Here is a 65,493-nt window from a genome sequence, read left to right as displayed (position 1 = left end):
TGCTGTAGAAAAGAGTAAATACTGTTGTTTGTTTTGAACCATCATTAAATTATCAGATGAATTTTCTTTTTTTCAAGCAGCTTTGGCCTTATTAACTATTTGATGCAGTTGCTTTTTTCACAAAGGATGGACTCTGTTATTGCCGTTCCAACAGCATAACAGTACTGAACCAGCAGCAGAAATGTTGTGTTTTCATTGGCTTCTATGTACCTTTTGGTTCCAGAAAATGTAACAGTGCTGGAATGTCAAATTCCAGCCATTATAAAAGCAAATGGCACAGTGTAATGATAGTAATCAACACTGCAGGGGCACACAGTAGCTCTGCTGGTGGAGCAGGCACCCCATGTACAGAGGCTACATCCTCTTCGTCTCTCTCTCCATTTCACACTTAAGGTGTCCTATCTAATTAAGGCAAAAAGCCAAAAACAAAAAAAAAAAAAACAACTGCTTGTTGTCCTGTGGTGAAGGCTCAATTCCATACCAGTGTGCAGACTGAATCATGACATTTCACTCAAACAAACACAAAAAACTAAAAACTTACTTTCCTCATGATGGAATTGATTACTTTAAACATTTTAGGACATAATTTCCAAACTGCTAAATTCACAAGTAAAATGAAAATAGCAAAGGTCATACCGCATTTCAAAACTGGAAACAAACACCATTCCACAAATTATAGGCGTGTTTCTCTGCTTCCCCAATTTTCCAAAATTCTAGAAAAACTCTTTTATGACAGACTGAACAAATTCATCAGTAAATTAATTTACTAAATGACTGTCAATATGAATTCAGATCAAACAGATTAACATCTTTAGCAGTAATTGAACTAACTGAAGAAATCACAAGTGCCTTAGACCAAAAGAAATATGCAGCTGGCGTATTTATTGATCTCAAGAAAGCATTTGATACAATCAGTCATGACAAATTCATAATTAAAGTGGAACGTTACAGAACGAGGGGGGCTGAGAAGCTATCTAAACAACAGGCAACAGTTTGTGAAGATCAGTCAGTACAAGTGGAGTCCCCCAGGGGTCAGTGTTGGGGCCAATTCTTTTCATACTCTACATAAATGATATATAGTTGCTAGGTGTTCGCAGAACTATAAGAAGTACATGCAATTGAATTGGTGGTGTGAAGATGTGGAATAGTATGAGCATGGAGCTCAGGCAATGTCCAAACATGATCCAGTTCAAAAAGAGGTACAAGGAGATGATTTTCACAAGGTACAGGGGTTAGGGCGGGCTTAAAAAATCACTTTTTGGAGATGTATGCGTGTGTTTGTGTGTATAAAATATAAATATGTTATAATGTATATATGTGGTAATAACTTGTACATGCATAACATGCTTTTCACTTTATTCTGCCTATTTGGTGGAACTGATTAAACTTTTTGCTTGTTTATTTTGTTTTCACATCTGAAATAAATTCATTCATTTCATTCATTCATTCGTTGAATGATCAACTTCCGGGAGTAGTGGTGGCTCTACAAGATCATACATGACTCAGCCCAGTTGGCAAAAGAAAATGTTAGTACTGTATATTTCTGCAAACCATAGATATGTTAAATTTCATAAATTTCATATGGATCATCTTAATGTTTCCAAGTGTGACTTACTTCTGATAATATGTATGTGCTGACATTGTCATGTAAAGCTGGAGGGACACTTAGGCATCATGGCTGCCAAACTGCAGACTGCTTTCTTGAGACCCTCTAACAACAAAAGTTTGTTTTTCAGCAAAAAATCAACAGCATTTCCAGCCATGATTAATCAAACCCTAACCCTAACCCTGGCCCAAAATTACTGAAATTTTTAGACAAAACTTGATCTTTTCCTGACAATAACCGAGTGTTTGGGCCTAAATATATCTGTGGGAGCCATTTAGCATATTTATTTTGTATTATTATGCAGTTCAATTTTATGAGTCAAGACTACATCATTTTGATCACTAGATGGTAGTAATAACCTATAGTTGACAACAGGTCCTACAGTTTACGATGTCACATTGGGTGTGAGTCAGCGTCATAGTGGGTGTTACTGATAGGTTTTTCAAAGTCACAGTAGAGGGAAAGAACATATTGGAACGTAGGTGCGGGCACATATGGTTTTACTGTAATCAAAGCAAAAAGACAGCAAATGTAAACCAGATCACTTCACAAAACCATCGATCACCATTCTGCAATAATCGGGAACATCACCCAAAGATATTTCATTGTTCAGACATTCATTCATTCATTCATTTCCTGGATATGAGTAAAGAATACCTTTTTGCCTATACAAGTGACTGTAGCCTATTGAACTTTTGGAATTCTTTTTAACAATCATAACAATGTCCACACGTTAACCATGGCATTGTAGAACTGTTACATTTCTACATATCTGCTAGATAATAATGTACAAATGATATACAGCCTTGGAAAACGGCTAAGCCTAAACTTAAAGCCACTGAGGGCTGCCTAGACGGGCCATTAATTAATGTGCTTGCCTGTCTTCCATCAGCTCTTGGTCTGGTGAAAACACGACTCCCAGTTTTTCTTGTCTTTGATGGTGTTTATTTGTCACCATGGTGGTCTTCAATCAGCACGCAGGAACTCACCATCTGTGTCCATAAACATTAATCAAAGCACAACTTTCCACAATTACCATCAGCATGACACGACATGACTTTGCATCCAAAAACTGTATGTGCTCCTCTGTCTAGCAACACTACCAATATTAACACACACCCAATTCCACGACGGTTACCCCTTCGGGTCAGGTTGTCCACATGTTGCTGAGCAGCCTCCTGGGAAAACATAACAGCTGGTGCTGGTTTAGCTGGTGGGAATAACCAATCCTTAGTTTGCTGTGGCTTGCTTTGATTGGCAGGCTGGTATTCTGTTGTCATTGGGTTGAGCCCTTTGGATACAGCTGCTTTCCTTTTTTCCTTGTCCAGGTAAGGATTCATTGCATTGGATGATGGTTTGGACACACTTTGGACACCAGATGCCTGTAACACTGCTAATTTAGCTGTAGATGCAGCTTGCTCCTTGGCTGTTGCTCTTGCTCTTTTTTTGTGCTTCTCCTTTAAAGGTGTGACCTGAGCAAGCAGCGCAGCTCTGTTAGCCTCTGGTTTTATTCAAGCAGAAGAAGTGGTGTTGGATTTTCCACTCAATGAGCTCCATTTACTTGAGTGTTTGCTTGGCACATTAGAAACACTGTTGTCTGGGTTAATACCATCATCATCACCATCATCACCACCACCATCATCATTACCTTTTGATCATCATGCTCAGATATCAACTATCTTTTTGTTTCAGAAATGCATTCATCATTAAACATGCTTTTGCTTAGAACAATGTGTCATGCCTTTCTTTTTCGTCATAAGGTAACAAACTCATCAAATAACCATGAATACATTTAGCTTCATTACACACTTTGAAGAGCTCACCAAGAGCACCTTTTCATTCTGATTTTTAAGCACATTTTTTTATTAGACCATAAATCAGATCTCTCAATTGACGGGTCTTATTTAACTTAGTTTTTCTTGAGCTCTGCAACACCTCAAGCTTTTTTTGCAAGCGCTTTAACTGTCAGTTTAACAACAGTTTTTCCTCTGTCCTTTTGTGTGATCGCACCGTTTGCGTCGCCAGATTGCGCAATATCCTCTTCGAACTTGTCAAAAGCGTTACGCGTAACCATAACTCAGTTTCCTGTCTTTTCCCCAAACACAGATAATGTTTTTCCACAACGCGCACAGTCTCACAGAGTTAATACAGTCAGTTGTACTCTGACTTCGACCACGAATGCATTGGATTTACACCCGTATCAATGACAAGCAGTGTGCACACAAAACATGAATGGCCATTCATGAAGGTTGTAGCGCTGCACATACCTCTCGTTGGGCGCCGTGGTGATGCCGGGGAAAGACTACTTAGTGTTGTCGCTGCCACACGGATGGATGATCTTGATCCGTCGGAAGAAGCGTGTATAAAAACATTCAGCATGTGTCGGCGTCCTCCACCAGAAGCTGGATGTGACAACCAGGGAACTCATTTCCCTCCTTTTCCAGCGTCGCTCGCGCGTGTAAACAACACTCCCAATTTTTCTTGTCTTTGATGCTGTTTATTTGTCATCATCGTGGTCTTTAATCCACACGCAAGATCTCACAATCTGTGTCCATAAACATTCATCGAAGCACGACTTTACACAATTACAATCAGCGTGACATGACACGGCGCTGCGGTCAAAAAACAGTGTGCGCTCTTCCGTCTAGTAGCAGCACACCTTGGTACATGGTTCCTACCTACACACCTAATTCCAAGACAGCGACCCCCTCAGGACAGGTAACGTCCTACACGCATTTACATTATGAATGGCTCCTGGTTTGCTGAAACGCACAATCCGTGGTTTGCAGAAGTACTTTGCAGAAAGGTGCAATCAGATACTAGCAATTGAGTTGTAGCATTATCATATATTGAATCTGTAAAACTGCATTTTTTATAGAAAAATATGCCATTTTTACTGTTTGAATTGTACTTATGAAATTAAAACTTATGAAGTTTTTACACTCATAAGGGACAACACTGTCCATCTTCTTGTTCGCCCATGTCAACAAGAAATATCACAGTAAGTTGTGGTGGTACCTAGCACATATGTTATGCCTTCTTTGTAAAATGTGCTTGCAATGAGTAAAGAATAACTTCTGTGGCTCTTCTGTGATGTCATGAGAACTATCAAGGTTCTAACGGGATTCTAATGGAATCTCTGTGGTTCCACTTAGAATGTTTATTGTTACAATTGTAACAAGTTCTTGGTTTGTCACTATTTTTAACTTTCCACATTCCCCCAATCTTGTGCCATGGTAAATCAAACATTAACACAAATTAAACAATGCTATGCATTGACTATTTCCTGTATCAAATGCATATTGAAAAAAATCTGTATTTAAGGAGTAGCACAGCTGAAGTTGCATAAAAATCTCAAGCATATTGTCTGTAATGTCATATTTGTGAAGAAACTACTGTAGGAGCACCTAGTTTACTTGATCAGTTAAAGTCATGGCCAGCAGATGGCAGTGTGTGACTACTTCTGCTAACAGCTTTGAAACATGGTAACACATCTTCAACTCAATGCAGCTTTACAAAAGACAGAATTAGAATTGTTTCACATTTTCTTCCTAATTTTGGTTATTATGGGGGTTAAGCATCAAAAAGAAACTTTGTTTACCCTCTCCAAAAACTTTAACCAATGGACAGTCATGAGAGGGATGAAAAACCACTGTGACAAGAGTTATGTAAGCGCTCAAAAAGATAAAAAAGGGTGCAGTAGAAGGTAGTGATTTGAAGTCTGTATTTCCGATAACACACACAGGCTTTCTGTAGATCATCATATCAGATAGGGAAACAGCAGCTCTGGAAGATGTTATCTGCATTTTCTATACCTGAAGAACACTGATGTTCTGTAGTGACTTTTAATAATACAAATTTCATCTCTGCTGATAAACCTTGTTCTGTACTGCATTCACCAAATTTTCAAATAACCTTTTAGACAAACAATGTCAAAGTGTTGCCTAGACAAGCCTTGGGAGTTAAACATTTTATGGGTTTCCATTAGGACATTGTCCCCCATGATCTTCTTATAATGTGAATTTTTGCAGGGAAATTCTTCTTTCACTGCCCCCCCCCTTTCCCAGGGAGTTAGAGTTCAAAGGTCACCTGCACAATAACCCCCTGGATCTTATAGACATTCAGTGTCTTCCTTAAAGACACCCCAGTGGACACAATTAACCATGGACACAACCTTGAACTCCAGCAAAAGGACATTCCCCCTCATCAAAGACAGCACCCTGCTGCAATCCTACTAAAGAGACACAGTATATCATTTACATGACTGCTACTTGAATTACCATTTGTGCAATTATAGCTTAAGCCAAATCAATGCTCCTCTAGTGCAATGTAAAACTGCTCTGGCTCATTAATATGTTTTGACCTGCAGTGGCCTCATCAGTCCATCTGAGGCCAGCCAATAATTTGCCCACAAACAGATCCAGCCACACACACACACACACACACACACACACACACACACACTTGGACGTCACAATGATCGTTGTATAAGGCTGGTGACGCACGGAGGGGGGTAAAGTCCTTTCTACACTATTATGGGACGTTTAGAAGGGGTTACAATGACTCAAGCCTCTTCCAACATGGACAAGTAAATGTTTACCAGACTTTCATTCTTTGCATTTTTGAGTTTACTCAGTAACTTTTAAAAATGCTTTGATCTGTTTCTGGATGCTGTTCACTGGCAATGTCCAGATTATGTAAAAATGATCTGCATAGAGTAAACGAAAATCAAAACAAGAATTACCGCCTTGCCGTTGTTTGACCATGTCTGTCCTGACTCATATGTAGCCATGACAGTAGACAGTGCTTAAGATATGTTTGTTGCTGCAAAGAAGCTACAAATTCTAAAACATGGATGCTTCACACACATATTAAACCTGCTGCACAGAAGATTGATATAATCAGCACAGTTTTGAGGTAGACACCCAAAATTAGTGTCACCAAGTCAGCATCCGACGAAATGTCTCCCCTTCTGTCCCAGAGTGATGACATTGTGTAGTGACCAGAGAAGGGTTTTGCAGAACATTATAATGTCATAATGAAGTTCACCTTTGACTTTTTGTATATTAAATTGCAGCACTCCATTATTTTAATCCTATTAGACATTTGTGCGAAATTTTGTCATAAGTGTATGAATTCTTGAGTTAAAACATGTTTTGTGAGGTCAAAGTGACCGTGATTATTGTCCTTGAACACTGAAATCTAATTTGTTTATCATGAATGAGACAGACACAAGGTCACAGTTACCTTGACCTTTGACCTTTTCATCGTTGAGTCCAAGTGGACGTTTTTGCCAAATTTGAAGAAACTCCCTCAAGGAGTTCTTGAGAAATTGCGTTCATGAGAATCAGATGGACGAGTGAACAAATGAACAACACAAAGACATAATGCATTAAGTAATTTCATGTACATGTAGTCCATTTAACAATAGTTACAAACAAGGTTTAAAGGTGTAATAAAGTTAAACTTTTCTTGCAAACCAACCATGGTCACATAAATCTTAAACAATTTTACAATTTACAGTACATTTAACATGAATTGTTACATATACATATTTAAGCATACCTTTAGTCATTTTTTGTTCAATATACATTAAAACTAGTACACATAACTCCAAATATACAAACAAACTTAAATACCGTCAAACTGCATTACAGCAATATTAAAATGGAATGTTCAGTTTCGATGGCGTCGGCCCAGCTGCAGGCCGCCGTTACATTATTGTGAGGCGAATGGAAGACTTTATGAGGGGGACACAGTTGGCAAGCAGAACTACAGACACCTTTGAACGCGTCACTCTGTTTCTCACCTAGCAGCTGTGCTCTCTCTTTCTCTCTCTCTATCACCGTTATTATTTTATGTGCAAATGAAGTTATGAAACATCATTTGAGCTCTCTACGTCTGACGTGTTAAAGCCGGAACCGGTGCGTTAATTTGGTGCTACTTCATTCTTAACTACAGACTTCAAAAAACAGCATCTCCCACCTGCGGTCAGGCGTGGAGCAAAATGAAACATTGGTGACTTTAAGGTCAACGCAGACAAACCCAAAAGATGTGAGTTCCGATGGAGAGAAAAAAACAAAAGGCACCTTTTAGAGGAAAAAATAAAACATCCCCCTCTGTAACATTCAGCTTCAAAAGGCTCCCTTTTCAACCACACAGAAAAGAAATGAGAAGAAACTAAAGCACCAAAAATGAATATCATCTCCGAGCGAATCATTCAAAGTCAATAGGTGGCTTCCCCATGGATGGTTGGACAGATCTTAAAAGAGGGAAGATGTTTGGCTACATAGATGATGGGAATCCTTGTAAGGGCTGGTACAGTACGGTCCAGGCGTTCTCTTTTGAGAAAAGGAGGAAGTTGGCATATGTGCTTGTCAGTTGTGGCTTCAGGGTTGAGGCTGGCTTTTAAGCTGCCTGAGCTGTGTGCAAAGGACCTTCGCTATCTGGGACTACTGAAGGCTGCAGAGCATTTTGTGTCTGATGGTTGAAGAATTTGTGCGTTGGTAAATCAGGGTTAAACAGAGGATTACTACCCCAACGAGTCTTCCAATCATGGCAGGCATCATCTTGCAGCATGTCTTCTTTAAGAGTTGGAGAGATTGTGGCAAGTTCTAAAATTCTTTGCAGATGCAGAGTTGTTGCAGGGGTTTGTTGGGGAATGTCCACCATCCCAATGGGAAATGTAAAGTGGGTCAAGATGCAAGTCCATGGACACGTCACAGTTTTCATGTCCTGTAAGTCTGTATTGGTGTCCACTGAGTGCCTTTGTTTAAATCCTATAGGTAGGAGTCCATAGATGGGGCGTAGGAGAAGCCCACGAAGGCCTCGGCAGCCTCTTTGATGCTGGCTGTGACAAGTGCACTGTCAGGGGAACAGCCAATAGAGCTAGGCACCGGCTCGTCTGTGAACTCTGGATCAAAGTGCCGCAGGTCGTTGGGTCCCGTCTGATGGGGGAGGAAGGTGAGAAGACAAGTAGGGATTAGTCAGGCTGTAAAATACCTTACCATAATTGGAAATGTTTTAATTCACAGTGAGGATGTCCCATGCTCTTGATTTAGTTATGTAAATGTAAAAAAAAACTGAGGATTAAGACACAAGCAAGTCTGTGGACTTTGGATAGTATGTTGCAGAAAATCATCAAATTTGTCTTAATCAGCACTGATTGGAGTATTAAAAAGGAACATACCACGTTAGGGTTGAAGGGAGGGGTGATTTTCTTGGCATTGAGGTCATCCCAGTTAATGGGGGAAAAGAATATATGGTTCTTAATTTCAATCTGTGAAAAAAACACAAATAATGAATAATTAAATTTCATGCTTAATGCATGTCATATGTAAATATGCATACAGATAAACTCATATGATCAACATAACCAAACACTTACAAAGTCCTCTGTGCAGCCCAGCCTCTTGGTTCGGTCCTTCTGCAGCAAACCCTCCAGCAGGTGTCTGGCTGCGTTGGAAATGTTGGGTTTCAGCTGCAGTGGCTTGTTCAGGATGTTGTCGTACATCTCTGCTGTATTGCGGCTGTAAAACGGCGGCTGGGGGGAGGGACCAAAAAAAGAGTTGATTAGCATCTTGGCAACAAGATGGAGGGAGGAATCCACATGATAAACACTGATTGTATCATTTTAAATCATGCATAGAGTCATGCACAAACACGTGAAACAAAAATGTGGTGAGATTGTATCATTGTATACAGTATAACTCAGTGTTACAGTATATATTTCTGACATTTAGAGATGCAGTTCGTAACTTTCGGAAAATAACTCTGTCATGTTTGCTGAAACTGTTACTACATCCACACAGTAGTATAGACGGATGATATTTTCCTCCCTTCTTGTAGTGATTGCGATGGCATTTGCTAAAAGGCTTACGGAAAACAACCAATCAGAGCCAAGGAGTCTCTAATGCAGCTGTCAATCATAGTACGAGTCAGACAAAATAGTGCTCCGAATGACAGCTGCAAGAATTCATTGACATGATTGACAGCTGCATTAGAGACTCCTCGGCTCTGATTGGTTGTTGTCCTCCAGTCATGGTGGATTTTATGAAATGCCATTAGAAGCATTAAGGGAGGCAGAGAAATGTGGCTTTTTTTTCCCAGATGAGCTGTCTCCTGTACTACTGTGTGAACATAGTTATCATTTTAGCAAATAGGACAAAAAGTTATTTTGGAAAAAGTCAACAACTGTGGCTTCAAGATAATATTGAGGGTGGGGTGTAAGTATTCTAGAAAATTTGGTAAAGTGAAAGGGAATGTTACTTACCAGGCCATAGAGCATCTCATAGAGAACAGCTCCTAAACACCACCAGTCTACCGTCCTGTCGTATGGCTGCTTGTGTAGAACCTCAGGTGCTAAATACTTAAGATAGAAAACAGGCAAAGAAAAGTGGTAAGCTTACTGGATATTACATAATGCTGTCAAGTTCTGAATCACTGGATGTTTTTCTTCTTACCTCTGGCGTACCGCAGAAGGTCGATGTGGTCCCGTTGGGTTCAATGTTCTCCTTGCACAGGCCGAAATCTGTAAGAATGATGTGTCCCTGTGAGTCCAGCAGGATGTTTTCTGGCTTCAAGTCTCTGTAGACGATATTAAGGGAATGGAGGTATCCCAACGCGCTGGCGATTTCTGCTGCGTAGAACCGAGCTCTGGGCTCAAGGAAGCAGCGCTCCCTCTGTAGGTGGTAGAACAGCTGGAAAGCAAGAAAAATTTTTCTTTGAGTATATTTGTGAAAAGACAACCCTAAAATGTCTTGACTTTGTTAGGGATTTTCTCTCAAATCATATGAACAGCGATAGGAAATTAGAAGAGCAACGATCAAGAGGCAGATACAAAGAGGAAACCGGATGGGAGGAAATAAAGAGTCAGGAAGGTGACAGCTTAAAAAGTTTGACAAGGGAAGACGGATGAAATGAGGGGCAAAGGTGGAGAGAGAGAGAGGCTGGATAGAGGGGGGAAAAGAGGGGAAGAAAAGAGAAAGGGGAGAAGTAAACGCGTCCTGTTTCCCGACTAAGCCCATATTTAATCAGCACTGTCTTTGCTCGTCCAACAATCGCAGGAAATTAGCTCGATTAGACACACACTGAGCCTGAATAGCACTGCTAATTTTGGCCCTGAGTCTCTCCCGCTGTCCCAACCCACCCCGTGATTTCCTGAGAGGTGTTTCCTTTAGAAAAAGAAAGACGGAGAGTGGCAGCTTCTATTCTGCTTCTCATGACAGGATATCCCCTCTGTCTGTCTGTGTTTCTGCCTCATATTTAACTCTGATTCTGGCACTAAAACTTGCCTCCTTCATCCAACTATATCCACCCATAAATGTCCTCCTTCCCTATTCATTCATATTTAGCTTTAAATAGCCCCCTCTCTTCAATCATCTCTGTTTGATTTCCCCATCGCTTTCTGGCAGCCAGTAACTCACCTCTCCTCCATTGATGTAGTCCAAGATGAAGTAGAGTTTGTCCGCTGTTTGGAAAGAGTAGTGCAGGCCAACCAAGAAAGGGTGCTTGACATTCTTTAGCAGCACATTCCTCTCTGACATGATGTGTTTCTCCTGAGGAATACAAAGAGCAAGTCAAAGGTTAGAGAGGTGGACACAGAGACATTTTTGGTTGCATTTGCACCTTTTTGCACATTTACCTCCTTCTTCTTGAGGATGGCCTTTTTCTGTAAGACTTTGACTGCGTAAAACTGGTCGTCCGTGCGGTGGCGCGCGAGCAGCACCTTGCCAAAGCTGCCTTTGCCAATCACCTTGAGAAAATGGAAGTCGCTGGGTTTGGCTGAAGGGTTAGAGGATGGACCAAGGTTGATCTGTTGGGATGGACTAGGCTGCAAGAGGGGGAGAACAAAGAACTTAGAGCCAAATTATGAACGCTATGATAAACAGAGTATAAGGTGAATGTAATCAAAGAGGAAAAAAAACACATAATTCACTGTTTAACCCTTTGAAATGTGGGATAACATCACTTTTCTCATGCTGCATTCAAATACCTTTCACAAATATTTAAACTTTTGAACCGTGAAACTGAAAAACATGGTGAAAATGCAATAAGCAATTTGACAAGAAATGCAAAAATTGCAAGGAAATAGTACATTTAGAAATTATTTTTGAAAAGCCCGGTTGTTTGGTTGCAAATTTTGTTATTTATTTTTGGTAAATTTATTTAAAATAATTTCTGGGTTAAAATTCTTCTTAAGTTGCTCATTGCTTTCTTCCCATTTTTTTGTATTTTTTTTTAAATTTTATTTTTTAAGTCAAGCCAAGTTGCCCAGGTTCCAAAGGGTTACTTCTAATATACTTACAGGAGGGGAAGGGTTTGCGTTCATGAGCTCAGCATCCTGAGGAGGACTCAAGTTCAGAATAGACTGAACTTCAGGACTGAAAAAAAAAACAGAGTTGAGACTTAGTTCATCCACAAAGCATCTGAAGTATCCTCAGCTGTTGTATTGGTGCAAATCAGCTGGTCTGGGAGTCAAATGAAGTCACAAAGATTCTCCAGAGGACACCATAACTGGCATTTCTGGTTGTGTTTCCCAATGTTTTCTTCCTCCAGTGAATGCAGAACAATAACATGAGTCAGATGGTACTCACTGCTTGCAGGCGTAGGAGTTTGTGGCAAGCCTCTGAATGAAGTCGTTGAGCCCCATCCTCCTCTGTTTCATAAAAGCTGCAACACAAGAAATAAAAACGGAGGAAAAAAGTTTAGATTTTTAAGTAAAAAGCAAAAAAAAAAAAAGCCTCCATATCATGCTTTAAATATCCTGATTTCGTACCAGTGACTAAAGCCACAAGTCCTCTAGATTTGGAGTAAGTCATGACCGACTTTTCTGCTTTTGTTTTGATCGTCATGTTGTGATGAGTGGAACAGCAGCTCATCAAAGTATACCTAACCTGCCTTTGCCTCTTATTTTATAAGAGACCGAAGAGGAGGGAGGAGCCGCCCCCTTCCTTACACACACCCACATCCCCTGGTGGGCGTGACAGTGTGCAAACATTTCTTTTAGCTAAATGGACCGTGCGAAGATGATCGATCCCACTCTCGGCCAATCAGAGGCCGTTGCGCTCCTAGCGCGTCATAGCCGCACCTCAAGTTCTGCTTGCGTCAAAAAAAACATAGGAAAAAGAGAGAAAAAATGCCTTTACCGCAACTCACTGGAAGACTGCACTATTTGCACATGTTTGTGCAACTCCATAGCAACTTTGTTCAACATCCAATGTGTCACACAGTGTGAACTTGAGTCACCAAGGCAGCGACATTTACAACAAATCCTATAGGCTAATGACATCCAGATGTGTCCATTAATAACATATGGTGCTACATGTTCCAGAATAAACTGCAGATCGTACAAACATGTGAACACGAAGGTAAAGCTCGAGAGAGTTCACGAGATTCGGGTTAATTCTCCAAGCTCCTGATTATTCTTGCAACCCCGTATCCATGCCTCCTCCGCCTATCCCCCGGCGAGATTGCAACTTGGTCCTGTACAAATAATCTGATAGCCTCTTAACCAGGCCTATCAGCTTCACCATTTGGCTGCTTCTCAATTAAAACGGCCGGGGAGTGACGCAGGTTTCCCCTCGGTATACAAAAGAGGGAGAGCTTGAGCCGAGGGAGGCCCGGTGCCAAGAAAAAAAGCCGCTGGTAGTGGAAAAGTACAGACTGAGAAACTCCTGAATAACTCAAACGAAAGAAAATAAGAAACACATCAGAAGCACAATCTGTTTTAACCTACCTGTAAGCCTCTCAGGAGCAGCTAAAACACTCAAATGTGATAACGGAATGAAATTATGAGGAGAAATGGCACTCGTTTTGCGTTTTGTGCGCTGGCACACTGGAGAGCAGACGGGCTCGGTTAGGTACGGTTACGTAAGGCACCTGGTTCAAGTTTGATCAACACGCCCGAGCGGAATGGAAGTAAGATGATATCACATATAGGCCATTTAAAAAAGATATGGTGCGTAAAAGAACGGAAACATAGAAAAAAACACTATCCTGAAGTAATTAAAGCTGCACAATTTCTTTATGTTTACAGACAGGAGAGAGGTTAGGAGCGATCCAAGTCATGAGCTGCAACTTTGCTGCACAATACAAACAGTAGCAATTCGCAAAGTGATGCCAAAAAACGCGCAAAACTCAGTACAGTTCCACTCAGTTTCTTAATTGCCTGAGAAAAAACAACAACAAAAAACACACACCAGCTCCAGTTTCCAGCGAACACAAACAAACCTTTGAGATCTGATGGAGTTCTCATTTCACTGCCTGCAGAGCCCGGGGGGTTCAACAAGTTGCAAAAGAAGAGTTGCCAAGAGTTTCTCTGGCACTTTTAACAGACCACCCCCCTACCAGCGAGGCTTTTTTCCATAGATAACAGCATCATAAATCCAGGTCACAGAGGATTATGGGGTGAATGGAGCGCCCCCCAAGTATGTCTGCCAATGCCTTCTTTCCTCAAACACAGACACTCCAGTCACAGAGAAGTAGGTTAGGGAGCTTTACCCTTACAAAAGAGACTATAAATATCCCAATAGCCTGGTGACCACAGAAAGTCCCACAATATCGACCTACAGGAGTAAGACATGAATATTACAGAGATTTGGTTCCAATGGACAAACCCATCGCTGTCGCTTTAAAATGAATAAGCAGCCTACTTACACGTCAAAGAGGTCGTTTTGTCTTTCATAGGGACGCTTTGTTTTCCGGATCACAACAAGAGGAGAGGCTTTAGGTTCCTCGGCAGGCAGGTAATCAAACTACAGCGCATTCCTCGTCTTGGAGACTTTCATCCACAAGATTTTTTTTCTTTTCCTTAAGGGCGGAGACGTCCCGCCTCTATTTCCTTCCACTCTACAGTTCGCTGTTTCATACATGGCTGAATGAGTTTCCCTCAGGGAGGGGGAAGTGCTGCATTCAAATGCTCCTCATAAGATCCTACTTTCGAGATCAGCCATTGGAAATATTGACTTAACTTGTATTTAAAGGTTCCAGTGTGTAGGATTCAGGGGGATATATTGAAAGAGAGAGAATGAAATGTAATAAGTATGTGTTCCTTATAGTTCTGCCAAATGATTTTAATTTTATTTTAAAACACGATTGATTGCATAATTTCAATAATTAATCGGAGTTAAACACATTTTTTTAATCGATTCATTCAATTATTTTGCATTTCAAAACAGTTTGGAAGTCCATATTGAATGAATGAATGAATGAATGAATTTAAATAATTTATATATTTATAATTTTGTAAATATATTTATAATTTAATTAATTTTACTCAAGTAACATGCATCATGCAAAACAGATTATTTCACAAAAAAAAATTCTACTCAAGTAATATACTCAAGGAATAGGCTGAAGACCAAGGCTTTTTTTTTTGCCTATTCTAAATCAACCAATGGATAACACAGAATAACAGCAACTCAGAAGAAACAAAGTAAATGAATTAAAAGAAAAGAAAATGGAAATGAGAGTTGCTGTGTTTTCGTTACCTTATAATGTTTCTATCATCTGCAGATTGCCATGTTGCACCGCCATGTTTCTACAGTAGCCCAGAATGGACTAACCAAACACTGGCTCTAGGGCCGTTTGTGAACCACTGTTAGCAGCCCCTCTGTGACAAGCCTAACGGCATCAGGAAAACACGATTAAATCACTGCTTGTTTTGGAGAGGAAGAGGGGTCCCCCCAAAATTTACACACTGCTACTGCTCCTTTAATCACAACTGACCGAATACCACATTTGTAACACTTAACAATAAGGGACACTAAATGTTTTTCCTAGCAGCCTATTGGATAGAAAGAGATAAACACACACTGATAGATATTTAAGCCAAATAAAAGCAAGTATGAAGAGAGTCAGTCTACAATAATATTTACTTACATAATAGAAACTAACCGTCATTAATATCATATCATTACCACAGTTACTTGGTGACAGGTTTTGCGTGCTTAGGTCTTTACTTGAAACCACACCTGTCTTTATTTGTGATATTTCAACATCACATAAAGCTAAAAAAAAAACACGTCATATCACTAAAGACCAAATGCAAACACTGACATTTGATTACCCTAATTTCTCCTTGTAGGCAGTTTTTTTTTCCAGTACAGTCTGCTTGCTGAGGTCATTCACCTGCTGAGCTTGGCATTAAAAAGTAACCTGGAAATTTACTGAGTTCACATTCAGTCCAAGTTTGGGAGCTGCCAACAAGTTGAGGCCATAATAATAATTGACCGTGTTTCTCGATGCATTGCTCTCCCAGCTATTTTGTGCATGTGTGCACACGCAGGGTTTTTTATCAGGATGTTTTGCTCTTGTTCATTGTCTCTGGTAGTGTGTGAGTCAGATGAGAACAGAGAGAACAAATGAAAAGGAGAGAGAGATGTGAAGAAACAAGTGGCAAAGCACAGAAGATATGGGCGGGAGATGCTGTTAGGAAATACAGATGACATGAAATTTGTTTAACCAAACACAGTCACCAGAATAAATGTTAGCAATGTATGTTCCTGTAAACCACAGATATTAAACATTTGTATGTTATAAATGTAGCGGATATGCTTAAACTTCATGTATCAATAACACTGTGGTTAATGTCTGGTTACATTTGCATAAAACTGCTTAGTTTGGTTTGGAAAAGATAATATTTTAACACCTGCTTTAGGTGGTACAGTTGTCGCTAGAAATGCCACACATGTATTGCTAAAAAAACACCCCGCTTTTGGTGGCACAATCTTGACTGAAAAAGCCACAAATGTCTGTTAAAATCACCCCTTTTTAGTGCTACAATTGCAGCTGGAAATGTTGCCAGCTGTAATTGTACCAATGTCTCACTGAAAAAACACCCGTTTTTGGAGGCACAACTGAGGCTAAAAATGCAGTTGATTTCTCGCTAAAGCACCTGCTTTTGGTAGCATAATTGCACCTGGAAATGCTGCTGATGTCTCACTAAAATACCATCTTTTTGTAGCACAATTGCAGCTGGAGATACCACCAATATATCGCTTAAAACCCCTGCTTTTGGAAGCACAATTGTGCTAAAAATGTCACAGATGTCTTGCTAAATAGCATCCACTTTTGGAGGCAAAATCATGACTGAAAATGCCACGTGTGATGCTAAAAAAAGTATCCGCTTTGGTGGCATAATCATGGCTGAAAATGCCGCTCATGACTCATTAAAAAACACCTGCTTTTAGTGGCACAACAGGTAGAAATTCTGCTGATGAAATCTAATGGACAGCAAGGTAGTTTGAAAAGGAAGGCTTTTGTACAGCAACACAAATGACTAATGACTAAGAGTTAGGAAGATGGATGCATATAAGTGTATTACAGACAGAAAGTGCGTATTCTTTTGCTCTTGACCTTTCGGCCTCTCTCAGAGAAAATTGAGCATGTGTGACTTGGCAGTTTTAAATATAGCCCAAACTTTTCACTGCTGTCTCTGTTTCTCCCTTAACTCAGGTCAAATCTATTATTAATCTGTCCCCCCTAGCCACCTGATTCACACACATATACACACACACACACACACACATATGCAGAGCTGGAGGGCAAAACAAACCTGCAGGGAGTCTGACAGCACAAACACACACTTTCTAAAACAGAGAGAGAGGGCATATAAGGTACCTCTTAAATTCCTTTAAGGTGTCCCAACCCCCCCCTCACTGCACCAACAAGAATTGTTTAGAAAAACATATTTCTCCTTAAGACAGCCGTCCTTCAATGTGCATTTAATCTACAATATGTCACTACTACAGCAGCATCCCGCATGGGACACACCCTGACATCTCTCATCAGAACTTGAAGGCATCACGCCGCAAACAAGTGAAACCCTCCACATCACATATTGCTTCCTCAAATTACAAGAAAAGTGTCGACCTTGAAAACAGATGCACACAAGGAGACTGGTTTGCTGTTTTAGCCAAGAAATAAGAACTAAAACATGAATTAGGAGAAGATTAGAAGTGATGAAGATGACATTACCTCCAATGGGAAGAGAGTACTGCATCTGTGGTCAAACCCCTGAGTTGAATGAAATGAGAGCGAGGTGTTGAGAGAAAATCAGCAGAGAGAGAGCAACACTAACAAAAGGTTCACTCAGTGTTTTTCCGATCTGGCCCTCTCTCCTTTCTGGATTTGCTTAGGCCCTGAACAAGAGGAGGCTCCACCATACTTGAGTGTTTTTTGCCTTTCTATGTGTGTGAGAGAGACTAGCACATTACATAACCCACAAGTGGCACTGTCAACGGTGCCAAAGCCACACTGACTCTCTCTCACACACACACACACACAGGGCCATTTCGTGAAAGGACAGGAAGAGGTTCACTGCAGCGCCAAAGGGATTGAGTTACAGGATATTAGAATAGTAGTGTAAATATACACACACACACACACACACACACACACACACACACACTCCCTTGGCCCACTCACCTACAGTATACCCACACAAAGAGCAGCATATGTCCATATTCTGTCTCACGGCCGATGACATCCAGCCATTATCCTTTAATCTTTTACCGTTTACTCTCTGTGCCAGAGATGATGAGGCTGTTTGTGGCTACAGTTGATCTGGCGCTGCATGTGAATGAGCCTCAGTGGTGAGGAACCAAATGACACCGTTACATAAAGGCCTCGGCTATTCACAGAGGACAGCTAAGCTTTTATTTGGTGTGTGGGGGTGTTTGGCTAAGTCGGCTACCAAAAATTGGCTCACTTGGACCTTCAGTTAAATGGTCATGTGAAAATTGAGACTCTCCAGTGTCTGAATTTTGGTTTTCTTGGGGCTTCTGTTTGATAGCGGTCTCCACTGGTCTATTTGGTAACATTTTATTTTGTAGACCCCAAAGTTTCATAATTATGTACTTTCGTTATTATGACTTGATAAGTAACTGCCAATTGTTTGTGGAGTTCCTAGAAAAGATCGTGTTATCTAATACTCGTTGCAGGGCAAATGGAGACAGCAACATGCAAAATACAATTGAACATACAGACAGTAAATAATCAAGGAATGACTGTTTAATTGGGTTGTGATTAAGTTATTTTGCCAGCTGACTTGTCTTTAAGACACTGTACTAGGCTGGATTTAAGCTAGAGCAATGATACGAGTATCATATGAAACTAAAATACCTGAAATACATTCCAAAGTTAGGCTAAATTTTGGCTATGGGAAAACAAAATGGCCAAGATAACTGAATAAAAATGTTTTTTTTTGGGTATGAGTCTCCCCTTTACAGACATGTCCACTTTATGCTCGTCCCATGCAGTATTTCTTCTGTCATTTGATTCCTTATCAAGACAATCTTGCTTTACCTTGTCAATATGGACTTCAAAATTGTTTTGAAATGGAAAAATAATGAGATTGAAAACATGCAATTTAAAAAAAAATGTGATTAATTGCAATTAAGTATAGAAATTCTATGATTAGTCGTGATTTTAAAAATTAATTGTTTGACAGCCCTAGTTAGCATACATACTCTCAGAAAAAAACATCAGACTTATGCACAAACGGATGAAGAATCAAGAAGACACAATGAAAAGCAAAAACAAATGTAACATAAAATAGATTAATTTCTTCCACTTTTCACTCTGGCTGGTTAACATAAAAGGTATCACTTTCCCTGTGCTGGAGAGTCGCCACAGACACCAGACGCTACAGCTGCAGTATACTGAAATTCAAAGAGCTGGTTTAATCAGCATTGTTAGAACCTTTCTGGCAGGAGTTTGAATGTTACGATGCATCATTTATATGTAAAAGTCCAGTGCTCCAGCTTTCATACATACAGAATGTCTTTTCTTTCCAGAAAATATTATATAAGTCAAGTGAGTGACCATGAAATCATGCATACATTTAAAAAAAATACAGTGTGTTCTCGTATCTTTGAAGGAACTCTTGGGTTATAAAAGTGAGAATGTGGAAAGTAATTTCAGGGGAATTTTATGCCTTTATTAGATAGCAGCAGTAAAGAGATGACAGGAAAGTAGAGGAAAAGAAAGATGGGATGAGAGGTTCCCTGCGGGGCGTGAAGTAGGAACATTGGGTTCTTAACCTCTAGGCCATCTGCACATCGCAAAAAGTGAGACAATTTTTGCAAAGCGAGGATATTTTTGGTCTGATCCACAGTTTGTGAGAGGGCCGTAGGAGGGAGAGGATTTGGCTTTTGGATTAAGGCTGAAATTAGGTTGAGGTTGTGATGGTCAAAGGTAGATTTAGGGGGTGGGGATTATGTCATTGGCAGCCCTGGCTCTGAATACGGTGCACACACCCAAATCTGTCTTACTGTAAACCTTCAGGGCACAATGGCAACAAACATGTTCAGACAACCATCTCAAAACCGCCCCTGGCCTGGGAGCGCGGTTATGGATAGTAAATGATATGCATATTATGTTTGTGTATGTGAATATGCAGAGGTGTCCATGTTTGCCTGTATGAAGGGCAGGTTGACACAGGTGAATGATGCGTCATGAATGTTAGGAGAAAAGAGTAAATAACAGCTTTAGAGATGGAGCTGAGATGATATTATTTTTGTGTCACTGAGAACAAAAGAGTCATGTTTGAGGACACACAGTAGATAAACCTGTTGTCATCTCAGGAGGAAGGGTCAGTGTGTAAACACTGATTAACTGCTCTGAAGCATGTTGATGAACATACTAATGTGTTTTAATAAGAGTCAGCAGATGCTCTCTGTTACATAAGACCACAGTGAAAGGACACACGTTTGTTCCTCTGTAAATCTGGACAGTCTGCTCCCTATAATTATTATTATTGGATCATCCCTGGCTCTCCATCTTAGCTCTTGACTGCTACCTCTGTCGCACACATCGCTGCATCACTCTAAATGACTCACATGGGACAAACTTCAACTTTTAAGTGCTCCGAAAGCCACTAATTGCTGAGCTTGGAACGACAGGGTGTAGCAGCATCACGACCCAGGCCACAGGAACAGCTTGTCACCAGCTCAGCTAATTGCTTGGATGTCTTTCCATGCACCGAAAACTCCCATAATTAACAGGCAGACTACTCCCAGTGAAAAACATTTTCATCAGAATATGGTTCTTGTCACATTTCTTCCTTGGAGGTGATCCAGCAGGCAGCAGGTACCTGCAGAGCTGCCACAAATTTCTGGTACTGCAGAAGCACAGAGTGGCAAGTGCTGGTAGTGGAAAATGACTAAGTGCATTTACTTCGGTACAAATTTAATGATATACTTTTAGTTAAAGAAATACTTAACCCCCAAAATGATTATTTGACATCAATTCCTCACCCGGTGTCACGCTGAATTCATGAGTAAAGCTTTGCTTTTGTCGCATGCCACCAGTGAACAAAGAATACAAAAATAGAGAAAATTCTTGATGACTTGAAGTCACAGGGATCCATGCTTCTCAACAACAAAACTATGTCTAAGCATCCATTTGCAAACCCTCACACAACTTGTGCACAATAATCCAAGTCTCATTTATTCTTGATACTTCCAAAAAAGTGAAACTTATTTGTACTCTCCTCTGAGTCAGACTCCATTGACAAAAACAGTAATTTTATCTTGCTTAGCACAGGACTTGCTGGTCTACCTCTGCCTCGATCAATTAGTTTGTTTGTGTGACTCTAGTGAATCTGAGCTAACCATTTAAAACACCACAGTCAAACAATTACACAAATCAACCAACTGATCCAGGCAGTGGTAGATCAAGGGAGTCTGACTTTGAAGAGATGATCATACAGCTGAATAAATGCGATTTGGATTATACTCTAAGAGTTTTTAAACTGATGTTTTGGTATAGTTCTGATCCCCTTTGCTTCAATTCATCAAGACTGCCTTTTATGGATTCTTTGTTTACCATGGAGGCATGTGAGAAAGTTTTGTTCACACATTCTAATAAGTAATTGATGTGGAAATGGGTTTTTTTATGGGTGAAGTTTTCCTTTAAGTGACATTTCAATAAATGACTTTTACTTGTAAAGGAGTATTTATATTGCAATACTGCTACTTTTACTTAAGTAAAGAGTCTGAATACTTCTTCCATCGCTGGTGACAAGGATGTGCATACTATCCAAGAGTAGAAATCAATGTCTACTCATGGAAAAGCAGACTAATGTTGCAATGCATTAGAATATGTCAGACACTACTTTACTTACTTAAATTATGATTTACAGTTTTTTAAAAATGCAAAGAATTCTGTTTTTTGTGGAACAAAATGAATTGTGTTGCTAAAAATGACACAATAGTGAGCTCAACACAAACATGAGCTCAATTACGAGAAAAACTCATGCAAGGTTCTCAGCACAGCTAAAGGTAACCATAAAAAATAGATAGGCTTAAAGCCAAAACGTGACAGGCACGCATTTAATGCACTCCGGAATGGACTATGATTTGTGGCACACACAAAAGAGCATGATGGAAAATTAAAGTGCATTCACTCACAGTCATACTGGCAATAAACCGACACTGGACTCTCACCCAGTGACAGAGAAAAACACATATTCCTGCAGCATTAAACAGCAAAGGTTCTGTAAAAGGTCACTGTGTCACGTGTATGATGATCAGCGCTCAGTATTGTGTCTGTAACTATTGTTTTGCTCCCCAAGCCAGTTTCCACAAAACAACAAATAGTAATCTTGGTTTATGAACAACAGTTATTATCCTGGGAGCTTAGAGGTAGGATTCAAGAGCCAAGTGGTAAGGTAAGATAAAGTTACACAGTGTGTGTATGTGTGTGTGTGTGTGTGTGTGTGTGTGTGTGTGTGCAGGCTGAATCAGCCATCAGGTTTGGATGGAAGAAAAACAACAAACAAGAGAAAAATAGAGAGAGAATGAATGGTAGAAGATTACTTTGGATTGATGGTGAAAATAAAGAAAACTGCAGATAATAAAGAGGAATGACCCGGGACTGAGGGCGAAGCAGATAACAGAGGAATGAGAGTCGTGGGCATGAAAGACGGATGGGAAAAAAGGAGAGAGGGGAGGAAGTGGAGGAATACAAAACAAGGGGTTTAGTTGCTGGTGACTTACTGTTGTCGCCAGGGCAACAGTAGCTGTCTGGGTCTGACTCATTGTGGTAGTACAGGTCCATCGCCTGGAGAAGAAATATGGCATTACTGAAACAAACTGAAAACATACATGACAAAAAAACGACAACAACATAAACCATTTAAATGAAAAGTACATAAAATACACTCACATATGCAATTCTGCGGTCAGTGGATTCAGTTCATAACCCTAAATTAATTCTCTAAATTCTAAGTAATGCATATTCATTAATAACCAATTTGATATATTAGGCAAGCAAGGGCAAGATTATCTTTATCATTTTTATCCTCCGACAGACAATTTGTTGACCAGACAGCAGTGATACAGTTATATCTTGCACAGGCCAACCCTAACCCTACTCCTTTGGTAATATCCTCTTCCAATCACAAACACACATTCGGCCACTAAAATTCTACCTTATTTCCTGTAAAGAATTATTTGATGTAATTTTTTCATGTGTTTCACAAAAAAGAAAAGACAAGAAAGAAAACTTTGAGGAATAAAAGATAAAATTCTTGAAACCTCTCATATTTGGGTTTCAAATGGGAACCATTGACCTAGATTGTAACTTGGCCAGCCTATTTTTTAGATGCATTTATCCAATAGGGACTTGAAAGAAAATTATACGCCCAAGGATTGTACAGTTACAACACAGTAGAACACCTGTCATCATTCAACTGAATTCATAGAGAAAGACCAAAACTGGATTTGCAGGGTTGATCAAAACAAAAGCATTGTGTTGGCTAACAGACCAACAGATTTAAAAACTCCACAACCTTTGCTGCTATTCGCCTGCTGAATAACATTATGTAATTCTTTGGTTGTTGGTGGGGTTTTTTTGTGCGAATGATTTGTGTGCTGACTGTGTGACATCAAAGGTTACAATATTGTAACCCTAGTTCTATTAGCACAGGCAGAGTCCTCTTCTCAAACTCTCACCCAAACACAGGCACACAGTAGACCACTAAAAGTTGCAAGACCATAAGGTTGGTCATAGTTGACCAATCAGGGTGTGCCTCCCCAAATACATGACGGGCCCTCAGTATATATAGGGGCGGTATGGCATCTGTTATCCGACACCCTCTTCGGTGATTGGCGTAGGAGAGCCAGGGCCCCTAAGTAAAGGGCTCTACCTTTGCTTATAGAACCAGGGTTACACATGCTCCGCCCTCTACTAGACTCTATGGTCAGGAACAGTGTGGCTATGTGACACTGTGTCCCAACAGGGCATTCACTCATCGGGCTCCATCCACTGCACCAATAGAGTCCAGTAGAGGGTGAAGCCTTTGTGATATAAAATGAATGTTACAATAGTGATAGTGATAGTGATAATTCTGTTAGCGACGGTTAAACCTTCAACCTGACACTTCTATGCCACATGCTGAAGAGGTTGTAGGATAGTGGATGCAGACCTACGGCTCCTTTATACACTGTGGGCTTTGCATGTATGATTATTATTACTTAGTATTAGCCATATGTTGTGTCTCATTTGGATACTTCTGTTAATACAATTTAATGTAGTACAGTATGTGTATACTGTGTGCTTACTTGAGTAGTGCAGGTCAGCAGGTGAGTGTTGTCACAACACAACTATCGTGCGCTTACCAGAAAAGGATATCACAACATTTAATTGCCTTTTCTTCTTTTTAATAGCAAATTACAACAGGACCAAGCATTGCCACCAACATTTGACTGCAAAACATTTGCTGGCTTGTCAACTTGTTCACTTGAGTAACCGCAACAACTGACGCTTCCTTGGCTGCCATTTCACAAGTTTGATGGTCACACCCCTTCTGCTACATAGCCAATATGGCAACCATTGAGGATGAGAAGCATACAGTGTTCCACACTCAACTTTTTAACTGTTTTCAGTACACTATTTTGGTCAGTGTAAACGCACTTATGCACTGAAAATAGCAGATGTAATTGTGGAAAAATGTAAATTGAGACACAAAAATAGGGTCTAATAGAGGGCTCTGCCTGTGCTAATTGACCAAGGGTTACAATTTTGTAACCTTTGATATCACAGAGTTAAAAAAAAACCCCACTAACAAACAAGGTATTATATAATCTCACTGAGCACACCAATAGCAGTTGAGATCATGGTGTTTTTTAATCTACTGGTCTATTAGGCAACACACTGCTATTGTCTGTACAAACCTGCAAATCCAGTTTTCCTCTTTGAATTCAGTTAAATCATAATAGGTGTACTACAGCTTGTGCTAACTGCACAACCCTTAGGCGAATAACCTTCTTTCTAGTTAGATAAATAAATCCAAAAAATAGGCTACAATCAAGCTACAATCTAAGTCAACGGTTCCCAACCTTCAGGTTGAAACTCAAATCTGAGGGGATACCAGATTTTTTTTTCTTTTCCTATAAATATCTATCATAATATTTTTATCTTTTAAAACACCTGAAAAAATATATAGATTGGATGGCTATTTATATTAAAGAAGGGGAAAAACAATCTGGTTGAAGACGTTACAGCTGATAAACAAATGTAACCTGTGACGAGGGGTCACAAGCAAGCAATGACTTGTTTTAAGTGGTAATAAACAAAACAGTTTGGAAACCACTGATCTAACCTGCTTTTCTAAGCTCATGTTAAGAGTATAGTGACTGAGATGTGACTGCATTTCAGCCTTTCTAAAACCACTGGTTCTAACCCAGACATGTCTGTGGCCCAGTTTCAGCAGGTTCCCCACATGACGTGTTTAAATGAGGCTGGGTTTCCAGGGTGAGACGGCATTAAATCACTCAGTCCTGTGCTGAAAGCGGTGAGAAACCTCTGCCCCAACAACATGACGACACAGGATTGTTCAGCTCTAGTGAGAGTGAGTGCCAGGGCAAAACTGATCTAACTGACAAGAACTCTGGTGAAATTATAACGTGCAATATTTCTCTATTACATTTTTAATTTCACAGGAGTCACATTTGTGATTTCATGTGAAAAAATTAAATGAACTGAATTGAACTGCTTGTTGATCATGTACAGCTAGGTTAAGTTCACTGAGCAACATATCTGTAAACAGACACATAAGAAAATCTTAAATAGGAGGTACTATGCTCTTTTTCAGATTCATAATTGTATTTTTTTTTTTTTTTTTTACTGAAACCTGCTTTCATGCTTTAATAACCAAAAAAACAATTTCCTCACTGTTGGTGCTTGAACGTCTCGTTTCTTTAAGACTGGTAAGCATTTAAGTTTCCTCCAAATCTGCGGTGTGACTATTACGGAGTATAGCGTCACAATCTACTGTTAAAAACCAATAAAATATTGTAAACCAACCTGACATTGTAACATTATATACATGGCAGAAAATAAGGAAAAGCATATCTCTTTAATAAAAGGCAACACATAGACAGTTGTGAGGGTATTTTTACGCCAGTAAAAATACCCTCACATTAATATTAAGATGCTCCAATGTGTCCTGCATTTAAAATCCTCCTTAAATATCAACAGTTAATTCCATGACCAGTTACTCATCATAGAGTAGACATATTTATTCAGCAGAAATATGGACTCTGACGGATATTTTATGAAATGTTTCCTTATTAGATTAATATTGATGCAACAATGTGGAAGAAGAATTTTACTATTGCAGGTGGTTGGGGCAATTTAGGTGATCCCAACACAGAGGTCAGGCCCCCTTCAAAGGGTCAAAAGGTAAATCAAGACAGCTGTTACATGACTAATAGTGAAAAAAAGAGATAGATCTGCTACACATATTTGAAATCATTTTTAGGGACTTTTTTCCAACGTGTACTTTTTTTGTAAAATTATGGATAATTTGGACCTCAGACTAACAACTTGTACCTCATCATGACACTGTTTTTGTAAGATGCCTCAATAATCACTGCAAATCACTGGTTTGATCTTTCACAATGCATTGAATTCTGTAAGATGTGGATGTTGTTTTCACCACTGTATGTGGAGTGCTGCTTGCCTTTGTGAATGCTGACCTTTGACGTGCATTTGATTATATAAGTCAATACATTGCTCTAAACGTGGCAGGTTGAAGGCTCAGACAAGTAAACACTCCTGAGTGAGCACATAATGTCAACAGCAACTACTTAAGTCTGTCCTACTTTTCCTTTTCACAAACATTAACAGGACAATTGGCAGCTGTCACAGCAGCATTTCCATCTCAGGACATTCCCATGAAGCCGCACTGTCGTGTCACATATTAGTTTTTCACGATACCGCAGTCAGTCATCGACTTTTCAAAAGGTCTCTGTTAAATACAGTCTTAGCCTAGTTTGCTATTCCACGGTGCAGCTCTGAAAACTTATCGCAGCTCTCAGTGTTTTCCCATGGGTGTTATATTAGATGAGACAAGCTGAGGCATGTGTGTGTGTGTGTGTGTGTGTGTGTGTGTGTGTGTGTGTTGTTTTAATATCATCACTTTGTTTAGTCATCCAGAGCCAAAGCTTTTAACAATCTGCATATCATGCTGGTCATTTCATCTCAATGTAAGTCTTAATTTAGTCTTAAGTAACTGACAGCAACTTTGTCTATCCATCTTTTCCTGTTCTTTGCTCTCACGCACACACACACTGCTCGATGTCATATCCTCCTTATACTGTCAACATCTCTCTGCAGTCAACAATCACTTTAACATTCATGCACCTTTCTCCTTGAATTTGCCTCTCTTGCTCTGTCTCTCTCTTTCTCCTGGGTTGTTTATTGATTCAGCACAGAGATCTGATGGAGTTGTATCCATAGTGATGGTGAATCGAGGCTTTCCATTCATTAATATTTCATTGCGGATTTATGTTTCCAAAAGAAGACAGAAAGTTTGGGTTGTTCAAGCTGAGGCAAAGACGGAGAGGGAGGAATATCTTTTTTATCTGTGCGAGGGTCAAGGAGAGGTAGAAGCTTGTCTGATGTGACTGTGAGTCATAAAGTAAAGCACATTTAACAGCAAATCATTTTAGCTTTATACCATCAAAGACATGTTTATTTTACATTGTTTGTGTGCACCAAAATTGAAAGGAAAAAGGATGCAAATAAAAAGAAGAAACTAAACACCCTATTTTATTCATTACAGAGTAAGAATTCTTGCATTACTGGACTCCTTATGAATAACAAACATAGAATTATTGTTCTTTCTAATATCACTTATTGCAATATTATATTTTGCATTATCGGTCTAATCCATGAGTCATTTAACTGTCGATAACTTCTTATGTTGTAACATTTTTGCAGACTGTTTTATGATCTTTTTTTGTTGGAGAGCCAAAATACAAAACAACAATTTGGTTGCACAAGAAGATACAGACAGTTTTTATCTTTTCTCTATTGCTATTATTCAATCTAAACTGTTTTGGTGTGAGTTGCCGAGTGTTGGAGCTTTCGGTCATGGAGATGTCTGCCTTTTCTTCAGTATTATTGAACTACATGACACTCAGCTTGTGGTGCTCAATGCTACAAATAAAAGCTTGCAAAAAAACTCAAAACCTGCAAAAAAGTGCAATTATAGGTATAAATGTGGATGCTACAAAAATGCCCATGGGAATAAATGAAAAAATGTCTCTGAAGTAACCCTTGTGGCTATTACAAGTACTGAAACAAAGGTGGGTCATGTTCTGTTGAATACCAATTAGCAGTATTGGTCAGCAATAAAAGTGGTGTTGCAGTCAGCACTTTGTACTGCAGTTAACAGAGCCAAATGATCTGTGGCCAAATTGTACAGTGGCAGCCTCAGAAAGAAGCATCCTCTAAAATCATGACAATTTTTGCTGCACACAAACTGTATCACAGCAGAGGAGCATAAACTGAAATTAACAGGTAGGAATGGACAGGCAAAAGGCTTTATAAATGCTGCAAACTAGTATCCAACCTATTGTGGCCCACCTTTGTGGGAATTTGTCCAATAATAATTAAAGTGAACATTGGTTGTCCTTATTTTCTGTCAAATATATATATAATGTTACAATGTTAGATGTTCATAATAAACATGGACAACTTTTGAATAATGAGGTCGCTTGGAAGTCCCCTGCTTTGGGATCTATTCATTACGGAAAAAAATTAGTGTTTGCTCTGTGTAATTTAATTAGCTGTAGGTAGGATGAACTTACCTGTGTGCGTTGACGTGGCTGCCAGGTATCCTCCAGGGCGTAGCTGATGTAGGGCCCACTGCAGATGGAGCACTCCAGCATGACAGGGCTGGCAAGGAGGGGCGAAGCGTGGATCCCCCAGGACTGACAACTGCCCAGATGGAGGTCTGACTCTGACTCCTTCTGCTTGGCTGTACCGTCACCGTGATGACGTGCAAGCATCCTCCATTTTCTGACCTGTGAGTGAAGAAAAATTAAGATGTTTTTGCAATGGGCAGAAAAGGTTTAAAACTTAATGTGGAATAAAAGCAACATTTAAGACCAGCTGACAAACAGGATTTTACAACATTAGGCGCTTAGCTGGGACTTCTGCTGGAAGGTGCAGAGGATCCTCAACTGACAAAAAAAGTACAAAAATAATTCCAAATGTGAGTTTATTTTTATTGAGAATCAGAAAAGGGTTGGGGGCCACCTGCCACCCTATCAGAGGCCAAATTTGGCCCATGGGCCTTAAGTACGGTATGACTGAGTTAGAGTCAACACCTTCACTTTATGAGTCAAGCTTCTGAGAGTCACAACTGCTCAGGCAGCGAGTGAGTTAGTCTCAGTTTTAGTACTAATCTCCTCTTATGTGACAGCTGCACACTGACACACTCTCCCAAAGACTTCACAAACATTTCTGTCATAATTTAACATGTGACAGGCAACACTGTCTGAATACATGTCATGGCTTTAAAACACAAATACCCTTCACACACACACACACACACACACACACACACACACACACACACACACACACACACACGAGAGAGAAAATGTGAGAGAAAAATACAAGATGGATGGGACAATGGAAGCGAGGGTCAAGGTGCACATAGTTCTTGAGGAAACCAAATTGCAGAGGTGGATGTGTCAGTGACCCAGAATGGCTGTTATGTAAGGTAAATGGTGTCCTTGGCACACAGAGCGGACAGGTTCAGTGACTGCAGCAATTTCAAATGAGTCTTATCAAGGCCTCTATCAGTGACTGCTGCTCCGCTGGCCTCCACATAACCACAACTTGGCATGAGGAAATGTGTGTGAGTGAGATTATGTGTGTGTGTGTGTGTGTGTGTGTGTGTGTGAGTGCTGAAGTCTAAAACTTGCAACTCGGCAAAAAAACCTTTGCTTGTGTGTGAATGGTTGCTCCCTTGACTATAATTATATCTCAGTGCTGGAAGGACAGAAAGGATCCAAACAATTACTGAGGGTGTCAATACCATACCATTCTGTCTTAATGCTGTGTGTGTGTGTGTGTGTGTGTGTGTGTGTGTGTAAGGATTACCTCTAGCTGTGTCTCCTGTGAAATCAAATTGTCACTACCGTCTTGCCAAAGTTAACAAACTGTACCGAATCGATACAATTACGATCACAATCAAACTGGGAAGGGACGGGAAAGGGAAACTCCCATGTTTTTGTACCTAAGTGACTCATGTTTTTTAAGTTAATTTAGCATTAAGTGTTAAGGCTGCAGCCAACAGCTGCAAAATGGGCAACAATGTAACCACTTAGGGCATATTCACACCATCTATTTACATTGACTAAAAGTGCTTGTTTTTGCCACTGACAGGCTCTGATAGTTATTTTGAGTGTCTTGCAACATTGTGGAAATAACCCTACAGAGAAAACAGATATTTTTTGTCACCGTTCACTTGATCCTTTCTGTTTTGTGTCCAAGTCTTTTTAAAGGAGTCGTCTTTTTAAAATGATCAAAATCAGCTAAATATTCAGTCATGACATCAAAAATCTCTAGGATAAAAGATATGATCTGGTAAATTATCTTGCATAGTGTCTTTCTTGCAGTTTTACACCACTTGTCACATTCCCCTGCTCACCTTCATACAATGGTTGTCGAGACTACCATACCAGGTGTCCCTGCTACTCAGCGACAGTAAACATTCATACATATTCAAACACTGACGGCACAGCCGATCACAGCGGTTTGGTGTTCAGTGTCTTGTCCAAAGATACTTTTATATACTGACCAGAGGAGCCCAAGATTTAACCGCTGTGGACCTGCTGTACCTCCTGAGCCGCAGCCACCGCGGCTTTGCTTTCTGTGCTTCAACACAGCAAACTATTACCAGCACTCTTTTCTCCAACTCTCACGCATGTTTCTACCAATTTTGTCCTGCAGCAAGTCACTTTTTGTAAGATTTCAGAATGAGACTTTTCGTTAGTGAGACTTGGATCCAAAGCAGACTGGAAGAAGCAAAGGTGCAGAAAAACATCTAATTTCTCTCTGGGGTTCTCCATAATGTTATTAGACACTCATATAGCAATGTGGAGAGTTTAGAGCTGATAACAGTTTGTTGTGTTGGAGTACAGAAAGCCCATCTTTGTCTTATCTAAAAGATTTTCAGTGTCATGGCTGAATATTTAGCTGATTTTAACAATGTGGAAAAATTTTACAAAAGGAAAAGACTTCTCCTTTGGTGAGATCAGAATAAGTGAAAATTAGCAAAAACATTTAATTTGTCTGTGGGATCCTTTTTGCAATGTTGTCAGTCACACATAACTACAATCTAAGCCTGTCAGTAACAAGATCTTTTAGTGGATGTGAATTCACAGTGCACTCCAGCCCTGAGTGGTTAAGCCTGTTACTCTAGCTGCACTTTCTCACGATACTGGACCAATTTTTAAGTTTCCATTTGTCACTTGAACACAAACACATATGAAAATAGGTCAAGGTTAAAAACAAACTGGAGCTTCTCTTCTTTGTCTGGGAAATATGTTTAGTTGCTTTTTGATAGAGTATAAGGCTTCAGTCAGCTGTCTGTTAGCTTAGCTTAGCACAAAGACTTTTAACAGGATTAAAACGTTAGCCTGGCTACGTTCAACATTAACAAAATCAACCAGCACCACTTACACTCACCAATAAACATTTTATATTTTGTTTGTTTAATCTGGAAAAAACATGTTAAAGTGTAAATTTGCTTTTTATTGGGAGTTTTGAATGCTGGACTATTTCTTGGCTCGCAGCAGTTGCCTGGCAACCAGTGTACAGTCTTGGAAGTTACTGCTCCCAGCCAAGAAATAGTTTGTCACATTAAACAGTAATTTGACATTTTTATGGTTCAGCTTCTGTACAGATTAAACAAACAAGACATAACGTGTTAATTAGCAAGCTACATACACACTGAATTTTTTTTAACTTGGTTTAGAGGCAAATGTTTGAATTTGTTCCCTTAACTGTTTGTTCCTTTTGAATTTACACACCTATATTTTTCACATATACATACTAATTCATATCTTTCTTTATGTCAAACACATTTGTATGCATATGTGAAGTACATATGTATTTACATATTTATTGCTACTACTACAAATTATAAACATGGAGGAACTCAAGGACAGGATGGAGTTATCTGGACAACATTTCATCATAGTTATGTATGTGCAGACTCATAAACTGCTCTTTATTAGGCTGAACTCTACATGTTCATTATGCAAACGATCCTTTATTGCATGGCTGCTAACTGAACCTCGTTCCAGAGAAAGCACCATGCATTCCTCTGAAGAAAATATGTGCAAAAGAAGTATAACACATAAAAACACATAGTATGTGCATGCCATCTCCAGACTCCCCTTCCTCTTAACCTCTTTTCGTCCCCTTTGACCTGGTTTTGTGCTGCGACCCTTTAAAACAACAAGCCGTCCTGCTAAAAGTTAGGCTTACTCCTATATGATCTGTCCGTTCGCCTCATAAACTCAGGATGTAATATAGTCCAGGGAAATTCTCATACTAAGGCCAGGATGTACGCATCAGCTACACAGTCAAATAAATCAAGAAATAAAAACATCAGGCGCTCCATATCCAGTTTTTAGCTGACCCCTTTCCTTTGCCTCTTCCACACTGACCACTTCAACTGCCCTTTGCCTGTGTTATACATACATCATCTCTGAAAAACAACTGACAAAGTTATGTAAAAGCTTTACATTAAGATTTGACCTTTACTCTCATTCAGTATATATAATGCAGTACTGTAAAGCTGCAACTGTTATCGTGAAAATTCTCCTAGCCACATGACTTAAACCAAAAACACTTGAGTATAGCGCAAACACACAAAAGTAAACATACACATAATACATCAGGAGGCTTTCTGCATACCCTTCAGAGGTAGACAAAAAATAGAAACACTTTAAAGCCCAACAGCCATTATTTGATGAAGATAATAATATTCCGTTTTAATTGAGTCTATCAGAGGTGTTGATTTATCTCGATAGTCATTTTTAGGGTCAGAGTCTTACAACAAACTGAAGAGTGAATAAGCTGTAATAAAAGTTGCAGGCCACTCTGTTGTTGGATCTTAAACCATTATAGAGACTAAAAGTCTGGACACGCCTCTGCTGATTTCAATTCTTCCTTTGTAAGTCTTTCGTGAGTTCCCAAATATTATAGAAATGCAATAATCACAGCAGTGTTGTAGTCAAGATCACCTCAACCACGACCAAGTCATATCCAAGATCTGAGTGTATCAAGATCAAAACAAGACCAAGACTGCATGACACACTTATGATTAAATGTGGAGCATGCAAACCATAGACACTCCTCAAACTGATCTGAAAGATCCACATTCCCATAAAACACTTTAACACAAACATTTCAAAGTAAATACTTTTATTTCCATACTGTATACTGTATATGTGTTTGTATAGGTATACCTTGAGAAATGTCTTGATTTAAAAAAAAAAATCAAATCAAAAGATACAGTACAGGCAATTTAGTGATATCCCAGTAGTATTGTTCTTGATAAGTCTTGAGATAAAGTCCTCCTTATCCCAAACAGAGACAAGACAGTAAAAATATAGTCAAGTCCGAGACAAGGCTGAGACCTTCAAAAAGTGGTCTTGAAGTCTCAAGACCAAGACAAATCTATATATTACTACAGCACTGCACTGGAGTGCTATTGTCAGTAATCTGACTTCTTAGTCTGACTTCTTGATTTCATATCAACTTGTCGGTGTTATCGGTGAAGTTTTGCATCTGAAGTCTATGCTATATTTAAAATATTTTCATCAGTTAATTTCGACGGGGAAGTGAAGCCTTTATATCACTCTCCTTAGGCTTGCACTCCTCTGATAAAAACAGTAATTTTACCTTGCAGAACACAGGAGCTGCCTCCGCTGCCTCAATTAGTTTGTTTGTGACTTTAGTGAATTTGAACTAACTTCAAAACATCAAAGTCACACAATAACACTAAATTAACAACTGAGGAAGCAGTAAAACTGCAAATCCTGTGTTCTGCAATGTAAAATTACGGTATTTGTCAATGAAGTCTATAGTCTATTTATATATATGTATATATATGTATGTATGGTATTTATGTATGTATGTATATATATATATATATATATATATATATATATATATATATATATATATATATATATATATATATATATATATATATATATATATATATATATATATATATACTGTATATATACAGTTTACAAAGACTGATAATTATGCTCACTCAGTTGTGTAGATCCTTTACAACTACAGTACTGTCAGAAAAATCATGATGACAGAGCAGTATGGAGGTGACAAAGGCATTTAATAATATTTGCTGAACCAAACAATCTGACAGACTCAGATTAATATAACAAGTTTCTCTATTCATAGCTGCTGTTTTGCAGCATAAATCATTTCTGTTATTCTGTCTATCCAGGTCCAGTAATACCTCTAGGCCTACGCACAATTCACAATAAATAAGGACAATGTTTATTGCCGTGTTATTACCCAGCCTATGGCCGTGTTTCCTGGTAACCCCCTTTTTGTTTCGTCCTGCTTACCCCTTCCTGTCCTCTACCAGCTCCCCTTGGTGGTGCAACTCCACCTCTAACAAGCTGTGTGATGTCCCACATATGTCGGAGCATCAAAGAGTAATGAAACGAGGGGAAGGCAAGAGAGCGTCGGTAGGGGGGGAATCATAAAGTAGAGGAAGGGAATGAGCTGCGAGCGGAGATACGGAGACAACGAAAAATATGTTTGACTGACAAAAAGATAAACAGAGAGAATGAGAGTGTGAGATAGTCTTACATAAGCCGTCCCGTTCCTTGTCTGAGATAAGAGTCGCTCATTAACACCAAGGTCACTGCTCTTTCTTCTCTCTTTCTTTCTCCCGCTTCTGTTCCTAGATCGCAAACACAAGGTTTTTATAATGAATGGGGGGGGGGGGGAAAAAGATAATTCAGGTAGTCCAAATGGAATTGAAACACCAACTACAGTGAGTCCCATGGGAGATTAAGTCTTAGAAAAACAGTTTGGAGCCAAAGAAAGAGAGAGAGTGAACCTGAAAAATGAGAGCAAGTATCTATCAAACAAGACAGCAGGACGGAGAGAACTGTATTGTTATTGTTGAACAGAGACCAAGGGGTAAGTTTGGGATTTCAAGATTGGGATACTGACCCTAAGAAGCTTTGCCATTTTCATCCTCAGGGGTCATATCCTGACTCTTTTCATCTTTAAATCCTGAGGAGCACCAAGGTCTCTGAACCCTGACTTCCTGGCAATCATGGCCACTCACTGCAAGTTTTCCTAGAAATTAAAAAGCCATCCTCTCTCTGGACTTTCTTAGCATTTTGTCCCACATTTCTCTCTCTATTTCCCTTATTTCTATAAACAGAAAAAGAAGAATACATTTATGTGGCACAGAGCCTATTTACTCACTGCAGAGGCTATTATGAGATTTGTTTCATTCCCCTTTTGATTCGAAATGAAGCCTCTCCTCCTGTTTCACTGAGATAGTCAAATGTTTCACATTGCACAAGCACAGTTGGACCAAACTGGCCAAAGGTGAAAACACTGGATCACTGACTTTGAAAACACTGCAATATGTATTCAAATAATCATGGCTCATTTTGTTTTGGATGATTGAGGTTAAAATGATTTCACCACCTAATTCCAGAAACGTAACTGGATGCCAAGTTGCTCTTGAATAATAAAACTGGATATGAAATTTGCAGATATTTGTGAATGACCGTGCACGCAAAAAATAGTCTACAACCATGTTAGCAGCTCTGTGAGCGGCTCTTTGAGAGTGTACTTATAGGCATGTAGCTCAGAGTGGTAATGCTAATATGCTGCTTTTTACCAGGTATATAGGGCAGTTAAGACATGACAATACATTCTCATCCCAAGTCATCACATATAGCCGCTTTGTCGGTGGACTTGCACGTCTACATACACTCTAAGCATCCCTCTGTGTCTGCTGTTGATGTTCGTGATGCTACAATCGACACCAGGATGTCAACAAAAAAAACACGGTTAGGATTAGGCTATAAAGGCACAGATTGTTAGGTTTAGGCAACAAAAGCAGGCAAGCAACACCGGGACGTCAACAAAAGGTGGTTAGGTTTCAAAAAAAAGCTAACACCAGGTTCATGGATGAAAGTCCAGAGAGTCCCATCTGCCACTCCGCTCACCCTTTCGCCCTATAGCGACCTTCCAGCTCCGTACACTACATTGTCTCTGGCAGTGTTTTAACCTGACATTATCCATCCACATATCATACTTCTGTGCCAGGTTCCTTATGGCTGCGTTGTCAGCTGACAACGCAAGTCCGCATATCACACTGCCACACCAGGTGAAGTCCAGCTGACCGGTGGTGTATCATCACTACACAAAAGGTTCTGTCCGACTCTGTTACAAACGATGACTTCAGAATGAGAATGGGCTGACATTTACCATGTTCAGCATTTTGCGTGTAATCATGCTAACAATTATTGGACTAAATACAAAATTAAGCTGAGGCTAATGGGAATGTGATTATTTTTCAGGTATTTAGTCACAAAGCAGAGTAATCCATCCAATAGTTGTTGAGCCATTTCAATCAAAAACACAAATGTCAACCAACTGTAGACAGTAAATCAAGTTAATCACTTTTCTGTGACCGTCATATATGTTGTCTGCCACTAATAGGGCTGCTATATTTTACTTTATATATTACAAATTCTCGTTTGGATCGAAATGTTGAAGCAAGCAAACAAACAAATGACTAAATCCAAAATTGAACCAAAGAATCTGACCATCAGTGCAAAATGTTCCTCCATAGCATGCCAATAGACCAATTTTGCATTTTTTCGGTGAGTGTTTGATGAGAGATTATTTCATTTTATGAGATTATTTCCCTTTTGTGTTGCTGCCTGACATTGGACTTTGGTCATGGATCTTAAGTATTCTGCCCCACAAAACCAGAAAACCGTAAGGCTGACCTGCACTGCAAATGCAATAACAGGAAGACTAGTAGGTCTGAGCCTTTCCAAGCACAACAAAATGCAGTAATAAAGCACAACTACAATAGCTTGTTGTGCACTGCTAAAGCCATGAGTAAGCATATTGTCTGTGTGGAAGCAGATCAGGTCAACGCTAAGCCTAGTTGTCGAGTGTGAGCCATAAGCCCCAAACCTCAGTGCACAAAGCAGTTTCAATAGAGCTGAGTGTGTGAATGGAAGAAAAAAAGTTAGACTGCATAGTCAGGGTGCTGCTGCTGAGCCTCTGTGGCGCAGCAGTTTCTTGGCATTAGCTTTGGAACATCAAGATGGAAGATGGGATTAGCCGGGTTCTCAGGGTAGATTAGAACAACAATAATTCCCAAATTCCCTCACAATGAGACTCGAAAGGGAGGATGCTCCCTTTTTTTCTTGGGAGGGAGGAGTTTTGATGCTAGTGCATCTGTCTGATACTGGTATTAAGCCACAGGAGGTGTAGATACTGATATATCCTACATCATAGTCAATTTTATATCAGTTAATATGCCTAACCATCAGTATTTATCAGATGTCGTTATCATTCAACGCCTTTCCTAAAGCACACTTGCACTGAAAGTATTATCAGAAATAACACTGTGTCACATCTGTTTAGTCACTTTCCTTAAATTTCTCGACATCTACATGTATCTTGCACTAAATCCCGCCAAATCCCTTTGTTATCTGTGTCAAACCAGACATAGATTAGTCAGGGTGGCTCTTAAAATCACAAGCAGCCTGCCTTACTTTTACTTCTCCTGCTACTCTCTAGCTTCTAGGGTTGGGTAAAACATGACAAAGCTAATTCACACATCCCTCTGTGTCACGACAAATCCAGGAAAATGCAGCCAAGGTATAAAGGGCCTTTTCTGTTCATCTCCTTCTTGTGCTGTGCCAGAGAAAGCCTGTGTAATACTGCAGTAACAATGGAAACAAATGCATTGTGCCATTTTTTACATCTACAGTGAGCAAAGAAGAGAGATCGCGCAAGAAGAGCAAGTTTATTACCCCAACCACATTCTTCCACTGCCAGAGCACTTGGCTTTGGAACAAAAGAATAGCAAAGGATTAGCAGTTTTCCATTGCTAAGTGTATGCTAAACAGTGGTAGCTTGGAACAGCTTTCCAGGCTCTGGGAGGGTTCCCTCATTTAAATGCTTCTTAAATATGTTTAAACCAAATGATAGAAAAATATGAGTCATCACAATTGAGAGAGCAATGGATAGTGGAAGGAAAAGGTTTTAAAGTGTATACAGGGTTCATAAACATTTTTACCAATAAACAACATGACTTTTCCATGACTCTGAGACAGACTTAAAAGACCATAACTTCTCTGAGATGAGCATTTATACTCCAAATCATTTTTTTTCATTAATATATAATAGCTTTTTAAAAATATACATTATTTAAAAAACATGAATTCAGAACAGGACTAAAACTACTACTATTTGAATACCAGAATATTTGAATTAGCCAAAAAACGGTTAAAAAAGGTCTGGGCCTTGTTGGATGATTTGTGATTTTTTTCTTTTTTTTTTTTTTTTTTAAATTGGGCTTTTTTAATTTGCAATGTCTGAAGAAAAGTTTTCTTTTTTATTTTGGGTGATATTTTTTAGGAAAACATTCTGGACTTTTTTTTCTATATTTTTTAAGAGAACATTTTCCTTTCTCCTCAGAAATCCCCCAAAAGACATCACAGCCAGAAACCTTAAAAAACTGAGAATAACACTGGATTTTCACATTTCTAGCAATTCTTGGACACATCATATATTATTACACAGGTTTGTGAAACAGGTTTTCAAAACTTTAAGGGTATATTTAGTTTTCCAAAACCTTTTCAGCCATGGAAATGGTTATTTGTGTATTCAATGATTTCTCCAGGTTTTTCATGACTGTTTGAGTCCTGGATATAGGGCAAGGCTTTGATAGAGGAACATCAATGTAGGAATTAGGTGAAGAGTTTTCAACAGACAGCCAAATGACTCTATCGGGTATTGCCAGGAGGTTGAGTAAACTGCTAAACTTATACAAACTGGCTTCATACCAACGCTCAGCTGGCACCTCACCAGTTTCATTACTAAGCACAGAAGCTAAAAGACTCAGGGGGTTCTGACTTGTGGCATTTATGTGGGGTGAATGTGAATATTTGCTGAGGTCTTCAACAAGGACAAAAAGTTCTGAGTCAATTAGCTGAAAATAGAAGTTTGGCATTTTCTCCCTGGTATTGGTACAGTATGCATGACAAGCCAACCACTTTGAGAGGGATTTTGGCTCCCAGTACTCTCTGTGTAACTCTTTGTATCAAATATAATTGGACCTTGTGAGTTGTTCCTCTTAATTCCTTTTTATTCCCAACACAACCTAAAAACCGCTTTGACACTGATGCAATTCACGACAGCTACAGCCGGAATTCAAGTGAGGCTTTTTTTTTAAGGCAACCTGTTTGGTGTGTGTGTGGAGAGAGGACCAAGGTCTTTAGCCCTAAACCCTCTTTTTGAGTGCCACCTCTCCCCTCCAAACAGTTACAAGAGATAATGGGTAAAATTTCCCCTATGAAATGGGACAACACTTCACAGCCCTGATATATGATTGGTATGTATGTATGTATGTTTTATTGCAAGGGCTGCTGGCAACCTTTTGCGGTTGTCAGGACTCTCGTGATTTGTTCACAACTTAAGTTTCAAGCTATCAATCAATCAAACAATTCAACCAATAAAAAAGAAAACAAACACTGCTTCATTACATGGCCAATAGAATAATGTTAGTCAGTACATTAGCAGCCCCTGCTACTACCTTCTTTGTTGTCATTTTTGTGTCCCTTCATGGTTGTTTTTCCCCCTTTTTTGTCTTTGTGTCTCTTTGCAGTCATTTTGAGTTCCCTCTGGGTCAGTATTTCACTTTTGGACCCGAAGTGTCAAGGGGGCTCCCGACACTTTGGGCCCCTGGACCTCTGCCCAGTAGGCCTGTGCAATAATCCAGAGAGTACTGGGAGCCAAAATCCCCCTCCAAGTGGTTGGCTTGTCATGCATAGTGTAACAATATCAGGGAGAAACTTCTGCGTGTGCACTTTTGAATAGTTCAGCTAATTGATTCAAAACTTTTCGCACTGATATTAGAGAAGTCAGTTCCTCATAACTTTCTGTTTGAGGTGTGTCTCTGAGAAACCTTCATTTGGAGGGTCATGTAGTCTAAACACTGCGCCCTACCACTCTATCCCAACAAGAATTGGGACACCCTACCCCTAAACATGAAAAAAGAACAAATGACAGTGATGTTCAAGGGTTAAGTGGTTTATTGGGCTTCGGCCCAAGTGTTATCCAGAAGAGACATGGGCAACAAAGTTCACGAGTTCATCAGGTGCACCAAGTTATCTAATACAACACCCCTGCAATAAATAATACATGTTAGCTGAGACTGTGTCAAAGAGTCCACAGTCCCCTCTGAGTTTGTGGTGTTGAATAAGTCTGTAATATTGCCCTAAATATTGTTGAAAAACCACTAACACATATATTTAGATGAATCAGCAGCAAATCAAGAATTTTCCACTCAGTATTCAGAGCTAAACAGCTACTGGAGTCCAGAGTTCATATCCTTTCCTCCAAAACGTCAGTGCCAGTAAAAAGTCACCATCTTTGAATATGACACACAAACCATTAACCATTAGCTCCATTAAGAAGTGATCTACTGCCTCCCAGAATGCCGAAGTAAGGCATTTCACAGATAAGACTACGTCAAGAGCAAAAGCCTGGAGATCAGAGTCCAACAGAAAAGCATTCTCACAGCACATGCACCATAAAAGCAGGACATTTTTATTCGATGGTAACAGCCAATATGTGGGCCAAAGGAGAGGGCATTTCTACTTCAAACATCCCCCTAAATTACAGTCTGATTAAACACTGGGGGTGTAATCACAAACATTCTGACAATACTCTGAGAGAGCTCCTAACTTAGGCTAAAACTTTGTAGCAAGGAGTCCTAGCTTAGAAGTGATTTAGGAAAGGTCTCAGAGCATTTCAGAGCAAGGAAGAGACAGAAACTTATACTTTAGTGAAGAGGCGTTGACCCTGTTACTAGGTATGACACATGCTTTTAACAGATGTGATTCGTTGTCACAAATATACTCTTTTGTGAGTCTTCAAGATGTGTACATCCAGTGGAATTAAAAAGAACTGCATCACAATATGAGACTGAAAGCGCTGTTTGTGTGACCACACTGCTGCACTGTTGCATTTTTCCAGTTACCAAATGATCACTTTATTTCTGGCATTATATTATATTGTTACTTATTGAGTTGTTATTGAGTTAGGTTAGAGATGTGAGTGCATCTCTAATGAGATCGCCTACAAACATGATCCCTGCCCCATCTAACCTATGGCATTTCATTAACTCACTGCCATCCAGTATTTGGACAATATTACTCCTGTCTCTTTGTCTTTCCACCATTTTCTCCAAGACATTCTTTAGTCTCTTAAAAGTCTTAATCTCTACTCCTAACAGTTTTTCACCTTAGGAGCTCTCTTAAGGACAAGATGCTTTATTAACTTTTATCTTTACCAGCACCTAGTCTGAAATTGAAGAAGGAAATCTTAGCAAATGTCAATATTCTACGAATGTTCTTAGAACTGCATCACTAGGGGCAACTTTTAGCACTACGAAGCTTTGTGAATACAGCCCCTGAATTGTATTTGCACTTGTCATCGACTCACAGTCTCAACTGACAAAATCTTTGCACGAAGTCAGCCCACAATCAATTGCTTCCTCCCAGTCTCATTCACTGCCTCTCTGCATTAGCATTTGTGGGCAGGGAATTGTCACCACTGAGGGAGAACGAGAACGGTAGATTTGTCACAGGTCACTTCCCTCTGTTTTGTCAATGTGGAGAACCAAGTATTATGGCCAACTTTCACATGGGAGACAAATTTTAGACTGCCACTGATCATCTTTTGTTTTTAAATTATGAGAACAAAGGTATGATCAAGCTTTTAGTTACAGCTGACTCCAACAAAACATTAACAAGATGAACTCACTTCACCGACAAACGAGTGTTCTGGAAATTCATATGCAGTTTTTCTCCCTCTACTTTCAGCTGAGATCTAATCAATAGTCGACAACATCTCACAGGCTGCATGGGACTAGATAAAAATCACTGTTCTTCTTGGTCACGCTTGGCTTCGCTCATCTCCCTGGATTTCAACACCCTCCATGCTTCACTTCCTGTCTTCCTTCCTTCCCTCTCCCTTACTTTCTCCTGCATGAATGAGTTTTGGACAGTAAACGTAAATGGGACCAGCGTGGGTCAGAAGTTACTGGACAAAGTTGGTGTTTAAACCATACTGGGTACACTGACTGATTAACAACACAATCACCTGATCCATGGCCAATCGGCCCCTGGGTACAGATATGGCCCCACCACCTTTCCTACATAGAACCATGACACAGAGTCTTTATAATTCTTTAACCTTTTTTGATCTTTTTTATTTGTGTCTCTCTGTAGTCATTACATAAATCTTTTTGACCATTTGTGGTTGTTTTGCCATTTGTTAAGTCTCTGTTAATGTCTTTATGTGTCTTTGCAGCTGTTTTGCATCTCTTTGTGTCAATTTGTAGTAGTTTTGAGTCTCTTTGTAGTCATTTTGCGTCTCCTTGTGGTTGTTTTGCCTTTGTTCGTAGTCTTTATGAGTCTCTGTGTTTCTCTTTGCAATGTTTTTTTATATATATATCTCATTTAAGTAGTTTTGAGTCTCTTTGTAGGTATTTTGTGTCTCTCTCTTTGGAAGTGTCACTTTGTGGATGTTTTGCTCCTTTTCATAGACTTAAATAGTCTCTTTGCAGCTGTTTTGTGTCTCTCTGTAGTTGTTTTCTGCCTCTTTATAGTTGTTCTGTGTCTCTTTGTAGTTCTTTGGAATCTCACTGTGGTTGTTTTGCATCTTTCTGTTGTCTTTGTGTCTCTCAACAGCTGTTTTGCTTTTTCTGGTGGTTGTTTTGTGTCTCTTTGTATTCATCTTGAGTCTTTTCCTCATCCATGACCCGATTCATAACCAAAACAGGCCATAAAGAAACAGAAATAATGGTAGTGAGCAAATTAGGTAACGTCTATGAGGTTATATAACACATAATGTAAAAATAGAATATAATAGAGCCATTTTGCTGCTATGTTTTGTTTGTTATCTGACTTGATGAGAAGTTCCATTAGCGCTGTAGATTACAGTATGCAATCTAAAGATTCATGACAAGTACTGCAACTGTGGGGCAAGAGAGATAACATACTGGGACAACCAGCAGTCAGCAAAAGTTCATGTTCTTTTCATTTTTGATTAAGTCTTCATCAAGAACAGTACAGGCTTGATGTAAGAGATTAGTGGAAAAGCTGCGTTTGCATTAGCTTTGAGTGTGTGTGTGTGGCGGGGGGGGGGGGGGGGTAGTATCTGACGGTCTGTTGGTGCATACACAGGACAGTACAGGACGTCCTTATCAGGAGGATTTATATGCTTTTGATTTCTGGTCATGCTCAGGCAGCAGGACAGATGCTCTGACCTCATCCTCTATCTCCTAATAAAACTGTCCTCTCAGCTCCTCTCATCTCTCTCTCTCTCTCTCTCTATCACTGCTGTTTCCTGTGTTTATGTCCTAAGCTCCACCATTTTCCCTCTCTGGCCATTATTGTTTAGCCTTCGTCCATTTTTATTTCTAGTTTCCTCCAAATGACCCATCTTTACAGTAAACCTCCCCTCCTGTCTTCCTTTATTATCTCTGCAATTATCACCCCACTGGAAAAAAAAACGCAGGCATCATAAATTTGGTACACTGATTTTATAATATCATAACAGCGCCATAAAGTTGGTCTATATTTAGCTTTGGCCCTGATCGCCTCATCAAAAGTAGCTGCAGGGTGAAGGCTATGCAAAGCAATGGGTCAAGGCTAAGCTAAGCTACCTGCATTTTAAATGGTGCTGATGCTTTGTAATGAGAAACTACAATTACCGACATGCCTTTGTGCAACCCCACATCCAATTAGACATATGTGTAAAATCTGAGTATATGAATTATATTATGAGTTCTAGCCAAAAACATGTTGTATGAGCACATGTGACCTTCACTTTTGACCTTCAACCACTAGATTCTGATCAATTCATTTCTGAATCTAAGTGGAAGTTTCTGCCAAATTTGAGGAAATTCCCTTCAGGCCATCTTCAGATAATGTGCATGCAACAATGAGATGGATGCGTGATCATAGCGACCCTTGACCTGTGACCACCAAAATCTAATTAGCTAATCCTTGAGTCCACTTGAATGTTTGTGCCAAATTTTAAGAAATTCCCTCACGGTGTTCTTGAGATATGGCGTTCGCAAGAATGAGACAGACAAGGTCACAGTGACCTTGACATTTGACCAATAACCAATATCCTTTAAATTTATGCTAAATTTAAAGAAATTCCCTCATGGCTTTCTTGAGATATTGCGTTCACCAGAATGGACAGAAAGACAGCCCAAATAATGCCTCTGGCCTCGATTATCTTGGAAGGATAAAAAATAAAAATAAAAAGCGGCTATGATGTATTTTTAATGAGGAGTAGGTGAGTAATCTGTCAGGGAAGCCTATTTGTAGAGAGAACAATGTTGGTATGTCTTTATATTAATTCAAATATTTCAGAGTTCTTGATTTATTTATTTTCTGCCTCTAAGGGGTTACTGAAAACTTTCATTTCTGTTCATATGCGGCTCCTCTGGCAACAAACAACTTCATTTTGCCGCCAGGCACAGAATAACACATCCAAAAGCTTCTGCTTACAATGAATGTAATGCAGAAAAGCTAATATTTAGCATTCAGTACTTAACAATACAACACACTTAAGGCAAACTAACAAACTTCTCGATTTACAACAGCATAAAAAGTAAAAAAATGAAGAGCATTGTGGTATTAGACCGTGACAAATGTCCTCTGAGCTTTCCCTTCTGTCTCTGCACACTTAAGAGTAAGCTGACACTGTCTGTCAACATCTGGCGTCTTATTCATCTCCTCTTCCTCTAAAATGTGACAGCAGCCTCTCGGCGTCATCACCACCGCTTTCGTAAGTCTTGAGTCTGAGGCGCTTGTTAGACAGCGACTGATATGGTTCACTTTGATGGGCTGACAAATTTCATAGTGAAGCTTTGCTCATTTGCATTGGATCCATGCCGTGGGTGGCCTCTTCAAGCACGGAGCAGCGCAATTGGCATGCGAAGGGGAAATGTTTCTGTAACTGCTCTATTTGTTGAACAAGTGTCACGCTCTGCAAGTGTTTGGCAAACCAACTTTGAGGGCCTGAAGTATTTGGACAGCGAGATATGGTACAGTATGTTGGGGACAGTACAGTACAGAACATGACGTCTGTGTGCTGACTTTTGCAACACAAATGCAACACAAAGTCAAATACAGGAAGAGTGCAATTCAGGTCATATTAAGGTTGTGCACCTGACTAATACTGTATGTTGTAAGTTTCCAGTGGTCAATCAATGATTGACTCTTGGATCATAAACCCACATGAGGAGCAACTATACATAAATCCAGTGACCATGTGTGTCTTGCCAAGTTGCAGTGTCTGCTGCTGTTTGCCGACAGTGACAGCAGCAAAGGTTGTTAATTTTTTAAATGAATCAGCTAACTGATGACAAACTTTGACTTAAAATTTAACAGGCTGTTCCCATGCCATCCCATCAGAAGGAATTTAAAAAAAGAAAAAGACAGCCTAAATCATAGCCCAGGCAACTTTAATCAAAGTACAGATAAATTTAAGAAATAAACTGTGTTGAACAACCACAACACAACGGTCACCAGTTGGTCAACACCTGTCAACATGGTGTGTTCTGTTTGTGATGCCAACTGAATTATGTTTACTTTGTGGTTAAAGTTGAAGTTTGCCACTGTTGTTGAAGCATTTGAAAACTGCACAGGCTCTTTATAATGTTGTCAAAAGTAAAGTTATATAATTATACACTTTATTCTTTAGACAGCTTGCTTTGATACATATTAAAGGGAGACACAGGCGATGTAATGCCAATTTGTTTGTACTTTTGGTACAGTCCTGTTTAACTCCACACTCCTGCACTGACTTCATGCACATGCACACACTCTGTAGTGGAGACCAGCTATGACTCACCACAGAGTCGGCTAGGGGGTTAAAGATGTGTGTGTGGGGGGGCACCACCCATTAATTCTGCACACACACCGGTTATCTCCAGTGAGACATTAGTGACAGATCTATTGGTTGCGAGGGCAAGAGGTGGAATTGATGGAGAGATAGAGTGAGACAGAAGTGCCTGGAAGAAAACCAGAGCAAAATGGAGAGAAAAAACTGAAGGGCTGCAGTAAAGAGAATCGAGTGATGGACAACAGCACAGTCCTGTTTTATATTCTCACACGATTCGGCGTTGTTTCTCAGCACACACACTCTCACATGCAAACACACACAGTACACATTGTGTGGCTTTGTCTTGCTGGGACAGTGATGACTCATTCTCTCCTGTCGCCCATGGGACTGGAGAAACACACACACACACACACACACACACACACACACACACACACACACTCGTACACACACACAAGAGCGGGGAGTCAATTGATGGGTACAATGATTGATGGGCGTGGGATGGCTATTATGATGGCAGTTGCAAGGACAACCTGGACACCTGCAGCAGCATTTGTGTGAATGGACTAGTGTGTGTTTGGGTGAGGCGTTTGTTTACAGCGTTCATTTTTTTCATTTAATTCTTAATACGATATTCATGTACTCTGCCGAATGCCTCCTGTTCCACTTTCAGAAACACCAGCCTGTGGTGAGCAACAACAAGTTTTTTTGTTTTTTTTTTTTATAAACACCCCAGCCTTCTTAGTGTTTATGTTACATAACAACACTCGTGGTGGAGCTTAAAGGGAGAGTAAAGACAAACAGAACAATGTCTAGAGTCCTGTTAGTGCCTAATTTGCTTCTTTGACTATTTTTAATGAGCACTAATGGGCAAACAGAGGGAGCCGTGTAGGATAGGTGTTGTCACGGTGTGTGGTAGTTGCACCTGCAGGCCAGAGGAAGAGATTTGTGGTGAGAGGTTGGTGGGAAGAAGGGGTAGACTCTCCCTCTGTATGGCACTCATTATGAAATGGTTACATTGTCTTCATTTACCCCTTGAATTTTCAGTTAAATGTAAAGAAAGAGCTTATGTTGACATTGTACATTTCTGCAAACCACAGACCACAAACCATATGTTTCAATTGTACAATATTATGTAGCAGATATGTTGAAACAAAAAATGCTGTGGATAGTTTGTGGTTAAGTTTAGGAACAAAAAACACTTAGTCATGATTAGGAAAATATCACGTAAGGGCTTCTAATACCTGCTTTTATGGAACTATCCTGTCTGGAAACTCAGTAATGTCACAGTAAAAAAACGATCACATTTTATGGCACTATCCCTGGTGAAAAAATGCAACAGGTTGCCAAAAAATAACCACGTTGGTGGCTAAAACGCTGCTGGAAACAAAGCGACGACTCATTAAAATACAACCCTTTTTGTTGTCTGTTCGTCTTGAACATTGGTCTGCAGCGGCTGATATGATATGCATGAAATGCACAAATGTAAAATATAATATTCCTGCCGGAACATGTCCAGTTGTGTTTTAAAGCTTTAATCAGTGATTTTCCTCAGGATGCAGTGATGGTGCAAAGGTGCAGAGGTGCAGAGAAGCAAAAGACCCCAAAATGTTGAGCAGACTGAGCTTCTGTAGGAATGGGGGTCTTAAAGAGACACTAAAATGGAGTGTTTCAGACAGAGGGTGAATACAGGTGTTCCAGCACAGATAGTATGAGGAAGCTAAAGTGTTTTTTGATCATTAAAGCATGTTAGATATGTTTCAATAGAAATCCAAAATACAAGTATAAACCTGAAAACTAGCAAAATAGGTTCTTTTAAAGTTGTATTTACCTGTTTTTATCTAAATGAAGACTGAGCTTATTTCTCACTGCCTACAGCTGCATGCGTGAGGTGATGGATGATGCTTCAGTCGATTGAGTGTCACGGCGCACAGTGACTGACTACTGAGACAAATACACGACACACACACACACACACACACACACACACACACACACACACACACTCTATCTCTTTTTGGGATTTGTTGCTCCTTACCTTGCAGCCCTTGCTCTTGTCATGGCCGCTGTTTTGCCCACTGGCTGGGCACGGTGAGCACGGTTCCTGGTGGTAGTACTGTCCGCCCTGCAGGCCGCCGTAGTGACAGCAGCCGTAAGGCGAAGGGAAGTGTGTGTACCACAGATCATCGGCCAGCGGACACTTTGGACAAGGGTAAAGGAGGCCTTTCCCTTGGGCTTTTTCTACACTCACTTTGGGGTTCCTCATCCATCTTCGTACCTGTGTAGGAAAGAAGCATTCAGGTTCAGGTTTTTTTCTTTTTATAAAAAAAAGGTTGGTTTGATCTCACTTTTACTTTGTTTTTGTGAGCACTCTTACAGGTACTCCAGAAATACCCACACACACACCTACACACTGTCAACCCTGCCAGCTGCAACCTTTGATCAGAGGAGTTTCTCATGTTATCCCTTATTACATGTCATTACAAGTGAGACACACACACACACACAGTCTCACTTCAAAGAGGCTCGCTTCTCTGCTGTGCCACAAGTTGGGCACTTGAATCAGAAAGGAGGCACACACTGAATTACATACATGGACAAAGCACAATGCTGATGGAACCTTTGAAAAATGATGAAGACGGACATCTATCGTGTCCAATCTTGTCTGACTTTCTTCAAAATCTTGACTTGACTCGCTTGACTTGCATTTATGTCAACAGTAATTCAGAAGGCTCTCCCTGCAGACGGGATCTCAATCCATATGTGGCTATTATGATGAATTATCACAAATTAAAAACCCTTTTACATCCTTGTCACTAACAGATGTTCACACTCTGTAGCCGTACAGAAAAATAATGAGTGCGATATTGTGTTATATGGTGAGATATCACTGGCACATGCGCAAATTGGTGCATAAGAGCACATTGCATACACACATTTCTCCTGCAGTGACTAAGACTTCCCAGAAAAGCCCTGTCACTACGCGTAAATTCCAGTGTGTGTGTATGTGTCCATTAGAGGGAAAGAAACATGAAGGACAGGTAATGAGGGTGGAGATGAAAGAAAAAAAAAGACACATACATGTAGGAGACCAAAGAAGAGAGAAAAGGCAGCATTTTCAGCCTTATGAAATCTCATCCTGCTGCGTGAATCGAACATTTAGCAAACACACATAGCAGGAGCAGTAGCCTATGTGACTGATCAACACAGAGTCCAGAAAGCTGTAACACACACACACACACACAAACACTGAGATTGAATGCCTGAGTCGAAGGGTAGCCAGACAGCACGTCAAGGCATGTCGAGCCTAAAGGAAAACAGACTTAGAAAAACACTCCGGCAGGTCAACACAAAAACAAACCAGCCACTGTTGGACTGGCTCACAAGTCTGATGAATCACAGCTAAAATAAGAAAACTACCACACAAGCTTCTTCACATGGTACACCATCATGGGATTGTTACAGCCAATTAGAATTTTTTTCTTTTGTTTTTTTTTTCGTTATTATTTTCTAAGCAGAGTGAGAAATGTTTTGGCATTGTTCCTCCAGGGATCAAACAGTTCGCTGTCATGCTTCTTGTTCAACATGTCACCCTGACGATGATGAGAGGTGTGATCCGAAGCTTAACATTTATTCACCTCTGACACAAAAACACGGTGCTCACAGCAGCAGGAATGTTTTCCTTTTTTTCATGACCCACCTTAAAATTCAGTGAAGTGATGTACATTACATCATTGTGTTGACGGGTTTGTTTGTCTTTGGGAAACACGTCATATCTCAAAAGCTGCTGACTATGTTTTGATGTAACTTTGGAGAAATTTTGTATGTCAAAACTTTCCATACTGCCCAAAAAAACATGCTTTATCATTCACCGACTTCATTAAAAAATAAAATAAAAAATAAGGGGAAAATAATCCTAAAATCTAATGCTAGAGCACTGATGGTTGTGGTCACACGTTCTCATTCCAAGTTGTCATACATTACCCTCTAGGTATTCTTTTGCGTCTGATATTGATGTTTTGGGGTGGCACTACCGTGACGTCAACTAATGCACATGGTGGGATTACGCTGGAGGTGCCTATGTGTAGACACCACAAGTTTGTTTTATCAATCAAGCACATGGCAATCAACCCCGGGACGTCAACTAAAAGCACATGTTGGCATGACTGTTTAGGTTTAGGCACATAATTTAGGCACATTACTACAAATAATTCAAATCTGAGGGAGCAGAAATGGAACTGTTTGTCGAGCCTGGCATGTTTTGAGTAAGTGGGAAGGGAACATCTGACTCCCACATGAAAGTCCAGGGTTTGTTAGATTCATTCACTGCCCCTCACGCCTGCCCTTCAGGGACCTTCGTGCTCCTTATATTACATCGTTACCGGCAGTGTTTCAACCTGAAACCGCTCTGAGGCATATCAAGCAGATGCGATTCGTTCCATCTGGCTGCGTTCTCAACTGATGCCGACTGTCCGTGTATCATGCTGCTACGGCAGGGTCCGTCCGGGGGTGTATCGTAACACCGCAAAACAGCTCTGTCTGGCCAATCGTTATCGTTATCTTTATCTTACTCCAAAATCACTGCAAAAGTGGCGGTGCTGGATTAATTCGGAATGAGAGTGGGCTGGGAATACCATCCTTAAAAATACTGTGCCAGAGGAAGCTTTCCTATGGTGCTGAATGTGCCAGGAAAAGCATTGGATATGCACAGTCCAAATTCACAAACAAAAACACACACACAAACACAAAGCCATTGATTTTACATTTCCTTCCATTATTTCCCTTACTCATTTGTATGATACAGTGCTCTGTCTGGACTCATGCTCTCCCTATTATGTAATTAGGCTTATTTAGACACAAACAGAGAGACAAATAAACCCTTAATGGCAGCAGGCATTAATTCTGATTTGGGTGCTGATGCGTATCTGGAAGCTTCTGTTTTTCTTGCAGGAGTGGAGCTCGGAAAAAAGCCAGTTTTCTTATACAGAAATAATTATGCAAAAAAAAACAAGGCAAGAACAACTTCAGATTAAATATAGATGTACAGATAAATAGATCCTTCAGGTCTTCATTACTGATTAATATTTATCAAAATAAAAAAATAAAAAAATCCCATGGGAGATTCATCACAGCAGAATGTGCCTGTGGGAGCGCGTGTGTGTTTGTGTGTGGGTGCTAACACAACACAATCTGCCCATATTAACGGGCCGAGTCATCAGGGATCCACACCATACTGTACGCCATCTGAGGCCGACACATACTTTGGAAACCCTACTGCGAGCAAGAACACACATTAAACTATCTAAATTCACACAGCAACCCAAAACCAAAGACAACTTATCAAGTACATAAATTATTGTGTATTTTTCCTAATTATTAGTTGTTATCCTGGAACATATCTCCTCCCTAAGGCTGAAAATGTGGTTACTTAAACATAATAACCTGTGCAATAAGCCCTCTCCCTATTATCTGATTTATTATATTACACTGTTTGGGTAATGGAAAAAATAATGTGTTGCCAAATTCCCAGAGCAATACAGTGATTATTGAGTAAATGCATCACTCCACCTCCTCTCCACAAGCTCGAAGTAATGTTAGTCATTTCCTTCCCATCGTACCCCACAGTCAAATTGCTCAATGTTTTCTTTTGATCTCATGTAAATCGTCTGCAAATTATTCAGATCTGAGGGAGCAGAAGTTGAACTGTTTGTCGAGCTTGGCATGTTTTGAGTGAGTGTAACAAACGCTAACGGAGGTTTAGACAGATTGCAGCACATACTGAAGCTCACAAGTCTAACAAACTCCTGATCGTGTCAAACAGTTTGGCAGCAATTTACATTTCAGTTTATCAACAGTATGACATTACTTATATTAACAAATCACTGTGTAACAAGGGCATCCATATGCATCATCTCTCTTTTGAAATTCGGCTGCTTTTCTGCTTTCTTATCTACTCTGATTTATTAGATGTAATGTTTACTTACATATAGACACATGAAGAGCATGGATTGTCATTGGCTCAGTCAATATTTTTTTAAGTTCATGGACAAAGCTAACAATGGTTCTTACAATTAATTTGCAGATTATGTGCACAATTAATCTATTAATCATTCCACGTGTCTGATATGATCTGTCGCATTTACGGTGTGTTATGTTTGTTTGGTTACATTTTGCTTTGTATTTTGGTATTTGTATTTTAATCTGTATATTTATGTGAAAGAGTTTACCCCCTTGGAAAAAGAGACAAATTCACGGTTTTCTTTCTGATAAGAAAGTGAAATCTCACCGTATCATATTGTATCGTATCGTATCGTATCGTATCGTATCGTATCGTATCGTATCGTATCGTACAGTACAGTACAGTATGGTACATTAGGGTACGGTATGATACAATATGGTACAGTATCATAGCTTACTGTATCCTATAGTAGCTTATTGTGTCCTACCAAAGCTTATCATATCCTGTTGTATCTAATCATTACACAATCCAAAACCAAATAATAATTCTTTCATGATCATGAAGAACTAAAAAAAAAATGACGACATATATGTAATTCTGATGATAACTGACAACTAAATGATTAAACCAGTGGCTGATAAATTTGCATTTGATCCGTTAATTTTTCTTAGCTTTACATCTGTTATATTTCAATGCTGTATGTATTTAGAATAGGAAAATCTACTACTTTCAAATAGGATTTCATAAATTGTTGGCCAGTTGTAACAAATGGCTTTTTTTTTTTACAATTAATAAATAGTTTTTAATGCTTTATTGTGCACTAATTAAAAGAACATTTAGGTGCCTGATTGTGAAAAATCTCCCTTTGGCAAACTTTATTTTTTGCTCTGAACTAAGCCTTTCTCTCATCTTGATGTCTCATTTAAAAGTAAATAACTCATGACCCTTCATTAATAATTAGTAGTGTTTACAAATGCAGCCTTGATGGATAACCAGAAAGTGAGCAAGTAATTAAATAGGGCTAATGAGTCTCACTTTAAAGTGAGACTCATATGTGACTTTCAGAGCATTAATTCAGCAACAAACCACTATTTGAAATGGTATAGTAGAATAATGGCACCCTGAGCTGAGAATGACACCTCTGTTTGTGCTGTTATCTGAGCTTCTCTGTGGTTTGTTGTGGCAAGCCAGCTGTGAGTGCATGTTAGTGTATGTATTTATCCCACTGGCTAGCTCATCACTGCTGCGTTGCACAGACCTAATACGACAGTAACCACTGATATCGAGAAGGCATCACTGTAGAAGTGTAGCACTCACCCTCTGGTTCTCCCCTCCATTAGCTCTGTCAGCACTGTTGCCATTGTTTAGCACTGTTTTTGGAATTAGCATCACTGGCTGTTAGCCGCCAGCTCAGCCACGTCCATGTTGAGAAATGTGTGGAGACAACTCATGCGCTTTGAATTTTGCCCCTTTAAGATAAGCCAGCCTGCTGGCTTATCTTATTGCTAATATCTATTGCTAATATCAAAAGTTATTAACTGTAATTTGAACAGAGGGTTAGGGGTTAGAGAGGATTAAGGGGGACCTAAGCAACTTCTTTTATTGCTTAATGGTAGGACCAGCTCTGGTTATTTCAGTAAAAAGGGGCGCAAAAAAAAAACATTTGCAATTGTAAATGTAACATTCCTGGATCCTAAGTTAATAAGACAAAGCAGTTATATTCAAGAACAAATGATTTGCTGATTATTAAAGCCATTAGTTACACCTTTTAAAGCCTTTACAACATATGCCTGATTAAAAAGCTGTACCAAATGTCCTCCAAGTGCAGTTTTGTAGTCCATTACACCCTTGGAAGGTACTTTTGTTTTTGTAAAAGTCAACACACTCACTCATTACACAAACACACCAACCACGAAAAACCATTTAATGCAAACCATTACCATCACACAGGAAATGAGCCTTGTGACAGCACTGCAGCATAATGCAGGATATGCTGAGTAGATCCTAAACTACAGGACCTCGCCAGAGCAGTGATGTCACGATTTTTGCACAACAGACACTTGTGGGTTCTGTAATGCAACAGTGTTTTGGGCCATGCATGCACAGAGACACACACAAGGGGAGCCGAATCTTGCGCCTGATTAGCGTAGCTTAGCTTTCACAATGACATCATCTCTGGCACACACACAGAGGGAGAGAGAGGGAACACTCCGGCTGTGACAACTCCTCTCTGAGCCAACACACCTCTCACTGCATGTGTAGGTGCATGTGTAGCCACACACTTCCACATGCATCCCAAAATGTGTGTGTCACCTTAACTCACCTTTCTCTTGACAAACTGGAAAGCAGAGCACTTCTTAAAGGAAAAGGCAGTCTTCTCTCCACCTCCACCACCTCCGCCTCCACCTCCTCCTCCTCCCCCGTTCACCAGCTTCATGGCCGACACCGGCACTCCGCTTGCCTCCGTAGATCCCAGGGTGACGGACAGACTGACAGGGAGAGAAACAGAGAGAGTGGAGAGTTAACTAAGGCATGAGGAGAGAGCTTTTGCCTAGATGAGCGCGGACGGCATATGAGAGGGATGCTCGTGTGTTAAGAGGTGGCAAAAAGGGGGTGTGAGGACGAGAGTGAGAGGAGGTGTAGGTGGAGGAAACAGATGGACCATAATGCAAGACAGACAGAGGCAGGATGCTGCAATGAGATTACTGTAACAACTAGGTGTCAGGATGGAGAGAGGAAGAGGAAGGTATCAGCTCCTGTTGCTGTGAGGAGGAAGCAGCTCTTTTTACAGCCAGAAGTCAGAAAGCATCTCAGTGAAGATGTGTGAAGTTTTTCCATGCATGTGCATCACATACTGAGTGTGTTTACCCTCTAAAGTGCATGCACACATCCTCCCATACCTTTATACTGGTCCGTTGGCTGGTTCCGCTGCAGCTTTAACAGCCTCTTTTTATCCAAAGATTCCCTGAAAACTGGTCCCCGATCAGAACTCCCACTCCTCAGGCACAGGTGTCACCCATCTACGCCCACATACCCAAAAGAGGATGCAGAGAAGAAAAGGGGGAGCCTGTTATTATCACTGTAACATGACTGTGTGTGTCCTGAGAGTGCACTGTGAGTGAATGCCGCTCGTGGCGTCAGCCTGTAAACAAACACCCAGGAAGCGTGTGTGTGTGTGTGTGTGTGTGTGTGTGTGTGTGCATGAGAGCAGGATGTGTGTGATGTGTCCAGCTGCAGTCCTCTGGCTCACACCGGTGCTACTTTATCAATGAAAGGCTCCGCAGTGAGCAAGTGCCGCCTCCCCTTCTCTCTCCTTCCATCCCTCTCTCGCTCTCTCCCTCGCTGTCCCTCATCACCACTCAGCCCTCCCCCTTCTCCTCCGCTCGCTCATTTTTCTGCTGCAGTCGATGGTGGCACCTCCCTCTCTCTCTCTCCCCTCATCTCCCTCCTTAAGTCACCTCACACTTCACCCCCCTTCATGGATTCTTTCTGTTTTACTGGTCCTCAAATTATCCCAGTGCAGAATTAAAGACGACAGGGACACCCAAAATATATCTCCCCTACAAGTATTGTGCTATTTATCCTGGTCAATGATGACATTAACTTCACACGTTTTCTATGATATGTCTCAAATAGTCTCAAAGTCAATTTATTTAGTTTAAACTTTTGAAAATTTGTTTTACCTGTTATTTCATCATTTGGGTCACATGACAGCTTCCTATTGGTCCCTATATAAGAGGGACCATATCTATTTTGTATATGTTTTTAAAGCTCTGACAAAGATCGGAAGTGGTCAAAACATGTTTTTGTTTTTTTTTTTTTTTTAGATTTAGCCATGACAACAAAGGCTTTTTAATGTAATTCCTCCTAATTTCCCACATTTTGGAGTGCCTGGATTTCCTTCCTTTTTATAGTGTGCTATCTTTACTCACAGCTTTGGTCTAGCTGGATTTGATACACACAAAGACACACACACACTTCATCATATCTGTGTGCATGCCCTTGCCTTTGTACCTATAACACAGTTTAATTTCCTGATGTGACACCCAACGATAAAGCTGAATCATGCTCCTTTTATGAGTCTGTGCACTTCATGTGCGCAGTAAACCTGGCAAAAAGTAAAAAAAAAAAAAAATCATGGCTCTAGTTGTGAGCTTTATTGCCTTAAAAATAAATGATAATAAATGAAATATTAAGTCAAAAGACAGAACAGTTGAATTTTTAAAAACCCTTTAAATATAGATGTTTGTTATTACTGAAAAAATGCGGCCGCTTTTTCTTGTATTATTTCTGTCCCTCTTCTTCACATATCAATTAAAAGTTGATGTTTATTGACTTCACCCATGATGAGGATATTAGTTTAAACTTGACCTTTGCCTGCTGTAGCTCACAAACTCTAATGGCCAGAGGCATCTCTAGCAGCTAATGTCAAAGTGTGACTTGAATTATAATTGGAGCTAGATCCAAGGCCTTGTTTGTGTGGCTTTTTCGCTCTCTCACCAGAACAAATTGCTCATATATGATCAGCTTGTTTGGCATGAGTCAATAAGAACAGTTTTTATCGAGGCTGGTTACAGTAAAAACCTGTCTTTGAATCCACATCATAGTTGTCAGTTGTTGCTAGTGCAAAATTGTTCACTTTGAGCTTGTTCAAAATCAATAGCAACTTTTTTTTTTTTTACACTTATGTTTATTCATTTCCTTCCCTGCTAAAAAGAACAAGCTTGACCAGGTAAGATGGTAAAACTGGTTGACCAGCTTGTTTGACCAATCAAGTTGTTGATGGTTTAGCTGGTTGGACCAGCTTGTGATGGCCACTCTAGATGGTTTATCATTTTAAGTTCTTGTAAAACAGAAACCAAGTCAATGTCTTTGATTATGGAGAAATAACAGTGTCATGAGGGGGAAGTATGAAAAGCAAAGGGCATACATCAGTTATGTCTTCTGCCATGGGACATGCATAAAGAGATTTTTTTTAATATGATGAAAACAATGAACTGGCAAATGACCATCAAAGACCCCTTTGGTATGACCAGCTCAATAGGCTGGTCACCCAGCTAAACCATCAAATACCAGCAAGAACTGAGTCACGACCATCTAGGACCATCTTTGACCAACTAAAACCAGCTATCAGCATACACTGGTATTAAGGTCTTTTTTCCCAGCAGGGCTCCCAACAGAAAATGAGAAGATTGATACTAATTAAATATTAAATGGGCAGGCAACTAGCTTAATTTACAATTCTGGAAGCTGGACTAGTAGCTTATGGTGGCTAATGTTATGTTATGTTAGCAAGCTTTAGGTAAGCTAAATATTGCTGTATAGAATGCTGCAGGAAAGAATCCTTAAACCTGGAAATGAGTTAACATGTCGGCACTCCTGGTTCCCTCATACCAAAGTTTTGGATTTGGTGGTTCTGGCTCCCATTTGCAGTCCAAATAGTATTGAACAGTGTGTGCAGGGATGCAGAACACATTTGTCAAAATGTAATCTTGGAACCCACCAGCTATTGTCTGACACAAAGCTATTTTATATTAGCTTTTTAAAATGTATCTGATTCAGTATTGAGATTGGCTGCAATCACTGTCAAATGGAAGAAGTAGTCCTGGCCCAGATATCTGTTGGCTACTCCGGATCAGTCTGAAATACTGGCCCTTGCCTTGTTTTTAGGTTTCATCATACTTGCTCTGTATGGAATAATTCTGTAGAAGTAGATGTGGTAGGCTATAATTGTGTGAGAAAAGGCGCACTCAAGTGTCACTTAACTTACTGAACAACATTTGGACAATTAGCTCTGCAGAAAATGCTCTAAATGCACAATTTGATTTGCACAAAGTATATTAAAATAAATCTGTTTGCTGGACTGTTTTATTTACTACACTAGTACAATTACACTGGCTGCTTCTGTATTGATCACAACAGAACCAATTAAAAAGAAAAGGTTAAGAACCTAACAATTCAATGGGAAAAAATCTCCTCTTGGAGTGAAGCCTAAATTACAAGGCGTTTCTTGATAACACTTGGTGGCAGATGCGGAAATTAAACTCTCATCACACAACAAGCAAGTCAGTTTGCTTCAGCTTCATATTGAGACAGATGTAGCCCGGTTCTCCCTGCAGGGACAACAGTGACTGTGCAGTATTCACTGTAATCAGGATCAGTCAGAGGCCCAATCATCAGTGACTCATCGGTAATGACATGGAACAACGATTGGTGAAATCAGCTTTGCACACAGCTGCATAACAACTGAGGGCAGCTTACAATTTAACGAACGCTAACGATGCATTTTCTTCTATACAATACTTCTCAGGAGTGGTTTTTCGTTTTTACCAGTATATCTTAAAATTTAATTTGCCTGTGAAATGTTATTTCAAACTTTATATACTGCACTATCCTCAGAGTTGCTTTCATCTTGAGCCTTAATGGTATTAAACATTTTAAACCTGAGCAAATTGGTTTGATTTCTTTCAAAAACATGGGTAGAAAGTAATGAGCTACTCAGCAAGACAAAAAAAAAGAAAAAAAGAAAAAACACAAAAACAAACAAAAAAATGACCCCCAAAAATTCTAAATAAAATGAAATATATGAATGTATTTATTTTTTTACTGTAAAATAATTATAAATATACGGTTATCTGGACATTTTTCTCTAAAATGTTTTAATTTTCTTCTTTTTCGAACTAATTTTTAGATAATTTCTTTGGTCACCTTTTACTAACATCTTGCAATTTGCAGAACATTTCTTGCCAACTTGCTCATATCCTTTTTCCATTTCCATTTCATTTTTTGAAAGAAATCAAACCAATTTGCTTAGGTTTCAAGGGTTAAATAGCTTGTGAAAGGCATCTTAATGCAGCAAAAGAAAAACTGATGTAGAAGTTTCAAGGCGTTAATTACAAGGGCTACACAAACATAGCACAAAAGATATAAAAGATTGTTTGAGCTATTAAGTGCATAATACTTGCCTCAGTCCATCTTATCAATAGAATTAAGGAAGAAAAAGGCTGATTTTGCTCTTTGCATATAAACAACCGTGGTTTGACTTTGCTGAAACCAGCCATGAGAGTTACGGAAGACAAAAACAGTTTGCCGAAGTATCTCCTCATGGATCTGTAAGGGCTCCAGGGTGCTATTATATAGTCTGACAGCAGCAACACTTACATAACTGCAGCAATTTCTCACTGAAATATATAGCTCTATTGCACATAAATTATTCTGTGATCTCCCAAAAGACTCAAAGATACTCAGCTTGCTCTTGTGAATTCAAATGCAGCAGATAAATAATTAATAACACTCTTTCTTAAATACTTCAGAGAATCGCCAAAATGATCGCAAAGTCAATAAATTATGGATTTTCTAAAAGTGAGCCAGATGTAAGTTAAGTATCAAATATAACCACCCCTCCTTAAAAACAGCCTCCAACTGTGATGACCACGTGATACGTGGGGGTTGGTGTTTACATGCATTTTCCTGCTTATTATTTACCCAGAATAATTAGACAGCACATTTCAGACCAAGAACTTTTAATAAAAAGCCAAGTGAGGCTGTTTTAAGCTCTTGTGATGGTCAGAGGTGGTATACAATTTCTATCTCAGACTGCTAATGAGCTCCACTGGGCATGTTTTGATCATATACTGAACAAGACCTAGTAAAAAAAAGAAAAAAAATCTCTGCTAATCCTTTCAGCCCTTCAGAGAGAAAAAAACCTCCCGATTCGACTCTGATGAAACCAGTGCATCTGAGAGACAGCACAGACAGTGCAAACAAAACGAAAGCATTGAGAAAATATTTTTCTATCATATTATTTTGGTTGCATGTGTTAAATCTTTAAAAATACAAGGCTGGAAAATAAAAATGTGTTAATCTGAATATATTCTGACAGTTTTACTTAATGTTTCTGCCTAATGATGAATCACAGTGTAAAGGTCAGCAAAAGATCATCAATAGATATTGATCTTGCTTCTGTTTATCCATTCTCTATGAGCCATACATCGTGCAAAGAGGTTTCCACCTCTACAGTTTATTTAACAGTATTCACATTTAAAGCAAGTTACATTTGCAAGAAAGAGCAAATCAACATTGCGGATGAGAAAATTAAGAGTAGACGCATATTTGCCTGCATATCTTCCCAACACTTTTTTGTCTGTCTTTGCCCTTTGACCTGTATCTACGGCATCAAACACAATTGATTTCCAGTCCTCCTCAGCTATGCTTGTCTACTCAGAGAGGCAGGGTCATGGTCTTGCCAGTGTGAGTGTTTTCTGGACAGGGACTTGCTGCCCACTGACTCCAGGAAGATGAGCTCATTACTGGGAACAATGCCCCGAATTTCCTCCACAATGTGTATGACTGCATGTGTCTCTGCAACCCAGTAACCAGAATCAATGTTGGGACTTTACATTTCTGCAAACCATGGGTATCTAATATTGGTATATTATTTTGAAGAGGATATGTTTCAGCAACACTGTGGTTAACATGTGGGTATGTTTAGGCACAGAAAAACTCTGTTATGGTTAGGAAAAGATCATGGTTTGGCTTAAAATACACAGTTTTGGTGCCATAATAGCAGCTGGAAACAGAGAAATGTCTTGCTAGAAAAAACAAAACAAAAAAAACACTGATGGAAATGGTGGAAATGCATATAAGTCTCATTTTTTGTTGGCATTATTGCCGCTGGCATCATAGCAATGTCTTCCTAAAGAAACTCATCTGTTGGCACAAACAAAGTTGGAAGCACAGCAAAACATTGCTAAAAGACACCCACTGTTGCTGAAACAATGGCTGCTGGAAATGTAATGAGGTTTAGCTAAAACACACACACTTTTGTTAGCACAATTACAGCTAGAAACACAGCGATATCTTGCTAAAAAACACCCATTATTGACCCAATCGGAAAAACGGTGACGTCACATTAAAAAATACATTATTGGCACAATGGCCACTGGAAACACAGGGATGTCTTGTCAAAACACACCTGCTCCTGTTGGCGTATTGACCAGTGGAAAAACTGTGATGGCTTGCAAAAATCCCATTTTTGTGGCACAATGGCCATTGTAAAATCAGCGATGTTTTGCTAAAAAAAAACAAAAACCTGCATCAGTTTCCACTGGAAATGCAGAAATGTCTTGCTAGAAATCAACCAGTGCTTTTGTTTGTTGGTCTTGAGCAGTGGTCTGCAGCTTAGCAGCCATCAACTATCTCCTCCTTCACTACTTGATAACAAACACAGCTCATATACACGTAATCAGAACTGCGTCCCTTTAGAAACATTGATATGATGCATATGAAACATAGAAACACATATTGGTGGTTTGCAGAAATTCTCAATGCAAACATTTTCCTCTGGCGACTGGGCTGATGTCTGTTTTGTGCAGAAGTTCTTTTCTGAGACACGTTCACATCCACTGTCTTCTCTCACTGTCTTAAGAAAAAGCTGCTCTTGACTCCAACGCACTTTCATAAATTAAGCATATTCCTGCTCTGCTTCCACAGGCTGCAGCAAAGAGCATCCATAGAAGTGCTTCTCTCATACACCAAAGATCTCTCACACTCTGAAAATAGCAACGCTGCCTCGCACACGTGTTGTCGCAAAGCTCCCAATACCTTCGGAACTGATTTAACAGGTGAAAAAGTGTGTATATCTGCATCTGCATAGGTGTGTGTGTGCATTGTGCAAGATAGTCAGCATATATGCAAACAGATAGCATTTGTTTAGTGTGAATATTCTCAGGAAAGGTGTTGGAAAACTCATGATGCAAGGTATAAGAAGTTGGTGTGTGACAGAAATGTGTGTGATGGCATCAGGATGACTAAGGGTGAGTGAAGGACTGCCACTTCCAAGTAAATGCAGACTTTTGACAGGTGCAGGAAACTACATTAATTCACTTTGACAGCCACTTTTGACTAATGAACAGAGTGATGAGCACAATTTTGGGGCTGTGTTTGTGTGCCTGTGTATGTGTTTTGGTTTCTGCCTTACTTTTTATGAGGTGTACTTTACCTCAAGGCTCTCCAGGGCTTAAAGTCAAGCTTACTGAATCTATCATCGCCTAATGAGCAGCACATACATAGCCACGTGCCAACTGTTGGTACTAGTGTGTGTGAGTGTTTGTGTGTGTGTGTGAGAGAGAGAGAGATGCGTAGGAGTCAGTGGTGATGGTGTTTGCAAAAGGAGAGATGGGTTGGGAGAATCTAGAGGGGCGCACACATACCCACACGTGCCTCATGAATGCGGTGCCTCTGCGTGCGATTGTGTGTTTTTGTTTGTGTGTACAGGACCGTGTTGGGGTGTGTGTGCACACAAGCATTGGTGTGCGTGGGAGGGAGTGCAGCCGTGAAACAAGTCCCAGTGGGACTGACAACACTGCAGTGCTGAGCTAAGGAGACAGAGGGAAAGAACTGGAGAGGAGACAACCAATTACGATGGCTCACTGGCCGACTCTCATCACTGTGCTCAGTCAGCTAAAACAGGAGCAGCGACTGCAACACGCAGCGAGTGAGACCACCTCACTCAGGATTTATTTTACATAATGATTCATTCGCCGTGACACTTCGACATAAAGGTTTTAGTTTTGGTAGGTTGTAGATGTGTGCAGTCGAGTCACATGACTTGGACTTTATTCTGACTTAAGGCACACACTGTCTCACCCCAACTCATCACATATCGCTGCATGTTCAGTGGACTTTTGACATCTACATATGGTGTGCTAGGTATCCTGGATGCATCTGTTGTTGACACTTTGGGATGCTGTGTCAATTTACACCTGTTAGATGCAATTTGCCTTTTCAAAATACACCTTTCACAGGAAATGTACAGTTTCTGCACATTAGATGCATACAGTCTTTAAAAGTAAATATATGTGTATATATGATTATTTTCTTGTGCAAGAAAAACACATGCTTAGGTTAAAATAATAATAAATAAATAAATAAAAACAACATCATGGTTTGGCTTTACATTCACATGGGAAGCAAACACTAACCTCCCAGGTAAAAGTTCAAAATTTGCTGGACCCATTTGCATCATAACCCCTCCAGTGTTTCCCTAGTATCATTTAGCAACAGCTAATCAGCCACAGCTGGGGACACGCAAGGACACATTTAAAAAAAATTAAACATCTCTGGATAAGGTTGCTCTAACCAAGCAGCCAATACTTGTTTCACATAGTGTGAAGGATGATCAGGAGAGCCAATCAGATGGTGCGAAACAGTCAAGACAACTTCTCAATGTGCAACTTAAATATCTTTAAGACACAATTGGCCACACTTTTTGTACCAAAATCAAAAAAAGACTACAGTTCATAGTGTGATTAAGTGACTGCTGTGCCTCCCGAAAAAAAACCCTGAGATCTCTGCTCCTAAGAACTCCTTTTCTTACCACCACAAGCACATCGACATAAGGTTCTTATGGCTACTGTAGTTGAAAACGTAGTGAGCTATCATTAGTAATATTTTCCAAAAAATGACATTTAATTGGTCCACTCTGAGACACTTTTACACATTTTCACTTTTACTTGAGTCATTGTTTTAGATAGTAATTGTACTTTTATGTTCGTAAAGACTTCAAAAACTTTACTAACGACTGTTGTTTAGTGATAAGTGTATTATTAAGTGTTAAAACTCAAAACTGTCAAGACTTACAATACTTGTGATAATGACTTTCTCTCGCCTTCGTTTTATCATTTCAATGGTGCCATTCCAAGATTACAAGAAATCCCAACAATGCATCAACTGACACACCGTTTCCAGTTTGTTAGGTGGTCTGATTGTTGGTGGACATACCAAAGAACATAGACGTTCTTCACTCTAATCTCTTACAACAACAACAACAACACTAACTATGGCCTCGAAAATGACAATAGAGCTGAGTCAACACTTCACTGACAGAGTCTGTAAAAAATTGTGTGTGTTATTGTTTTGGATAGATGTCAAGAATTCCTGTCATTTTGTCCACCCCCTGTACGAGCCTATTCAGAACACGAGGCAATTGTTTTTGCAGTACATTTCAAACACAATGAGCAATCCAGAGTGTTTTACATAATACATTACGTAAAAACGTTACCTGCTCAGGACAACTGCTCCTAACATGTGATCTTAACATGATAACACTGTACAATAATCTCTGCTTGTTTACATACAGAGCAGGTAATTGCATTGGGAGACGTGTTTCTTGAACTTCAGTTGACCAGACTCGGGTATCGGACTGTGAAAGTACTCTGTAAAATGTCACTGGGTTCAAGACATCTAGCAAGTGTTACTGAGACACAAACATTCAAACAGTCTGTCACTGTGAAAGTGAGGCGAGTGTAAATGTCAAAGTCAGACATTTTTTCACGCCACAGCAATCAGTGGAGGTTTTCTGTCTGGCTGAATGCTGACTGTATGATTTCATCTTACGTAAATGAAGACTGTATTGGTTAGGGAGGACCTTTCAAATGCTCAAAGTTTTTTTTAATTTGTTTATATCTCCATATGGCTCCAAACTTAATACATGATTTTTAAAGGTATATATTTTGATATATTTGTGCAGATGACCAGTTAGTAGAGTTGACATTGTATAACGTGACATTTGCTGAATAAAGCATAATAATTAAGGTATAATTAATATTAATTATACATTGTAATACAATATTACAACAAAATAACTATGTGTGTGCATTTCAGTCATACTGTTTACAATCTAGAGTGCACTCGTGACGTCTCCTGTTTGACTGCTTTGCCCTCTTACATCAGGGTGCCTCACTACAGACGAATACAACTGGGACAAGTGGGATTTTTTAGAAAACACGTGGTGGTGAGGTGTGGGGAGATGTCTCTGATGTATTGCAGAGATGCTGTGGTGAAATCACCTGACACCCACACACCTGATGTTTCACCATCTGATGACTGAGTGGTGGTGTGATGTGTGCACAGTATCTGTTAGCAGAGAGATAGGGTGTTATACTTCAAGTTATGCAGTGTTTAGAGCGAATGTCATTATGTGAGTTCTTTTTGTTGGCTACATGGCTACATGTATTAAGAGTGTTACAAAGCTTTGTATCGCTCAAAATGTATGCACAAACACATATACTGTAGCCTATTTACACACTCAAACAAGCACAAATTAATTACACTACTACACACAAAACAAGGTTATACTCAGGAATTAAAGCCAAAAAAGTGTGTGTATGTGTGTGTGTGTGTGTGTGTGTGTGTGTGCGTGTATTCGTGAGAGTATACCCTGTAGTCATTCCAGACATTGACACACTGTAGCGCATACCTGTCTGAGGACTACCCAAGAATTTAAGGCGTAAGCATCACCTGATTTTTGTCACAAGGTTTTCAAAGCAGCGATAAGTAATGTCAAGTATTTGGCTGCGATCTTGAACAACCTATCATCTATCTTACTTTCAGTTATTTTCAGTCAATTGCTGGAGGCTGGAGGGAC

General features: G+C 39.7%; 1 protein-coding gene across 1 annotated transcript; it reads right to left on the bottom strand.

Moving 5' to 3' along the window:
• Window positions 1-6,991: 6,991 nt before the first annotated feature.
• Window positions 6,992-54,519, bottom strand: sgk1 (serum/glucocorticoid regulated kinase 1). Its single transcript, XM_042502982.1, has 13 exons — window positions 54,391-54,519; window positions 48,147-48,386; window positions 28,711-28,926; window positions 22,609-22,672; window positions 12,202-12,277; window positions 11,913-11,988; window positions 11,250-11,438; window positions 11,032-11,163; window positions 10,069-10,305; window positions 9,879-9,974; window positions 8,994-9,149; window positions 8,796-8,885; window positions 6,992-8,553 (listed from the first exon to the last, which is right to left on the bottom strand). Exons 1-13 carry the CDS (start codon window positions 54,502-54,504, stop codon window positions 8,386-8,388), a joined length of 1,854 nt encoding a protein of 617 aa, XP_042358916.1. The 5' UTR covers window positions 54,505-54,519; the 3' UTR covers window positions 6,992-8,385.
• Between the last annotated feature and the right edge of the window lie 10,974 nt (window positions 54,520-65,493).

Source organism: Plectropomus leopardus, chromosome 16 (assembly GCF_008729295.1).
Source record: "Plectropomus leopardus isolate mb chromosome 16, YSFRI_Pleo_2.0, whole genome shotgun sequence".
Lineage (NCBI taxonomy): Eukaryota > Metazoa > Chordata > Actinopteri > Perciformes > Serranidae > Plectropomus > Plectropomus leopardus.
The sequence above is the reverse complement of the archived record's forward strand: the minus strand, read 5'-3'. Positions and strand labels throughout refer to the sequence as shown.

What these genes read in the sequence shown, in the direction of transcription:
- sgk1 (XM_042502982.1), bottom strand. Translation starts at nt 54,504, where the DNA reads ATGAAGCTGGTGAACGGGGGAGGAGGAGGAGGTGGAGGCGGAGGTGGT. An exon ending in CCTTCTGCGGTACGCCAGAG is followed by an intron (nt 9,975 to 10,068) that starts GTAAGAAGAAAA and finishes TTCTATCTTAAG; the next exon opens with TATTTAGCACCTGAGGTTCT. An exon ending in TGGGCTGCACAGAGGACTTT is followed by an intron (nt 8,886 to 8,993) that starts GTAAGTGTTTGG and finishes TTTTTTTCACAG; the next exon opens with ATTGAAATTAAGAACCATAT.